The 69861-nt window shown below is 56.5% G+C and overlaps 1 protein-coding gene across 3 annotated transcripts; it reads left to right on the top strand.

Annotated features, from left to right (window-relative positions):
- Positions 1–23101: 23101 nt before the first annotated feature.
- On the top strand, positions 23102–54342 carry HTRA3 (HtrA serine peptidase 3). 3 transcript variants are annotated; one of them, XM_045528569.1, is made up of 9 exons: positions 23102–23652; positions 35770–35869; positions 39990–40212; positions 42216–42410; positions 43155–43187; positions 44801–44915; positions 51012–51060; positions 51795–51890; positions 53225–54342. In XM_045528569.1, exons 1-9 carry the CDS (start codon positions 23268–23270, stop codon positions 53388–53390), a joined length of 1362 nt encoding a protein of 453 aa, XP_045384525.1. In that variant the 5' UTR covers positions 23102–23267; the 3' UTR covers positions 53391–54342. The 3 variants fall into 3 exon arrangements, with proteins under 3 accessions (XP_045384525.1, XP_045384527.1, XP_045384526.1); XM_045528571.1 differs by lacking the exons at positions 51012–51060; positions 51795–51890; positions 53225–54342 and adding an exon at positions 46180–46803; XM_045528570.1 differs by lacking the exons at positions 51012–51060; positions 51795–51890; positions 53225–54342 and adding an exon at positions 46015–46803.
- Positions 54343–69861: the final 15519 nt, after the last annotated feature.

Genomic DNA, 69861 nt, shown 5'->3' with positions numbered 1-69861 from the left:
TCAGCAGTCGTAGGAGTGTTCCATGCTGGTGACAAATACTCCTGCAAAGGAGCAGGAGCATAGACCCACCTACACCTGACAGGGTGCTCTGCCCTACACAACAGTGCACATGACAGCATTCCGTTCAGGTTCAAGTACAAGGCTGATTCTACCACCAGGTCTCGCTAACATCCTATTGGAGGTCCCAGACAAGGCAGCAAAACAAGGGAAAAGAAATGGATTCAAAGGATTGTTAAAGAAGAAACAAGTGGACATTATTCACGGATGGTGGGACTGTTGCGGAGAAGATCCAAGGGAGTCTCGGACAGCTTTAGAGCTGACGGGTAGCCAGGTTTGGTGGGGAAGGAGTGAGCAAAAGTCAACTCTATTCCTGCAGACTCACAACAGAGAGCCAGGAGATGCAAACTTTAAATCATATCATTTAGAATACCAAAAAAACAGATGAGATATCTAGGAATGAATCTAACCAAATATTTACTATGTTCAAGGGTAGGAAAATGCAATACGGTAGAGATGTCAGTTTTCCTCAAATTAATTTATAGTTTCATGGCAATTCCAATAAAATCCCGGAAGTATTTATGTAAAACTTCACAAACTGATTCTAAAATTTATATGGAGACGAAAAGTTCAGGAGTAGCTACAACACTTCTTACGAAGAGGAAGAAGTGGGGATGGAGTCCTGCCCTATTAGGCTTGATTTGTTATAAAACCACTTTATTAATACCAGGTGTTATCAGTGCAGGGATAAATAAATAACTATGGAGAAAAGGAAGCTGAGAATGGATTTATCACATATCTGGACACCTGGCATAAGGCGTGCAGATTGACAGTGACAAGCTGGCTTCTTCAGTCACCAGAATGGGAACAAGTAGTTGCCCAGGGATCATGGGCATCCTCACATCCCCCTCAAAAACCCACCCCTGTCATATTAAAACCCAAAATATGGAATGCAAAATGATGTTCACTTCATAAAGAAATGAGAATATTTTCACGAGCCAGAGTGGGAAAGAATTTCTCAAACAATACACACATAATACAAAAGGAAAAGATGGGTAAGTTTGACAACATTAACGCTATAAGCCACTGGGCGTGAAAACATAACACAGACACAGTGAAAAGATAGGACAGAAGCCTGGAGGAGACATTTGCAACGCATCTATTAGCATTCTGCAGAGAAAACGAACCTTAGGAGACATGCATGAGAAGATTTGTTACAGAAATTGGCTCGTGATTATGGGGGCCAAGAAGTCCCATGGTCTGCCGTCTGCAAGCTGGAGGAGGCCCAGGAGAGCTGGTGGTGTGATTCTGAAGGCCTGAGACCCAGGCGAGCTGACATCCGGGGGTAGAGGGTGGATGTCCTGGCTGGGATAGAGAGACAGAGAGAGAGAGAGAGAGAGAGAGAGAGAGACCATCTTTCCTCCACATTGCTGTTTTATCTTGGCCCTCAAGGGATTGATGATGCCTGCCCCGTTTACTCAATCTACAGATCGTAATGCTAGTCTCTTTTGGAAACGCCTCACAGACACACCCAGAGCTAATGTTTTGCCAGCTATCTGGGCATCCCTTAGCCCAGTCAAGTTGACACATAACACAAACCATCATGACGTATATTCCAAACAGCAGTAACAATGTGTGTGTGTGTGTGTGTGTGTGTGTGTGTGTGTGTGTACTGTGTGTAACACATAGAATATACAACACGCATGTGTATATAATATACAGTAGTATACATTTGTATATTATCTATAGATATATGATCTGCAAACATCATGTGTAACCACATACATGCACGTGGCCATACACACATACAATCCAACAGGCACTGTAAATAAGGAACAAAAATAGAGGCAAATTAGGGAAGAGGAAAACGAAATGGCCAACAGTGTTTGCAAAGGAGCTCAGCCTCCCCAGCCGTCAGGACAACTCACGTCCGAGTCCTCCCCGGCGCCTGGAGAATGGCGAGGAAACGCAACCACAGGAGCCCCGCACACTGCTGCTGAGGTGCCAGTTGACGCGGCCACCGCAGAGAGCAATGCGGCATTTTCTAGAGACTCAGTGGTGACTGCCCAGCGCCCACAGAGCCATACCATGTCACGTGACAAGTCCTGCTCAGCTGCTCCAGGAGACTCATGTGATGATATTGAAGCATCCTTGGTGACAGTCAGTACAGCAGAAGGCAGAATGGACATGGCCCTTCCCTTCCCCTGGAGCTGGCGGCTCCTTCCCACCCACAGGCACCTGTCCAGGGCAGTTCAAACCTCCCTGCACCTTTATGTGTCTCCCCCTCCCTTTCTGTCCCTTTCTGACCCCGACGGACCACGTGACTGGCTTGGCCGGTGGCACCCCAGCACAGGACGCAGGCAGAGGTGTGCGAGGCGTGTGTGTATCGGGGCTCGGGCCCTGCTGGGCGGGGGACCCTGCCCTCCCCGACTGCGGCGCAGGGGGGCGAGGCCATCCCAGACCACCCGGCCGCCCACGCGCCGGCTGAGCGCCAGGGCCTGAGGGGGCTCTGCGGTCATCGCCCCGCGAGCCCGTGCAGAGCTGCTCGGTGGCCCAGGGACTCACGAGCTACACAAAAGGGCTGCTGTTGAGGCCCACTAAGGGACGGGGCTGTCCATGAATGCTGACGATTACAAGGACAAGCTGGGGACCTCACAATGTCTATCCGTGGGAGACCGGGAGGGCGTGGGGTCTGCACGGCGAGACTCCCCGCAGCGAGGACAGCGAGTTGCCAAGACCAGACTCGCAAACGCCGCGCAAACGCAAGCGCAGACGACACCAGATCACACACAGTCCGGTGCCACTGACACGAAGTGTGGATTTGAAGAGCTGATTCCACCCGGCCAGTCTCCAGCCACCAGCGTGAGGCCACTGAGTCAGCGTTGGGAGGACGGGCTCCTGTGCAGCTGTCCCCAGCCTGGGCCGCTGGGCGCCTGCCCCCGTGGAGTCTGCTTCAGCCCTCTCCTCCCTGTCCTCCTGCCTCAATGGGTGTCTCTCCACCAAGCGTTGACCATGTTGGGGTGTTGTCGTCTGCCCGTCCCCCCCTGCCCCCATGGCGGCATCCTCAGAGTGGGGCTGAGTCATCTCTATGTCCCCACTGCCCAGTGCAGGGGCCTGGCCAGAGACAGTGTCTGGCCGGTGGGGGCACCCCAGGGTGACAAGACACTGAGAACGAGGGGGCACCTTCCAGGGAGGGCGCCTGTGCCAGGACAGGGACGGGCGGCAGGAGGGCCCCTCTCACTGACCCAGCTGGGCAGGTGTTCGCTGTGTTCTCCTGGTGGGAGGAGCGGGGGTCAGTTTAGGGCCCCAAGGTCGCTCCTCCTGCTGGCTCTGGGACCCCGGGACCTCTGAGATTTCCTGTGGAGCCCAGGTCTGGCCACCCGCACACAGGGGAGCTCTGTCCTCAAGAAGGGCTGCCTGTCTGGGCGGGGGCTTAAGTATGAAGTGGAAGCGGCACACTGGGGCTCTGCCTGCTCCCCAGCAGGGGTGTCTGGGCCCTCTGGCCTGGCAGCGTGCTCCTCTCGGCGGTTATTTGGGTGCCTGGGCCCAAGGCCAGGAGCCTTTTCTTCACACGCCTGCTCAGCTGCTCCCCGGGTGCACAGAGGCAGGGGTCAGGCCTGAAGGGATCAGGGGCTGGCTTGGCTCCACCGTACTGTGGTGGTTTAGACACTGCTGTGGCTCCCGGTCCTGCAGGGTGATGTCCTAGCTCCTGCATCTGGCCTAGAGGCCCCGGAGGCCCCTGCCCAGCCTCCAGCTCACCATTCGCTCACCATTCACCACGTGGGAGCCTTCTTTCTGGCCACCCAAACTCTTTCACCCTTGTGGTGAAATCTTGCCTTGATGGCTTTGAACTTCTGTGTGTCCTTTAAGATGCTGTTTAAATATCACCTCCTCCAGGAAGCCTTCCCTGATACCCCAGTGGGGTTAGGTGCTTCCTTGGGGCTCCCACAGCCCCGTCTTGCCCTGCACCATTGCTGGTCTCCCTCAGCAGTGTGACCTCTTTGAGAATGAGGCAAAAGCAGGGTCCTCACTGTGATTCTGAGGCCCGTGGGGGCCGGACAGAGACGGAGGTGGGAACATTGGTTGAGGAAGGCGTGAGTGGCAGTCTTGGGTGAGGGGCTCTCCCCCAGCGTGGTCTGGTCACTGTCCCTCAGCGCCTGCTTGCCTGGGCCACCAGGGGAGCCCGTGGGAGGTTGGGGCCAGTGGTCTCCAGCGGTGCCCGGACTCCTGCCCCTCTCCTGGGGTCCCGGGCCCCAGGCAGACTTTTCTTGGTAAAAGAGCGACTCACACATTAAAGAAAGGGGCTCTATGCTGGTCAGCAGCTCACAGAGCTGGTCCCTCGGTCACCTGGAGACCAAGGGAGGGTCATCAAACCTCTGGCGCTGCGCAAAGGCTACATGTGAGTGTCCTGCGGCTGCTATAACCACACGCTGGGGGACTTAAAAGAAATTTATTCCCTCACAGTCCTGGAGACCAGAAGTTCACAATTAGTATCTCTGGGCCAAAGTCAGGCGTCAGCAGGGCCGCACTCCCCCCAGGGTCCTAGCGGAGACCCGCTCCTCTCCTCTCCAGCTGTGGTGGCTGCCACGTTCTGTGGCTCATGGCCGCGTGGCTCCAGGGTTCAAAGCCAGCACCTTCAAACCTGACTCTGTTCCATCTTCTCATCAGTGTGGCCCCTGTGTGCCACTCTCCCTCTGCCTCCCTCCCGTAAGACACTTGTGATGGCATTTAGGGCCCGCCCAGATGACCCAGGGCGGTCTGCCATCTCAGGACCCTTCACTCAGTCACACCTGCAAATCCCTCTGTCTGCAGCGTAGGGGACATGCCCAGGATCCAGGCTTAGGGCGTGGACGTTTCTGGGGGCCCTGTTCTGCTGACCACCCGTCAAGGGCAGTTCAACCCCTGTAACTTTACACTTCTCCCCCACCTCTGTCCTCGTCTCATCTTGACCTTGGAGGAGGAGGCGAGGATGTTTAAATCGCTGCCCCTCCCCAGACAGTCCTGGAGTTTGGGATGAGACAAGGAGGCCCGTGGCCTTTCTGCTCAGCCGTGCGCTGAGCCACTCACCCATCCCTTCCCTCCCCTGCGTTCACTCTCGGGAGTGTGCTCCCTCCCAGCCCCCTCTGGGCTCAGCGCCTGGAGGAGGAGTAGCCCCCCAGCCCCTGCCCTCAGGGAGACAGACAGACAGACAAGGGTGCAGTGCCCTGATGGCCAGGGACCCAGGGCCTGGGGACAGGGTGGGTACAGAGGGAGCGCCCTCCTGGGGGGCTGCCCTACACCGAGGACTGGGCGATGGGTGGCACTCCCCAGGTGGAGCTGCCGGGGCCAGTGTACCTGGAGCAAATGGCCACGATTCTCCAAGCAAAAGGTTGCCTGATGGTTTACTGTTATAAACAGCTCTGCAATGGACATTTTGGTACATGAATTCTGTCTTCCTGATTACATTCCCAAGGTCAGATCATCTGGACTCGTGAATTTGGAGGAGACATCGGCCCAGGGGCTCCCTGCGCAGAATCACAAGCTCCTGAGCAGGCAGGGCCCAGGGAGGACGCTCCCGTCCCACTCTAGCTTGGTAGAGTCACTGCTCCGTGTGTGACTGGGGGCAAGTCGCTTTCCTCTCTGACCCTCAGGATTCTCATCTATAAAATGATGCTACAAGCATGGGAGGAACGTGCACAGGATGGGTGGGCTCCCAACGGCATCCCAGAGAGACCACCGTGCGCCACACCAGCACAGTTCGCAGAACCCCAGCTAATTGAGCCCCACTGGGTGCTGGGTCTGGGTAGGCTCCGAGTGGCAGAGATAAACGATTCATCATGTAATGGGGAGTGGACAGGGACACTGTCACCACTAGCTGATAGACACGGGGAACGGGGCAGGGGGAGGGTGGAAATCCTCCCTGGGGGACTGAGCATGGCTTCACAGAGGAAACAGTGGCTCAGTGGGGCCTTAAAATGTGTGCAGCGCCTCAATGTTTCCCACCTCCCCGATTGCACTGAACCCCTGAGTACCGCCCGTGCACCTCCGGGCCTAGAGCACTTGGGGACATGTGTTCCATCGGGACCCAGGAATGAATGAGCAAACCAGTGAAGGTCGGAGGGCAAGGGGAGGGAATTCCAGGCAGGGCCAACTCAAGCATGACGCTGCTGGGACAACACGTTGCAGGGTGTGACTGGAGCGTGGGCTGCTTGGAGGGGTCGATCGAGTAGGGCACCAGATGGGAGCGTTTCAGTATGAGCTGCTGCTGGCCAGACCCCAGGCATCACGCAAGGGAGGAAAGGAGACCCGCAGACACGAGCCCTCTGGCTTTCCCCGGCTTTCTGTGCTAGACACCGCGGCCTCTGTTTGTGTCATTTCCCAGGAGACTCATCAAGCACCAGGAGCCAGTTGCACAGAGTCCAGCTTTTAGACCTTTGAAGTGTTTAATGCCATTTGAAAGGTCAGAGTCCATGACGGCAGAGCTGCATCAAGTGTAGAAGAACAAGCCGGTAGAAGAAAAAACCAGCTTCTAGAAAAGAAGTTGGCTCTCTACGTCAAGAGTCTCGAAAGAGTTTATATTCACTGACCTGCGACTACTCTTCTGCTCGTCCTATTCTTATCTACGTCCCGAGGAAGGAACCGCAGATGCCACAAACGCTCATGCCAAGGATGCTCACCCCAGGGTGGAGACCGTCGGCACGGCATTCAGTGCTGCGGGACTGATGGACTGTATGTGACGCCCTCAGCGTCACAAACCCACTAGATTGTATGTAGCTTAAGTGTGTTTTTAAAAAATATTTAATATAAGTCAAACACATAGACTACACAACTATAATGTGAGCACTGTTGACAAAAATAAGCACAGCTCTGGCCACCCCGGCCCTAGCACTCCAGTGATCCCACCTCCTCCCTCTGCCCCCCCAGCCCCAGGAATGGGAAGAACTGGCCCTGTGCCCCCACGTCCTCGAGTGGCTTTTCTGTCCTTCTGTCACTATGTGGCCAATCCCCTGAATTAATCACCTCTGTTTTAAACATCTAGAGTAGCTTCTGTTTTGAAAGCATGTTTTTTTCTTTTTACTTTTTATTTTGAAATACTTATCGATTTCTAAGAAGTTGCAAAGATAGTACAGTGAGGTCCCGTGTACCCTTCACTCAGTTTCCCCCAGTGGCTCTATCTCATGCAACTATGGTATAATATTAAGACCAGGACACTTACGTGGGTGCAATGCGTGTCTATAGTTCTGTGTCATGTTATCACACGCCTGGATTCCTGTACCCACCACCACAAAGACTTCCCTGTGCTGCCCCTTTGCGGTCACAACCCAGCCCCTCCCCCAACCCTGGGGACCACAGGTCTGGGCTTCGTCTCCGTGGGTTTGCCATCTTGAGGTTATACACATAGAGTCACACAGTGTGTGGTGTCTGGGGACTGGCTTTTCCTCTCAGCGTGATGGCCCTGCAATCCATCCAGGTCCTGGCACAGGTAGTTTGCTCCTCAGTGCTGCTGCGCCGTAGCCGCGGGGTGGGTGGCATGGTCTGGGTACACCTTGATCTGACTAACAGCTCATCTGGTGCGCTTGGTCGCTGCCAGTCTTTGGCTTTTGCACATAAAGCTGCTATGAACAATTATGTACAGGTATGTGCAGACATAAGTCTTCCTTTTTCTGGGAAGATTGCCCAGGAGTCAATAGCTGGGTGGCATGTATAGATTCAGTTTTTGTAAGAAACCACCAAAGCATTTTCTGTAGTGGCTGTACAATTTTACATTTCCTGAGAGGATTTTGAGCAATGCACAAATCTAAAAGAAAACCACAAAAATGATCATTATTTTTGGTTGGCATAATGAAATACAATTTTTATTCCTTGTGTGTATATGTCTGTATCTTCCAAATGTTATGAAATAAACATATATATTTTGCAATCAGAAAGATATTAAGTTCTGTAAAAATTATTTGATGGAATGAGAAAACTCTCATGAAATCATGCTTTTAAAGATGAAGATACTGCCAGGCCTATTGGTATGATCCTAACTATAACACACACTCACACACACTCCCACACATACACACTCATACACACAAACACCCGCACTTTCATACATACACCCCGAGACTGAAGACCAGAGGAGAGTAACCTGGCATGAGTGACAAGGACTCACCTTGACCATTGATATGGTCAGGGTGTCAGCGTTAGTTTCCCGTGGCTGCCGTAACACGCACTCACAAACTGGGTGGGTTAACAATAACGAAAATGTATTCTCTCGAGGTTCATCCAGAGGCCAGTTCAGAATCAGGGTGTGGGCAGGGCTGTGCTCCCTCCAAAGGCTCTTGGCGGGCAGCTCCTTCCTGCCCCTTCCAGTCCCCGTGGCTCCAGGATTCCCCTGACTCGTGGCCACGTTACCCCAGCCTCTGCCTCCATCTTCTCAGCCATCTCCTCCTTCTCCTGCTTCTCCTCTCCGTGTCTCTCACAAGGACACACCTGTCATTAGATTTAGGGTCCCTGTGGATGACCCAGAATGATTTCAACTTCTGTACATCTGCAAAGACCATTTTTCCAAATAAGGGCACATCGCGTGGCTGGGGGCTTGGATATGGACATATGTCTCTGGGGCCACCATTCAACTTACTACAGGGGGTGACTTTTTAAAAAGATTTCTGCATACCCTTTGCTACTTTCTAAATTATCCATAATGAGAAAGGATAGTTTTTATTATGAGAAGCAATCAGTAATAACACTACTAATAATAAACAAGTTGCAAAAAAGTAGTAGTAATTTTTCCCAACTTGAGAGAGGACCAGAAACAGAAAGGGGGAGACAGTTGACAATGACAGGGGGATGCCTGGATTCCTGGACCCACCACCGCAAAGACTTCCCTGTGCTGCCGGAGGAGGGAGCGAGCCAGATCCCCTCCAGGTGTCAGAACACCCCTCCCTATTCCCTCTCCGCTACATCCCTCTCCCCACCAACCCGCCCATCGCAGAGGGCTGGACACTGCCCAGAGAGCAGCAGTGTCAGCTAGCTGGGTGACATCATGGCTCAGGCATTTCCCAACTGTGCAGGGACAGGGCTGGGGGCAGGTGGCCAGGACTACAGGGACAGGGGTGGGTGATGCAGGACCTAGGGGAGCTGCAGATGGGAGGCTGAGACCGTTTACTGAGCACTGTCTGGGCAGCACTGTGTGGGCCCAGGGTGAGGTAGTGCCATATCTCACTTCACAGCTGAAGGGACAGCAGCTCAGACAGTTGGACCTTCTGGTCCAGGCTCATGGCTGGTGAGTGGCAGGGCAGTGACTTGGGCTTGTGTCCAGGCACTGTGTGCAGCAGATGTTGGCTGAGCTGTGCTGGAAAATGTGTTTCTTCATCTGTCCTGGAAATATGCAGTGGTGCTCAATAAATGTCCCTGGATCCCATCTCCCCAAGGGCAGAGCTCATGTTTCATGTGTTCCTGTGTTCCAGTGTCCAGCCCAAAGGGAGGGACCCCTGGGGTGATGACCGAAGGCTCCAGGGGATGGTCCCAGAGCAGAGTGGGGTTACCTGATCCCTGTCCCACAGTGTCACTTGCCCTTTCTGTGATGGGGCAAGTTTCACGCCCTCTCTGGGCCCCCGCTTCCCCATCTGCACAGTAGAGGTTGATGCTCTCTGAGGCCCTTCCGTGCTCTGCTCCTCTGAGCTGGGGTGATAAACGGAAAAGCAAGTTTTCTTGCCCCTGGCTCATCGGCAGCCCGGCCTGCCCGGAACTGTAAATTAGCTCCCAGCTCTCAGCATCCCGGGCCACCACCCGGGCGCAGCTAAAGGCAGCCCACCTCCCCGTCCCCTTTCTCTCTAGAAGAAACTAGGCCAGCAAGTCTGGGACAAACTCTCACCCAGGCCCTGGAAATGGGCCTCGGGGACCAGGACTGTCTGCCCAGTTGAGACAGTGATGGACGTGGAGATGCTAGCACACTGCCAGACAGAGCAACACACACACACGCATGCATGCACACACCACACAGGCATGCACACACATACTCACACATGCATACACATGTGCAGGCATGCACACACCCAAAGCAACACACATGTACCACATGGACACACACACAACACAGAGATGTGTGCAACACACACACACGTACCCACACAATGAACACACACATGCAGGCATAGCCATACCATGTGTGCATGTGCACATACACCACACAGGCATGCACATACATACCCACTCACATGATATGCCTACACATGTGGACACACACACACCACACATGCACACTCTGCACATGCAGGCACCCATATGCTTGCACATGCACACATAACATACATGCTTGCAAACACTGAGACAAAGCAATATACACTTGCATACCACATAAACACACATACATGCCACACACATACACATGTTGCACATACACACATACACACATGACATACACACTCATGACTTTAACATAACTATTAAGTCACTAAATATGAAATGTCCGATTTCGAATCAAAAGCATAGTTTATTGTATCTCAAACAAGAAGCAGTAAAATTAACCAAAGGATGCGCCTGAACTATCCACACAGTTTTGCCATCTTATCAGTAGCTGGTTTATACCGGCAGTGAAGGAGCCCAGAGAGCCAGTGGTGATGAAATCCCAAAAGGCATTTTCCACAGTTTGTTGAGAATGGAATATTTTTTCTTGCAAGAAGTGGTCCAAAGCCTGGAAGAAGTGGTAGTCAGTGGGTGCAAGGTCTGGTGAATATGGTGGATGACAGAGAGTTTCCAAGTCCAGCCTCTGTAGTTTGAGCAGTGTTTGTGCAACATGTGGTCAAGCATTGTCTTGCGAGAGGATTGGCCTGTCTCTATTGACCAATCTCGGCTGCTTAATCTCATCCTCATCATTTCACCTAATTGGTTGCAGTAGACATCCGCTGTCATGAATTGACCAGGTTTCACAAAGCTGTAGTGGACAATACCAGTGCTGGTCCACCAAATAGACACCATCAGTTTTGTTTATGAATATTCAGTTTTGGACTATGTTTCAGCACTTCATCTTTATCCAACCATTGTGCCGAACACTTGCAATTGTCAACAAGAATTCATTTTCATCACACGTAGCAATATGGTGTAGAAATGATTCACCTTTATGTCGTGACAGCAAAGAAAGGTGAGCTTGGAGACGACTTCTCTTCTGATGTTCATTTAATTCGTGTGGTACCCGTCTATCCAGCTTATTTACCTTGCAGATTTGTTTCAAATGGTCCAACATTGTTGGAATAGTAACGTCAAACCTTGCTGCTAATTCACGCGTAGGTGGAGATGGATTCGCTTCCACTACAGCTTTCAGCTCATCATTACCCACCTTGGTCTCAGGTCTCCCAAGTGGCTCATTTTCAAGGTGAAAAATCACTAGAATGAAACTTCTCAAACTATTGACCACCTGTGCATTCATTAGCCACATGCTTCCCACTTTGTTGATATTTCGAGCTGTCTGTGCTACATTGGTTTTGAATATGGAATTCACAGTCAAAAATAACACGAATTTTTTACTTATCCATGGTTTCACAAAAATTACTCTAATAACTTAATATCATAATTATTTTATATGTAAAATATATAGGGGGGTGCAGTGGCTCCTGCCTGTAATGTCAGCACTTTGGGAGGCTGAGGTGGGAGGGTCACTTGAGGCCAGGAGTTTGAGACCAGCGTGGGCAACATATTGAGACCCCACCCATTCAAAAAATTTTTTAAAAATTAGCCAAGCATGGTGGTGTGTGCCTGTAATCCCAGCTACCTGGGAGGCTGAGGCAGGAGAATCGCTTGAGCCCAGGAGTTGGAGGCTGCAGTGAGCTATGATGATGCCACTAAACTCCAGCCTGGGCAATAGAGTGAGATCCTGTCTCCGAAAAAAATAACATATAATAAATAATAATATATAATAATAAATAGTTAATATAAAATAATAAATATATAATAATAACAACATAAAATAACTATTAGAACTTATACCCTCAGTACATGTTCATGTAGAAAAAGCAATCAATAAAAGAACCCACCCAGAATCCCACCACCACGGTGCACATTTTGGAGAATTTTTTTCCAGATTTAGTTTGAAGGACATATAGCATGTATCCTTTTTAATTTTTATAAAACTGGCATTGTGTGACCCCTCTGGGTTTGTCACTTACTTTCTTCATTCAATGACATACCGTGACTCAACACGTGCACTGTGGCACAGTCTCATGTGGTGACTGGGAGGGACTGAGCCTTCATGCCACCCATGCAGCACCATGGGACACTCAGGACACGGCTTCCTCAAACACCCCCCACGAGGCACTTAAGCTGTTTCAGTCCCTCAGTGCCATGAACAGCGCGGCGGGACGCACCCTGTGGCTGAGCATTTGTGTGCAGCCTTGAGCACAGTCTCGGGGAGAAATTTCTGGTCGGGAGCAGCGTTGCTCTCAGTTGCTGGAGAATCTCTCCCCGCCTCCCTGCCGGCTCTCCCCAGCCACCCCGACAGGCGCCCAGCCCGGGGCGGGGGCCCAGGGGTGGTGGGGGGGGAGCTTGCACCCAGACACACTCGCAGCGTCCACACGGCCTCTCGCTTGCGGTGCCTGCAACCCACCCGCGGCTACTTCTGGCCCGGACACTAGGCAGGTGCATGACGAGTGACCCCCGACCCCGACTGTGCTGTGAGGGGCACAGGAAGAGCCGAAGAGGGCCGTGTACATGGATGGCATCCTTCCAGTGGATTCTGTGGAACATTCCTCCACATGCCGGGGCGGGAGGTGCTGCTCAGGGAACACAGCCCCGCCCTGTTCCCAAAGGCTCTCGGTCTTCGGTCCTACCTTTTCTGTCGTATGTTTTCAGTAACTTTTATTACAGGACATGTAAGTGCCAAGAGGCACCCCAGGAAGTCCCCAGCTCCCAGACGAAGCCCTCACTGCCCTGTGGTGCAGCAGCGACCCAGCTCCTCCCTGGGAATCAGGAGCCTTTGCCCCAGCGAAGAGAAAGTCCCCATTTGCCCACGTGTCCAGTGGGATGTAGAGCCCAGGTGGCCAGGTTGCAGCTCATCTTCCCATCCCATGGGACCATTTCCGTGTCCCTGTTGCAAGCACGCCTGACTTGGGCCCAACACTCCCAGCGGCGGAGCTCAGGGTAAACATGGACTTGGGGTTACGGACACTGGGGCTGTGCTTTAGTCCGGGCTGCAGTGGCTGGGAAAATCCAGGTGCCACAGGCCACGTGGGGTGCTCAGGGGAAGCCCAGGGGCAGAGTGAGTGCAGAGGTGTTACCTGACTCAGCCCGGGGGGGGACGATGCCCATGGAAAGGTGGGGAAGAATTTTCCAGGCAAACACAAGTGAAAAGGGCATCCTGGCGAGGGTGGGAAGGAGCGAACTGGGGGCTGGGGAGCCACAGGAGACAAAGGAGGGGCCTTAGCTCCTGCCCAAGGAACACGGACTGGGCCAGGCTGGCCACAGACCTCAGCCCCTGACTGTGGGAAGGGTGCTAGGGAGGGGGATGCCTGGGGGTGAAGCTGGGGACCAGAAGTGCTTAGTCTGCAAGGACGCCATGACCTCTGGTGACCCAGACTCCAACAGACTCAGTGCGGCAGGGGACCCTCAGGCAGGGAAGCCACAGGCAGAGAAGCCCTGGTGACTGAGCTTTCTGCCCGCCTTACCGGAAGATTAGGGGGGCCCTTACCATGGCGGGGGCACAGCCCTGCCACCTGGGTGACCAGCGCTTCCTCCGCAGCCTCTGGGTGCCACGGCTTGACAGGCTTGTCGTGGGACACATCCATGGTGCAGAATGTAATACATCCCACTGGGTATTTAAGGTGAAAGGGGCATCCTCTGCACCTCCGAGTGCCACAGAAATGCCGGCTGGGGACGTAGCCCTGGTGGATGCCACCGCCATCTCTCAGCCCCTGCTGCTACCCCCACCCCCTCCACCCTTGCCCATCCACCCACAAGGTGGCTGACGCCCCAGCGCTCGGGGCCATGCCACATGTGGCATCAAATCCAAACCCTTGCCAGGGCCCACATCCTCGGCCTGGGTGCCCTCTCCAGCCCCCCCTCACTGCCTGCTCGTGGGCCCACTGGGACTCCAAGAGTTACCAGCAAGTGATTCGAGGCCCTCTCCCCCTTAGCGTGGCCCTGTCACCCCATTCCCAGGAGAGGGACACACACGACAGGGTTCAAGAATGGAGGGCATGATGTCTGCAACTCACCCTGAAACAGCTCAGGAAAAAGTATACATGTCTCTGTGTGTGTGTGCGTGAGAGAGAGAGAGAGAGAGAGAGAGAGAGAGAGAGACAGGGACACAAAGAGACAGAGAGAGAGAGGCAAGTGGGGAGAGAGACAAGAGACACAGGGAGATGCAGGGAGAAGGAGGGGAGAGAGACAGAGACGGAGGGAGACAGAGAAGGACACAGCAGATGTAATAGAAGGTACACATTTGGGAACTGCGCAGAAGGTGGCGTTCTTTGGCATTTTCACAATTTTTCTGTAACTGTAATTATTATGCCTCACAATAAACAGCTCAGGACAGGTGGCAGGAGGGGCACCTCGGAGGGAAACGCTGTGAGAGGGGCCGGGAGCCTCACCCATGCAGGGGGAGGGGGAAGAACAGGGACCACCTCTGTGGCAGTGCAGACCACGCAGCCAGCAGGGTCCATCCACAGCGCCCAGCGGGGGGTTGGGCCTGAGCGGGGCCTGGCAGAGCAGGCTGGAGGACGTAACAGGGTCCCTTTGGCAGGAGCCCCTGAGGAGGCACCGGGAGGGAAGAGCAAAACATGCAGGGCTGGCCAAGAGGGGCCAAAGGCTCCAGTTTTCTAAGTAAAGAATGAGGCCAGGTCCCCAGCTGAGTGAGCAAGCAGTCAGGAGAAGATTCTAGGAGGCCACTGCGGAGCAGGAGGGGCACACCAGGGATGCGCAGGGCTGCCTGCGAGGCCGGTGGCCATCAAGGTCAAGCGATGCCAGCGAGACTCTTGCAAGGTCCAGTCCCTGGGGTGAGAGAAGACGAAGTTGCTGTGCAGGTTCCCCAGGTGTTTCCAGATGATCAGGATGGGCAGAGGGAGAGAGAAGGAAGAGCTGGAGGAGGAGGAGGAGGAGGAGGAAGAGAGGACAGATTTGCAAGAACTACTTGAGGAAGGGAGGATGAGCTGCCCGGGGAGGGAGAGAAGCCCGCTGAGGACGGACGGCTGGACAAAGTGGAGGGCCGGGCCTGGCATCTCCAGGAAGTGAAAGGATCAGAATCGTTGCAGAGGGACATGGAGCAGAACAGTGGAGGGACAAAATACAGTAATGGGGGGCGCTGAGACCATTCAAAGTGGAAAGAGCTGTCTTTTCACCAAGCAGTGCTGGGACCACAGGAGTTCCACATGCAAATAAATGAAGTTCCAGTTACCTGAGACTCTGGGAAGTCCCCCAGCCTTACACCATGCACAGATATTAACTCAGAATGGCTCTTAGCCCTAAATGTATGAGCTAAATTTATAAATCTCTCAGAAGAAAACATAGGATTAAATCTTTGTGACTTTGGCTTGGGCAAAGCCTTCTTAGATGTGACATCAAAAGTGCAAGCAACAAAAGAAAAACTAGATAAACTGTACTCCATCAAAATTAAGCTTTTGTGCTTCAAAGGCTACCAGCAGAATGGGAGAAAATGTTGCAATTCATATGTTTGTGTCTTAGTCCATTTGTGTTGCTATAAGGAACACGCCTGAAACTGGATAATTTATAAAGAGAAGAGGTTTATTTGGCCCACAGTTCTGCAGGCTGCACACGAAGCATCGCACCAGCATCTGCTGCTGGTGAGGGCAGCAGGGCGCTCCCAGTCCAGGCAGAAGTGGAGGGGGCGCGAGAGGGAGCGAGATAGGGAGGAGGGGGTGCCAGGCTCCTTCAAACAACCAGCTCTTGTGTGAACCAATAGAGCAAGAACTCACTCACGGAGGGGAGGGCACCAAGACACTTCTGGGGCTCCACCCCCGTGACCCAAACACCTCCCACCAGGCCCCACCTTCAACACTGGGAATCAAACTTCAACATGAGATTTGGTGGGGACAGACAGCCAAACCGTATCAATTTGTTTAGGGGCTTTGATCCAGAATATATAAAGAACTCTTACAGCCCAATAATAAAAAGACAAGTAACCCAATTTAAACAGGCAAAGGATCCGAACAGACATCTCTCCCAGACAGACGTGCAAGAGCCAGTCAACAGGGGAAGGACGCTCACCTTCACTAGCCATTAGGGAAACGCAAATCAAAACCACGAGACACCTCCTCATATCCACAAGGATGGCTCGAATAATAGTTTATTTTAATGGAAAACACCAAGAGATAGCCCGAGTGTAGACAAATCAGACCCTCATGTGTTGCAAAATTGTTCGGCCATTTTGGAAAATAGCTTGGCAGCTCCTCAGATGGTTAAACACTGAGTGACCGCATGACCCAGCAGTTCCGCTCCTAGGTGTGTGCTCAAGAGAGTTGAAAACATAATGTTCACATGAAAACTTGTATTATGAATAGCAACGTTATTCATAATAGCCAAAAAGTGGAAACAACCCCAAAGTTCATTAATGGATGAATGGATGAACAAAACATGCTCTATCCATTTTGGACCAATGCAATGTTATTTAGCCACAGAAAGGAATGAAGGGCTGACACCTGCTACCGCATGGATGAAACTCCAAGACATTATGCTAAGTGAAAGAAGCCGGACACACAATGACCACATGTAAGATTCCATTTATATGCAAAGTTTGTTACAGGCAAATCCACAGAGACAGAAGAAAGTAGACTAGTGGCCACTGGGGCTGGACGAGGGGAATAGGGAGTAGACATGGAGCTGATAATGGCTGTGGAATTTCTTTCTGGAGTGATGGAAAGGTTTTAAAGCTAATTGTAGTGATGGTTGCATTTATCTGTGGATGTACTAAAAACTACTGAATGATACATATAAAAGGATGAATTATATGGTATATGAATTTTGTCTCAAAAGAACTGTTGTATTTTTAAAACTCGGGAGGGGACTGTGTTGGAAATGGGGATTTGGGGTTGGGGCAGCTCCTGGCAAGCTGGAGCTGGGCCTGGGAGCCCAGGGAGGAGGAAGTCCCTGCGGTGGGGACCCGGGAACAGCTTCCTCTGGGGGTCAGTAAGGTGAGGGTGGGGCTGACTCCCAGGGCTTGGGAGGGCGGGGAGGGCTGGGGCAGGGGAGTGGGTGACAGAAGGGTGCAGGGCTGTGTGTTTCAGAAGGAGGCCATGGTCCACGGGGATGTGAGCTGAGGGCATTTCACCCTGAGGGTGCTGGTGTGTGGCATTTGGGGCTGAGAGGCGGTGGGTGGGCCCCGGCTCTTCACGTCCTGGTCAGTAGTTGCCTGGCGGCAGTTGAGAGAGACACAATGCACGGCAGGGCAGGGGCTGCACGGGCCAATTTTGAGGAGGAGGAAACTGAGGGTCCCGGTGGTGAATGGGCACCAACAACATCACACAGCTGGACGTGGCTGAGGCTGACCCCTCGTGGTTTGGAGCCAGCTGCACCGTGAAGCTGGCAGAACTGGGACTCCCAGTTCAGGGCCTGGTGTGCAGCAGAGCCCGTCAAACCACGTGTTCCCCCCAAAGCACGGCCTCAGCCATGGCGGGGCCTCTGCAGGGACACCCAGTGCCCCCCAGAGGCTTCCCGACACATGCTGCCCAGAGAGTACCAGGGGGCTGGCCAGGCTGGCAGGGCAGAGTGGGCTCCCCAGTAAGGTGGGAGCTGGGGGAGCTCCCCCTGGAAGCCGTACCAGGCCTCAGAATGCCCTGTGGCCTCCCCAGTTCTGGCTGTCCTGGGTGGCAAGGCTCTGGGCTGTAGGGCACGTGCAGCAGGTGTGTGGCCTTCGGCGAGTCACTTCACTCTTCTTAGTCTCAGTGACCTCACCTGTAAAATGGGGACACTCACATAGGTGTACAGTGACAGTTCCCAGGGCATAGCAGGCACTCTACAAGCAGCAGGTGCCCCTCAAAACTCCCGGCCAAGACTTCCTCATGAATCTATGTTTATTGTCAGGGTTTGGCCGGGCACAGTCCCCCTGTACGCAGTCTAAATTTCAGGTAGCCACAGGAAATCCAACTCAAGCTGACTTCGACGTTACAGGGGATTTGCAGGGTCAATCAAGGAATAACAGCTTCAGGCACAGCATGATCCAGGCTCAAGATCCGGCTGCTTTCTCTTTTCAGTTCCACTCTTCAGGTGGCTCCACACCCAGGCAAACTCTCCCCTCAAGGTCATCAGATGACTTCCGGTCTCAGCTGCTCCTGGTTCTCATGCTGAGGGAAAGAAAGAGTCTGTCTGGGCAGGAGAAGGAAACATCTCTCTAGACAGCGCCAACAAATGTCTCCTTAGGTGGAATTGGCTCTCATTCCTTAAAGGAGCCATCCCTGTGGAAGGAGGGCAGGTATGCTGACAGATCAGCAGAGTCCACCCTTGAATAGAGCTGGGTTCAATCCCAAGGATTTCCTGAACCAGGCTCCTATGGGCTGGGAAAGTGGAAAGTTGTTCTAGGAAGGCCCCAGGAGCTTCCTCCGGAGCTTGATGTGGCCATGCGGGGGGCCACCAGGAGGACCTGCCCCGGGCCCAGGCTGAGAGACAGAGGTGGCCCAGTGTGGCAGGAGAAACACGGGAGGGAGCTCCCCATCACTGCAGGTGTGCAAGCCCATTGGGAGGATGTTCATGGGCCCTCCAGCCTCTCATGGGGCATGGAGTGAAATGCCCTCTGTAGTCCCCTCCAGCCCCAAGCACCTCATCCTTGTGACCATGTGACCCCAGCCTCCAACTGGGCACCTCGCTTTGCTTGCCCCGCAAACCCAGGGGTCTGGAGGCTGGGCCCAGGTCTGCTGCCTCTGCCTGTGGGGCCTGGGGCAGTTGCTTCACCTCTCTGAACCTCAGCATCCTTCCCTGTGACATGGGACTGGTCACAGGATTAAGCTGCACTGGACGTGGCTTGAAGGCTTGGCATTTGCACTGTGGAGGGGGCGGCGTGTTCCCCACAAGCAGCATTAAAACTTTGAGGGGAGCCCCAGAGGGTCACAGGCGGCCTCCTTGCCTGTCAGTGTTGAAGCACCACCTTCCCGGCCCGTCTGCAGTCCCCCAGGCCCCTGAGACCCTGCGAACACGGCTCAGGGGGCCCTGCCCCCACTGAAGAGCAGTGTGGCCTGGGGTGGGGGGAAGGCTCCAGACCCCAGCCCACCTCCCTGACAAGCTTCCCTATTCCTGACAGCCGGGGTGGCCAGAGCAACTGTGCAGGCCCCCAACCCACCCCCAGCTCCTGCCAGGAGCATGAAGGGCCTCAGATGCTGCCGGGCTAGCGGCTCCTCAGAGAGTGGACGGAGGCCGCGTGGCATGCAGGACAGCGGCACCATCCTCCAGGTAGGAGGGACTGGCTGGCCTGGGTGGCCGCCTTGCTGGACAGGAAGTCCCCTCCCAGCAGGGGAGAGCTCACTCTGGTCCAGGAGGAGGTTCAGTGCTACTCCTCCCGTGGGGGCTGGGTGGGGTCAGGGTGATTCCCAAGAAGGGTTTGGGCTGAAGATAGTGAAAGCCAAGGAGCATTGTCTTATAAGAAGGGAAAAAGATGGACCCCTGCTCGGCCGGCAGCTTGGTCCCTCATTTCATCAGCCAGGGCTGATCCCGGGCCCTCTGTCTGCTCTCAGCTCTCCTCATGGGAACCTCAGCCGGTTCCAAACCAGCTTTTGCATGAATCCTCCTGCCTGGGTTCCAATCCGATTCTGCAGCTCACTCGCTGTGTGGCCTTGGACATATGATTGAACCTCTCTGTGCCTTGCTTTCTTCATCTGTTAAATGATGAATACCTTCTCCAGAGGTGGCTGTACAGGACAGGTGCATAATGCACAGTAGAGGCTCCCTCAACGTGGCAATTAGCCAGGTTGTCTCAGCAACCTGCTTCCCTTTCTTGGGCCTCAGTTTTTCCTTCCATAAAATGGGTTGGAACAGCAGTGTGGTACTGGGGAAAGAACATACACTTTGGGGTCAGACCCAACTGTTTTCTAATCCTGGGTCCATCACCTAATGACTTTAGGGGCCTTGGCAAGTCATGTAAGCTCTCCTGGCTCAGTTTCCCATGTCCATGCAATGGGTCTAATACCATCCCCCTAGTGGGGTTGTTCCCAGAGCTGACAGAAACACCCTGAGGAGGGGCAAAGCTGGCCCCAGTGTTGGGAGTGTCAGGGGAGGGGGCTGCAGAAAGTGTGTCCCACGTCACAGCCCCCCACCCTAGTCTGAGCAGGGCCCACCCTCTGAGTCAGCTACTCTCAGGGGCTGATGAGTCTTAATGCAGGCTGAGGTCGGCCCTCGAGGGTCTGCAAGGTCCCTGAGTGATGTGAGCTCTGACCTCATCTGATGAGAAGCCCGGCTCAGGCCAGAGCCAGGGCGAAGGGCAAGGCCTGGCTGCAGCCGGAGAGCTCGCCTGGAGGCCCAGGCCTGGCACCCTGTCTGGCCCTGGGCAGAGGCAGAGGGATGGATGGGGCCTTGGGGTCCAGGGCACGAGGGGACCTGGCAGGAGGCCCAGCTGGAGGGAGTTGGTTCCATTCCATTCAGCATAGGTGACAGTTCGTCTTATTCTTGTTTGTGAAGAACTTTCAGCATTGGAGCTGGGGTAATGTAAATAAATGCAGGATGGCTCTATGTGAATTAAGGGCGCCTCCCAGCGTTGTTGGAGAGTGGGCTGAGATAGCACGAGAGAGCGGGCTGGCCCAGTGCCTGCACCCTGGACCGACCGCAGGGGGTTGTGCACCTTGTGTCCCTGGAAGTCCAGAGAGTCAGAGGGCTCCCACCTCCCTAGAGCACTGCCCAGGGGCCCCCAGGCCTTCGAGCGCCGCTGGCCTCCAGGGGCAGAGGCTCCAGGAGAGACTAGGGAGAGATTTGGGAGGGTGGGGGAGCTGGATTTGGGAGGGTGGGGCAGCAGCTCCGCCAGGCTGGGAAGGGGGCCCCTGAGGTGTCCCGTCTGCTAGGCATGAGGCTGTACGGGGCGAGGACGGCAGAGGGCGCCGCTGGCCCTGCCATCTGCAAAGGTTCTCTCCTGAGATGGGTGCTGGGCCTGCACCAGCCATGGTCACTGTGCCTCAGTGAGCCCGGCCTGCCCCTTCCAGGGAAAGACCAAGGCCACCCCAGGGGACTGCATCCTGGCTGTGGAGTAGAGAAGGGAAACTGCATACGTATCCTTTCACTCTGGGCCTCACTTTCCCTTCTGTACAAGGAGACTAAATCCCCTTGGCAAAGGGGTTGTACAAATCAAATCAGGTGGCTGTTGGGGGTAGCATGGTCTTGAGAGAGGAGCACAGATGTGACCTGCAGGTGGACCTGGATCTGAGGCCAACCTGCCGTGCACTCTGACCTTCTACCCCCCCAGCCTTATTCTATGGGTCACAACACCCCTCTCTCAAGGCCATAGTGAATATTGAGTCGAGTCATGTGTGCAGTGCACCTGAACTGCCTCACAGCCCCGGAATCAGCAGTTACTGTCACGTAGACTGTAGTGGGCTGTGCAAACTGGTCTGCAGCAGCTACCGGTCCTCAACCCTCTCTGAGACTCAGTTTCCCTATCTGTACATGAAGGGTTTAGAAATCAAAGCTCTGGCCCTTCCTGGATCTCTGATTTTCTGTGCCCTGGAGAATCCAGAGACGGAAATGTGTTGACTTTCAGGGCTGGGTGTCTGTAGGATGACACGGGCCCCCCAGGGAGCCTGCCCCACCCAGGCACACTGCAGGGGCAGGTGTCTTGGACATGTGAACAGCTCCCCTGCCCCTCAGGCCTGAGCCCACCCTGCAGAGATGTGAGCCAGGAGCACTGGTCAGGGCTGAGGTGGGCCCAGTCCAGACCAGCCCTGGGGTCCCCAACCCCTGGCATTCTGGGTTGTTTCGAGAAATGGCCTGAAATTCTCCACGTCTTCAAAGCAAAATGCACTTTAAAAAGTTTTTAAAGGCAAAATGCAGGTCCTGTAGCCCTTTGTCAAAGGGCCTTTTAGCAGGGGATGCCGCAGCCCCCTTCACTCCCCATCTCCCACCCCTCATGGCCCTTCAACTCCAGGTGCTCTCTGGGCCCCATGGGTGCTCACACCTGAGGTCCCCACCTCCTGCCTCCTCTGACCTCCCCAGACACACCTGTCTGACAGGGCCACTCCCCGGCTTGACCCTTCGGCAGTGCCCAGGCCCTCTGGACACCAGGGCCCTGCGGATCAGACCTGCTTCCCCTCCCCACCCTCCAGACCCTTTACCCCAGCTGCCCCCTCCTCTGGGCCAGAGGGGGCCCCCCAGTTCCTAGCCTAGGTGTCTGTGTACTGGAATGAAAAAAAATCTTTGTTTTCGACAGCAACTGCAGCTGGAGTCCAGCACTTACTCCTTCAGTGGTGCAGGCAGCCCAGCCAGAGCGGGGCCTGTGGCTCTGACCCCCAGGGAACACAAAGGGCTGCTCAGGGCTCTCTGCACTCACTGCAGGTGCTGGGAAACCTCAGGGGATCTTGTTATTTAACACCTAACAAAGCAGCCTGTGGATTAGCACATCAGGATTCACTGCTTCACAGGTTTCGCTGGCTCTGCTTTAGGAGACTCATCCCCGTGTGACCCTGTGCTGTTCTGGAGGGTCTGCTCTCTCCTCTGACTCATCACTTGATGTCACTGTCACCAGACTCCAAGCCCTGGTGGCAGGCCCAGGGACTGTGGGGGGTCCTTCAGAGACTGTGAGGACTAGTGAGAATGGAAACACCTGTTCCCACAGGGCTGTGTCCAAGCACGGAAGGCCCAGAACCATCCCTCAGCCACCAACTCCGGGCTGTTGTTCCAACAACGCTAGGAAGTCAGAAAGCGCTGTCAACTCCCCTGGGGTGGAGGCGGGAGCTGGGAGTAGAGTCTGGCCTTGATCGGTTCTAGGAGGACTGGGGGTCCTAAGGCATGCGCCGCGGGGTCTGGGCAGGGAACACCGTCTGTGCCGGCCGCTTCCCAGACCAGGCGGGACTGAGCCCGGAGCCCAGTGGGGCGGGGGCCTGTTGGGGACGGGGCGGGGCAGGAGGAGGGGACTCCGCTTTCTTCCAGCAGGGCGGGTCGCCAGTCGCCTTTAAATGCGCTGGGCCGGCGCCAGCAGACCGTGTGTCCAGAAGAGGGACCAGGCGCCTCCGCCTCCCCCGTGCCCGGGTCCCCCGACCCCCAGGCATGCCCCTGCGGTCCCGACGCCCACGCGCCTGAGCCTCCTCCGTAGGCTCCCGGCCCCGCGCGGCCTCGGTGTCCCCGCCGGCTCCCGGCCGGTCCCCTTGCCGCCGCCCGCCGCCGGCCCGACCGCCATGCAGGCGCGGGCGCTGCTCCTGGCCGCGCTGGCCGCCCTGGCGCTGGCCCGGGAGCCCCCGGCGGCGCCGTGCCCCGCGCGCTGCGACGTGTCGCGGTGTCCGAGCCCCCGGTGCCCCGGCGGCTACGTGCCAGACCTCTGCAACTGCTGTCTGGTGTGCGCCGCCGGCGAGGGCGAGCCCTGCGGCCGCCCCCTCGACTCGCCCTGCGGGGAGAGCCTGGAGTGCGCGCGCGGCGTGTGCCGCTGTCGCTGGGCGCACGCCGTGTGCGGCACAGACGGGCACACCTATGCCAACGTGTGCGCGCTGCAGGCGGCCAGCCGCCGCGCGCTGCAGCTCTCCGGGACGCCCGTGCGCCAGCTGCAGAAGGGTGCCTGCCCATCGGGTAAGCTCTCAGCGGGGAGGACAGAAGCCTTCTCCTGGGGAAACTGAGGCTCAGAGTTAGGGCCAAGCTGAGGTCCCCACTCCCTGGGCACAACTGGACAGCCCTTTAGATATCTCTAAGCAGCTCTTGGTCTTCCAGGTGAGGAAACTGAGGCCCAGAAAAGTGAACCGCTGTCCACAAGGTCACAGAATTAGAGTCAAAAGTGAAACCCAGTGGTCTCCTGACCACCCTGAAGGGCCTCATCTGTATTTCTCCAGCATCTGTGTCTGCTGCAACCGTCTCCCCTGGGCCTCATGTCCCTGCCCCGTCAGGGTACTGGGTGAAAAGCAATCTTTCCTGGCCTTCAATCTCCAGAGGGTATGCTCTCTTGGACCACACCAGTGTTTTCTTTCTGCGGTTAAAATGCATGTCTGCAGGGAACTGTTGGGGAAGAGTGACTGTGTGGGTCCCTGGACTACTTAGGGTGCCACAGGGACAGTCTGTTGGGGGTAGAAAATGCCTCAGTCTCTTGAGACCCGAGAACAGCCTTCCTGACCTGCAGTTGGTTCTAGGTTGCATCTTGCCATGCAGGCTGACTCTGTGCATGGAGGAAAATGCTAGAAAACCTTGCTGTTCCTTTCCTTGTTTGGGGGCCCTCTCAGGAAGGCAGACTCTGCTGTCGGTCGGACAGATGCTGCCTTATGCCCAGTGCGGGGCCCCGGGTTCCTGGATATGAGTCAGGCCCCTCATATCCCGTGCACAGATAGCGGGGCGGACACGCAGTGGCCACCAAGACAGGCTCCACGGAGCCCTGGGAACACCATGGGGAGCATCAAGTGCCCAGGGTGCCTGGGATGCCTCCAGAGGGACATCCAGGCTGCATCTTGAAGGTGAGGACAAGTTTTCCAGCAGCAATCGGGAAAGGCATTCTGGGAAGAGGGAACAGCATGGGCAAACGCATATGGGCTTTGCTGTGTTGAGAAGAGTGGGTCGCTCTGAGCAGCTGGTGTGGGATTAGGTGGGGGTGGGGGCAGGAGTGACACCCGAGGCTGGGCAGGTCAGCAGAGACCGGACGATAAGTGGCCGTAAGTGTCATGCCAGTGGGCTCAGACTTGACACTGTAGGTCGAAGCTTCCCACAGTTAGGGTCCTGTGGCCCAAAGGGGTGGGAAACAGAACACTGTCCCCGTAGTGGGGATTCATAGGTTGGTCCGTCAGAGGAGCAGAGGAAACCTGCAGTTGTCTCCAATGATAAAACCCAGGTTTTCCTGAGATTTTCAGCAGAGCTCCTCTTTTCTGGCAGCACACAAGGCCTGCCCCGGCTCCCTGTGGCTGTGGGGCATCCTATGCGATGCTGCATGATTGTGTGGGAGAGCCAGCCAGGGGGTTTATGGGAGGGTCTCAGTCCGTTTGTGCTGCTACAACAGATTCCCTGAGACTGGGTAACTTAGAAAGGACGGAAGTTTATTTCTCACGGTTCTGGAGTCTGGGAAGTCCAAGATCAAGGTGCCCGCAGGCCTCACGTGGCAGAAGGACAAGCGCCAAAGAAGGCCAAATGCTGTGTGAAGCCCGTCCTATTGGGGCCTTAATCCCATCTGCGAGGGGAGGAGCCCGAATGGCCCAATCTCTTCCCAGGGCCCATCTTTCAACATCGTCACATCGGTGACACCTGTATTTTGTTTGTTTTGTTTTTTTGAGACAGAATCTCCCTCTCTTGCCGGAGCTAGAGTGAGTGCCGTGGCGTCAGCCTAGCTCACAGCAAACTCAAACTCCTGGGCTCAAGCCATCCTCCTGCCTCAGCCTCCCGAGTAGCTGGGACTACAGACATGTGCCACCATGCCCGGCTAATTTTTTCTATATATTTTTAGCTGTCCAGATCATTTCTTAATATTTTTAGTAGAGACAGGGTCTCGCTCTTGCTCAGGCTGGTCTTGAACTCCTGACCTCAAGCGATCCACCCGCCTCGGCCTCCCAGAGTGCTAGGATTACAGGCGTGAGCCACCGCACCCAGCCGACACCTGCATTTTGGAGGGGCCGCTTTCAAACCATAGCAGGAGTGAGGGTGACGAGGTCAGAGACTGAGGGCTGGAGAGCACGGCGCGGCTCAAGGACTCAGCAATGGGCGTCATAACTTAATGAGTGCCTGCTGCACCTTGTGGTAGCCTGTCCAGTCTGGGGCTTGGTCCTGGTGTGCCCGTCTCGGCCTTGAGGCCTGTCCCCTGCAGTCTGGCTGTGCCGGGGGTGGGAGGGGCCTCCCCAGTCCCAGGGCCCAGAGGCAGACAGGAAGGTTGGAGGTGCAACACTCACCGGCAGAGGAAGTCCACAATCACCTTCTCTGTGTGCCTGGCTGGCCCTGGGCTGGCGACAGGGGCACAGCAATGAAGCAGCCCCTGCCTGTGCCCTCAAGACTGACAGAGCATCGGAGAGACACAGGGAGGCCGAGAAGAGGAAAACAGGTGATGGCCACAGCCAGGTGCAGCAGTAGCTCGGAAACGCAGGACGTGGCTATGAGCATGGAGGTCTTGGCTGTGGGCTCCGTGCTCCCAGACCTGCAGCCCCAGCGCACCTCTTACCAATCAGGTGATGTCAGCTGGGCTACTCAGTTACCCTCAGTTTCCTCATCTATGAAATCAGGGGACAGCAGTACCCAGGGGGAGGCTGTTCAAGGCACATGGACACATGCCTGGCTCCTGGGGAGTGACCAGGAGCAGCTCTGCCTCATTTCATAAGCTGTTACCGCAGCTGGGACTGCTGCCACCCTGCCTCCCTGTGCAAGGTCAGGGCGGGCTCCCGGAGGAGGTGCTCGGTGCTGGGCTGGGGAACATGAGTGGGAGCTCCCTGGGCAGAGCCGGGAGGGCGGGGAGGGCACGGGCAGAGCAGACGTGGGTGCACAGGATCCTGAGAGCCCCGGCTGCCACCAGAGCCTGAAGGGCCAGGGAGACAGTGGGGAGCTGCGCCTGAGGGGGGGGGGCCACAGGTGCAGGAAGGAGGGCTGGATGGGGTCCCAGATACTGTGACCTTGAATCTGACGCCAGCCGGCTGCCTGTCTTTACACGGGTTCCTTGGGGCTGCTGCCCAACTCCACGGGTGACACACACGTTGTGGGTGCCGTGTAGCCCTGGCCCTGGTGCCGGGTGCACAGGGAGCCCGGACTCCCGGGTCTGGGCTTGTGCAGCATCCACTCTGTGTGGGGGACTTGCTGGTGCCCGGCCTCTTGCCAGCGCATCTCAACTCCCTCTGCAAGTCGGGTCCCTTCTCAGGCACCCAGACCTGCAGACTGAGTCCAGGAAGGGTGAAGTGACGGGTCTGAGGTCACACGGCCAGGCCTGGCCTGGTCTGGGGCCTTTGAAAGCCGTGCTCTCTTGGGCCCCTGGCTTTCCTCTGCAGGGGCGGGACAGGGCCCCCGAGGCCTGGGGTCCGCTCCAGCTCAGCCAGCCTCAGCCTGCACGGAGGCCCAGGCAGTGCCCACCGCTCACCCTCCCCAGGGCCCAGCCAGAGGTCGCTAGTGACGTCTACACGTGGTGGCGTGTAAGGCGATGCCCACTCGGGGCATTTCTGGAAGGAAGTCCTGCGAGAGGACCGTGGCCTCTCGGGGCCATCTGTGTCTCCCTCTTCGTGCCATGGGGGTCCATACCTTTTGCCCCTCTCCCCCTGTCCTCCTGACTTCTACAGGTGGGAGGGGCTCCTGGGTGGGAGGGGACCTCCTCCTCTGCCTTTAAACACTGCTGAGGTGCAGATGACTCAGGGCTGTCTCCCGCCCGTGTCTCCTGTGCTGGAGACATGTGTCAGCTGCCTGGTGACTTGCCTTGGTCCCTAACTCCACCCCTCCCAGCCCAACCCAGAGGACCACCCGGGGTGCTTGGGTGAAAGCCTTTGTCCCCTGTGAGCCTCTGCTGCCCCGCATAGCTGCCTCCTGTCACCATGCGTCCTCTTGGCTCAGCCTCGAAGTGTCCCCAGGTTCTTCCTTGCCCCAGCAGCGCTGGCCTCACCAACTCCATCCCTTCTCCACACAGCAGCCAGGATGACCTTGATCAATCCATCCTGCCCGTGACTGCAGGACACCTTCCAGTGGTGCCCCAATGCTTACCTTGGCCCTCAAGGCCTCTGCCCGCCCCTCTGATGCCATCTCATGCCATCCTCTCATCTCTGTGCCAAGCCAAGCCTGCCTTCTTCCACCTCAGGGCCTTTGCACATGCAGTGCCCGCTGCCTGAGTTTCCCTTCCCTCACATTCACATGGTCGGTTCCTCATCCTGCCCTGGGCTGGGTGCCTGACACCCCTGAGCTGCCCTCCCTGGCCACCATCCCTGCAAGCCTTTTGGCAGCCTCCCAAGCGCACCCCGGGGTGTCCTCTGGCCCCTCCCAGCCCCTGTGTTGTTTGTTGACTTGTCTGTGTTATTGCCATGCTCCCCAGACTGAGCCTCGCAGGGCGGGGCCTGGCCCGGGGCCTGGCCTCCGTAGGTGGTGTGAAATGCGTGGGTCGCCCGCCCCTGTGGTGTGTGAACATCCTGTAGCCCTCCCAGCTCTTCTTGCACACCTCCGGCAGCAGAGGCTCACCCCTTCTCCAGGGAGCTCTTGCGTAGTCCCCTCTCCTCACTAGGGCAGAGCTGTCACACAGAGTGGACAAATCGCCGTCAGTGGGACAGTGAAGAGGGAGACAAATATGTGTCAGAGGTCTGACTCGGAAGAGGTTTCCCTTTGCATGTAACTAGCGCCCTGTGACCTTGCAGCCTCTCAGCTAAGCTGCAGACAGATAGCCCTGCAAGTGTGCCATTAACTCAGAATTCAGAGCCCTGGGCAGTTTACAATGTGGCATTTTAATAATCAGCTTTTATTGTGCAACCCCAAGCAGGTTCTGACAGCATCGTCCAGTTTTATTTATTTAAGAGTTTTGTTGGCTTTTGATTTTTAATCCTCTTAGCAGCCTCCTGGGGCTGCACATGTCTTGGAATTCAGCACTCAGGACTAACCAGGCAAGATGACGCCTCCCCTACCCCTCCCCGCCCCGCCTGTGACAGCAGGGCTGAGCTGCAGCATCTGGAGGTTTGAGGACTGTGCCGCCTCAGTGCTGGCTGCGTTGGCAGCCCAGAGCCTTGGCCAAGGCCGCTGAGAGCCAGGCGTCCGGCCAGAGAGGGGCTCAGGACCCGGGATGCTGTGCAGCCGCCCTGTCCTCACCAGGGCTTGCCTAGGAAATGCACCCTCACCGCCCCGGACCCCACACCTGGAGGTGCTGCGGAGCTTCCTGCAGGTCTTCCTGGGGATTTCTTGCCCAGAAGCCCCGCCCAGTGGCCCTTAGGGACTTTAGGAGACGCAGAGGTCCCCTGCCGAGAGCCCAGTCCTCCCGCTGCCCTCAGGACCAAGCATAGGCTCCTGGTGTGGCTGGCAGGCTCCACGCGGTCAGGCCTCTGCTTCTCGCCCACCATCACCATGGCCAGCGGATCCCCTGGGAAATCCCGATCCCGTGCTGTGAGGGACAGATGACAGAAACCTCCTGTTCGAGGCCCGTGGAGCCTCGCCCTGCCCAGCCCAGATTCAGGCCGCCCTTCCTTCAAGTCCACGTCCAAGGGGACCCAGAGGAGACCACCTGGCCACTGGGGGCTGAACAGAGGCCGCCAGGCCGCCAGGCTGCCGGGAGCTCGGGGGAGGTGAGGCGAGCAGAGCTCTGCGGGGCCTTCCTGGAGGCCTGAGTTCTGTGCAGGGGAGGGAGTGGCCGGTGCTGGCCAGCAAGCCAGAGGGTCCTGCCAGGTGGGCTGCACCTCCTGCCCAGGGCTGCTTTGACAGAGAAAAGCCACCAGGTTTTATGAGGGTCAAGGGTGACACGTTAGGCTTATGCTCCAGGCTTACAAAGCCTTAAACATGTGGTCTGGGTATTTTTGTCATGGCTTTTTATAAGAAAAGGTGCAGGGCGGTGCCACAGGTCACTCAGGTAGAGAGGGACAGCTCTGCCCTGAGCCCGGGCACCCCTGGCTTTCCATCCAGAGCACCCCGAGCAGTAACCCCCCTGCTTAGTTTTGATGAAGGTGTTGAGTGGTGGCTGAGATAGAATAAAATCACAGACCCCTTGTTCTTGATGCAGCAAAAACATGGCCAGGACATGTGTGTATGTTCCCCAACCTGAACACGGGTCTAGTGCAGGGGGTAGCAGGCAACTCCCTTGAGTTGTGCAGTTTACAACCTTCCCAACTGTGTGCATTACCCCTCCTCTAGCAAAAAACTGGCAGAGCCAGGACTGAGACCCAGCTCTGTTCGTCATGTCTGGCTGCTCAGGGGTGAGTCCCAGCGCTGCCACTTCCCATGGAAAGACCCCACGAGTCTCCTGGGCTCTCAGTTGCCTCACCTGTGCAGAATGGTGATGACAGTGGTACCCTCCTCACTGGATCACTGGACAGGCAATGAGATAATGAATTAAAAGTGCTTTGCATGGTGTAAGGGCTAAGAGACATTAGTGCAAATGGATGTAAATATTGGCATGTGGGCACTTACACAGATGGAGCTGTCAGAGTGAGGGAGAGGTGGTCAAGGCAGGGAAGGAGCTGGAAGGCGGCATTTGGAGAGGAGCTGCCTGGTGCCAGCCCTGGTGTCACTGGCCCTGCTCAGTCCCCGTGTCAGCACTGAGGAGCCTGAGCCCTGAGCAGTCAACTGACTGGACCTGGTCAAGGCAGGGAAGGCTTCCTCTAAGAGGAGGGCCACGGGCTTGGATGGCCCAGTGGGCAGCGCAGAGCCCTGCGTGGCCCTCGGGACCCTGAAAGAGGACCAGCCCCCTCTTCATAAAGCATAAGCCAGATGCTGGTAGAACGACCTCCTCGGTGGGGTTGGCTGCAGCCCAGCCGGGCATGGAATTTCACAGCCAGAAACCAAGGATGGGGCAAGGCTGGGCTCTCCTGGGGATGGACAGCCAGTCCTATTGGCCAAGGAGCAGCAACGGGGTTGTGGGGTACCCACGGTCAAGGGTCGAGGGGCCCGGCTGTGTGCCTTGGGCAGGTCGCATGGTCTCTCTGAGCCTGGTTTCCCTCGCCTGTAAAATGGACTAACGGTTCCTGCCTTGCAGAATTGCTGCAAGAATTCAATGAGATCACAGACTCGCAGAGCCCAGCTGGCCCGCCAGCTGGGTGTGGCCGTGGGGGGAGGCAGTGAGCTGCTCTAGGCCTGGGCTGCTGCCCCGCCCCTTCCTGTGTTCCTGGGACAGGACTCTGGGCTGGAGGGTCGCAGGCAGCAGCATCCACCCACGGGGAGCCACAGCTGGATCTGAAGCTGATGTTCTTGGCCGGGGGGTCATGGTTCACTCGGGGACAGGCAAGTTTTCAAGAGGAAGGAAAACACAGGGAGCTGCCCTGGGAACTAACTAGACCTGGAGGCAGCTCCTGGGGTTTCAGAGTCTGGTTCTTGTGGAGGGTGGGGCTGGAGCTGTCAAGGTGGCCGCTGGGGCCGCACATCTGTCTCTGGAGAACATTCGTTCCCTCCTTCATCATTCACTCTCTCGCTCCCCTGCTGTGGGCCAGGCCAGCCCCGGCTCAAGGGTGCTGGGCCGTGGGGATGGTCCAGAGGGACAAGCATTGGGAGGGAGAGATAGGTCACCAAGCCTGCAAAGTCAGGGCGGGCTCCCCAGAGGAGGTGCTGTTGGCCTGGGCCTTGAGGGATGATGGGAAGTGCATTCCTGGAAAAGGAACTGCATGTGCAAAGGCTCAGTGACATTTAGGCACATGTGTGCTTAGGGAACCAGAGCAGGGGTGCAGAGGGGAGAGTACACGCGGCTGCAGATGTCAATGGGACCAGGACAGCCTGGGCCTTGAATACCCTGCTAAGAGGCTGCCATCTGGTCTGCAGACTGTGGCCAGCATTACAAACAGATTGGCAAAGCCTGGGACCTGGTGGGCACCCACTGATGGCTCCTCCATCCCTAGCTCACAGCTGACCACTGGGCGACCGAGGGGTCTGCTGGTAGCAGGGGCAATAAAAGAAGGGGCAGTGATCTTAGTGTTAGAGGAACAGAACTGGGTCTTAGGCCTGGCTCTGCCCATTATCTGCTGGAGGGACTAATGCATACAGTTGGGCAGGTTGTACACTGCACAATGCCAGGGGAAGCTGACCACGTTGTGATCTTTGTCAATAATGGTCCTAGAGTCATGCAGTGAACAACCTGTGCGGTGGTACAAGGTAGCCCTGTGTAGTCCTCCTTCAGGACCTGCCACTGTCCTTCAGCACTTCTGGAAGCCCTGTTGGGCAGGAATGTGGGAGGTGGAGCCCCAAAACCCGGCTTGTCTCCCTGCTGGCTTTTCTCCCAGTCTTCCTCTATGCTGGCTCTGCCCCTTCCTCTCCCAGAAGGTGCCACCGGACACCTGGCCTTCGCTGCTGTGTCAAGTTCCCCCTGACTAAGACTCCCAGGGCCTTTAGAGTACAGTTTATTTTAAAAGGTGGGGAAAAAAAAGTTCACAGCTGAATCTGGTTGAGACTGTTGACTTCAGAGCTTTGGCTCGAGGATGGGGTGGGGGTGGGGGTTGTCAAAAAACCCCAAACAAACAGAGTCTGCTTCCCAGCCATGGGGGCCCAGGGTTTTCATGTGGAAAGAGGCAGTGGGAAGCCAGTCTGCCCTCCCCTGACTCATGGGTGACTCATCTGAGTGGGGAGGAGCTCAAGGGACACCGGCCTGGCCCCCCACAGGCTGATTTAAAGGGACAGGGCCTGCCGGAGTGTCCCAGGCCCTGGGGTCACTCCAACCCCGAAGTCCAGCTGACCTGGGGTGGTGACAGCCTGCCTCCCCCATGAGTGATCTTCGCCTCCGAGCCTCAGTTTCCTGGGCTGTAAAATGGGCCACTTGCTCTCGTGGGGCTGCTTGGAGACTTGGATAACAGGATGAACGATGCTCTTTCTTTCCGGGGGTGTCTGCAAACCTACTGTGTGCTGAGCCAGGTAGAGTCAGCAGAGCATCCTTGAACTTCCTCCTTCCCTTCCTTCCGAAAAGTCTCAGAGGCTGCCTCACCCTGTGCTGCCTCTGCCTTGTGTGGGGTGAAGCCGGCGCGGCTCTGTCTCGGGGCGGCCCGGGCTGCGAAGGGAGCCACTCCGAGGTTCTGTCACCTCACTCTGACCTCCCGGCCGTCCCCGCGGCCCCTCCCCCAGGCTGGTTTTTCTTCCCTGTTTTATCTCTCTTTTTTTTTTTTTTTTTTTTTTTTTTTTTTTTTTTTTCAGATTTACTGTATATAATTTACCTATGCTAGAAAATTTGACAAGTCCATGAAAAAAGAGAAAAAGTCACTGGTCACTTTACCCCTGCCCCCAGTGAGCACCATGTAGTAGTGTTTTGATGTGTTTTCCTGTCAGGCTTTTACTTATGAATATTTTATAGTGGTTTTAAAAAAAAATCATCACACATAAAATCGAGTGTCACCTATTTTAAGTGACCTCTGGAGAGACCACGCTAGGAAGAAGATTGTCCCCGGGAGGCTGCTGAGCCCCCAGCTCCCCGGGCTGTGAGGCAGAGCTCGTGCCCGAGGGGCCGGGGACAGCGCTGCCACCCACCGTGGGGAGACCCGGGCCGGGTCGCCCAGTGGGCTGGGTGGGACAGTGCCCAGAGAGCATCTGGCCCCTGGTGCTGGATTCTCTGAGGTCCAGGGTGAAGGCACCAGTGGTGCAGCCGGTTCTGGTCAATTCTGTGGGGAGGGGAGACGCTTTCCTCCCCCTTTGGTGTGTTCACACCAGGCCTGGTCCCCCATCTGCCAAATCAGTGGATCAGCAGTTGCCATCACAGCCGACTCGGGCTCAGCCGTGGTTCCCGGGTGCCGTTCCCCTGCCTGGCGGACTCTTCCAGCCCTGGAGCAGAGGCACCTCCAGACCCCCTACCTCACCCCTGGGCTTCCTCTCTGTGCCACCCTGGTCACTTGCCTGCCCCCCAGCCCCAGCTGGACCACTTGTCTCCAGCGGCTGGCCTGGTGGGCACACGGAAGGCACCTGCACACGTGGCTTGAATAAACTCCACGTGGAGTGAGCGCTGCGGGCGAGCCTGGTGTTGGAGCCCTGGGCAGGGACAGCTTGGTCCGACTGGGAGAAGGCTGCTGGGGGGCTCCCTAGGGGACGTGCATTTGGGCCAGGCCAGGGACCAGCTGAGCACCTTGGAAGCGAGACGCAGGAATAGGCACAGAGAGGGAGGTGGGTGACAAGTAGAGGCTTGAGGACAGGTGGCCTGATAGAGGTCCCACAGCAGGGAGAGGTGACACCGGCCTGACCTGGGGCTGCTGGTGTCCAGTCACCTCTCCCCCTGCACAGCATGGGGAGCTCTGTGCAACACAGAGGAGCAGCTGACCCCTCGGGTCCTCCCCTGCTGGAGGGGGGAGGGCGTGGGCCTGGGGGTTCCTCTGGGGTCCCCTGGGTCATGCAGATTGTCAGTCTGGGAACCTCTGGTGGGAAAGCCAAACCTTGAGGGGGCAGCAGTTTCTGTGGCTGGCTTCCCTTTTCTCTGCTTGAGTGGTGGGGCTAGAAGACGACCCTGAGTTCCCAGGGGCTGTGAGCAGAGTGGACGGGCCTGGGCTCAGCCCCTGGGGCTGCGCAGGCAGTTTCCCCTCCCTGAGCCAGACACCGTCTGAGCAGTTTTGGGAGGGCCAGCAATCTGTGTGGAAATAAACCTATGCACGGAGAGCCCTGGACATGGGGTAGACCCTGCCCCAGGGGGCTGTTAATGTGACCTCTGAACCTGAGACCCTGAGAGGAGGGTTCCTGGGCATGGGGCTGCCACACCGAGGAGCGTCACACTGGCAGCGTCCCCCAGCCAGGCCCTGGCCACCCTGGACAGGCAGCCTGTGACTCAGGCTGACCACAGCGGGCTGGGGCCTGTGTGCGAGGTGCCCGCTGGCCGGTGAGAGGCAGACGTCTCAGGAGCTGAGGAGAGGTGGCCCCTCCTTAGCCCCCAACACCACTTGAGCCAGCTGTGGGGGGTCCCAGTTCAGGCTTAAGGGCTAGTCGTGGCCACCTTGTGGGAGCCACAGGGTGGAGGTGGGAACAGCTAAGGAAGGAGCCCCGCAGCCGCATGCAGGTCCTGCTTCTCAGCTGGCTGTGCCTTGGGCCAGAGGATTTGTCTTACTGAGCCTCAGTTTCCCCACCTTTAAAGTGGAGGCCAAGGTCCTTGCCCTGGCTGCCACCGTGGAGAATTGGGGATGTGAACTGGGCTGTCTGTGGGGACTGCATTTGCCTCACAAATGTTCACAGAGCACGTTGTAGGCCTGGGCCCCGTGCTCACGGCTGCCTGCAGCTTGTTACCTCCGTGCCTCTGTGCGATCTGCAAGACCAGATCTCCGCTAGATCCTGACTCGCCCTGCCCCGGCGGTCTTCAAGAGAACTGTCAGTGCAGGGCTGGACTCTAGGGGCCGGGGCTCTGCTCCCGTGGGCGGGTGCAGTCACGCCCACACCCAGTTCCCATGCCCCGGTCGGGGGCAGCGTTAGTCCCCTGTTTCAAATGAGTCAGACCCAGAGAGGGTAAGGGATTTGCCTGGGGCCACACAGCTGTAAAGCAGCCCAGGAGCCCAAGCGATGCTGAGCAGCACGGGTTCCAGATGGTGGGAGTTCGGGAGGGCTCGGCACAAGGGGCTGCGGGCCTCATGCCACCCACACGCCTCAGGCCTGTGGTCCTGGCCGCCACAGCCCCACTGCTGACGGCAGCAGAAATCTGAGCCCGTGAAGGTTCCAGCTCGTGAACTGCCTGACAAGTTGGAATGGGGTGTGGCCAAGTTAGACGCGGATGTGGGGCCCTGGGGACTCAGAAATTGGCAGCCCCATAGGCCCAGGATGGGGCACACTGCGGCCAGGCCAGGTCAGCTCAGAAGGGACACCCCAGGGTTCAGAGGGGACTGCCTGTGAGGAGAGGGGACCGTCTCTCGTGCAAGGGTGTGGCTGAAACACGAGACCTCTCTGAGCCTCCTGGCAGGGCTGGCAGTGGGGTGGGGTGGGGTGAGGAAGCGTGGCATGTGGACGCCTCTGCTCACCATGTTGGTTCCCTAGGCTGGGCGTCACCTCACTGCTGTGTGGGGGTGCCCCAGGGGCTCTGAACCCAGGCAGGAGTCCCAGGTGGAGCTTCCCCCTCCCTCCCTTGGAGCATGGCTTCTGGAGCCGGCAGTGTTTGGGCCCCACTGACCCACCTGGTTCTTCCTGCCAGTGCAGGTCTCCACCAGCTGACCAGCCCGCGGTACAAGTTCAACTTCATCGCCGACGTGGTGGAGAAGATCGCGCCGGCCGTGGTCCACATAGAGCTCTTCCTGAGGTGCGTGGAGACCCCTCCAGCCCCTCCTGCTCCCCAATGTCCTCCAGCGCCCCCTCCGTCTGCTGGGCTCAGACTGGACTCCACTCTAGCAGCCTGGGGCATGGGACCCAGAGTGGGCCTGGGGTTGGGCCAACCTCGCTCTCCTCTCCTGGCTGCCCGGTGCCCTTAGGGAAGGTTGGCTGCCTGACTTTGATCTCCTCTGGGGAAGTAGCACATGAGTCCGCACCTCCAGAGCTGTGGGCCCCGAGTAGGTGCGCACGGGCAGTGGCTGCGGTTCTTCACTCATGCATCCCACTGTTGTATCAGGCACCTGCTGTGTGTTCGTATCCCAGCGGGGCCATGTGCTAAAGCACAAAGAACCAGTCTGGGGAGGTGGGAAGGCGCCACTGCTATGTGCAAAGCGCAGGGGTGCAGTGGGCTGGGCGAGTGGGTGCTGAGTTCCTGGGAGCCAGGGGCTTAAGGGGCCTCACATGCTAAGCCTGGAGCAGACACCCAGGAAGCAAACGGGTGGATGCCCGGCAGGGGGCTGCTTGGTGCCAAAGCAGCAAGGCCAGTGTGGCTGGGGCAGAATGGGCGAGGGGAGGGACAAGTGAGTGTGTGAGTGAGTGTGAGTGTGAATGAGTGAGTGTGTGAGTGAATGAGTGAGTGAGTGAGTGGCTCAGTGAGTGTGTGAGTGGCTCAGTGAGTGAGTGAATGAGTGAGTGTATGAGTGAGTGAATAAGTGAGTGAATGAGTGAGTGAGTGAGTGGCTCAGTGAGTGAATGAGTGAGTGAATGAATGAGTGAGTGGCTCAGTAAGTGAGTGAGTGTATGAGTGAGTGACTGAATGAGTGAGTGAGTGAATGAGTGAGTGGCTCAGTGAGTGAGTGTATGAGTGAGTGAGTGAGTGTATGAGTGAGTGAGTGGCTGAGTGAATGAGTGAGTGAGTGTATGCATGAGTGAGTGAATGAATGAGTGAATGAGTGTATGAGTGAGTGAGTGAATGAGTGAGTGGGTCAGTGAGTGAGTGAGTGTATGAGTGAGTGAGTGAATGAGTGAGTGTATGCATGAATGCGTGAGTGTATGCATGAATGAGTGAATGAGTGAGTGGGTCAGTGAGTGAGTGTATGAGTGAGTGAGTGAATGAGTGAGTGAGTGTATGAGTGAGTGAATGAGTGAGTGAGTGAGTGAATTAGTGAGTGAGTGAGTGCACCGTGCACGAGTGGCCGCATGAAGGGTGAACGCAGGGAGGGGTCAGCAGGGAAGCCGCGTTGCAGCTGGTGGAGGCCGCAGTGCTCCCTGCAGACGGGCACAGCCTCCTTTGCTCTCCCAGCAGAGCCTGCCCTGTCCCCTGTCCTCCCCCAGCCTCCCAGTGTCGTGGGGGCTTCTGGGCTGCCAGAGGACACTGCTCTCTGCGAGCTGGCCACTGTCCGATCCATCACATTGAATCCTGGGGGCTCTTCCCAAGTCCCCCCAAAGGGAAGTAAACACCACGGTCTTCTTCAAGGTCAGAGCATTCCTTCCATCCACCTTCCCTGCTCCCTCGGCCCGGGCGTGGAGGCGGCAGGCAGGTAGCTGGGATGAGGAGGCTCTGACCCCAGCCCACCGTCCGGGTTGGGTCAGAGGGCAGGGCCCAGGCTGGCAGGCAGGGGCAGTGGGCGGTCGGAAGGGCCTCCCTCTCCCTGCCTTTGGACACGCCCTGCTCACTGGGCTGTGCCGTCCCATCCAAGCCCGTGGCCCTGGCTGTCGCTGCCCCTCCCCATCTCTGGCCCTGCTGGGCAGGCTGTACTCACCAAATGGGGGGAGTGAGGGAATGACAGGTTCACTCCCTGAACACTTGCCGTGAGCCCCCTGGTGTCAGCTGCCCCGGGGCACCCACCCCTGGGAGGGCAGCCAGGCTCACAGGCTGCTGAGTGCCCAGCTGAACTTTGGCCCAGGGCCCTCTGACCCCAGACCTGACCCTCACTGCCCTTCCCTCAGGCCTCTGGCCCGAGACGTGTCATTGAGGAAATTATAACTGATGCATGCTATAAGTGGCATGTTGCTGGCCTTCCTGGCGGTGGGGACAAGTGCAGCCTCCTTCTGGAAGGCCCCAGGGCCCAGGCTCGAGCCGGCTGATGACTGACTGCAGCTGGCTGGGGGGGCCACAGTGCCCTGCGTGGGTGGGAGGCCAAGCAGACGAGACAAGATGTTCATGGAGTGCAGGAGCCCCGCTATGGCACCCGACCCAGGCTCCGGGAATGGGGTGGGGGCTGCTGGGCTGCCTCCGGCCTTTTCTGCGGATCTTGCACAGGCCGGGCCGTGGCAGGCCCCCCAGGCCTCCTGGGGCAACACGGCTGCAGCCCCGCTCTGGGGCACGCAGGGAGCCGGGTGAGTTGGAACCTGGCCATGGATGTGAGTGGACAGACGCTGTGGTCACCGTGCGGGGTGGCTGAGGGCCAGATGCCCAGGCTGCTGGGCACAAACCCCTGCCCTGTCCTCTGCCTGCCTGCCTGCCAGGCAAGGAGTTCAGCACCTCTGAGCCTCAGTTTCCCCTCCAGTAAAGTGGAGCCCTGAGAGTTTTGTACTGCAGGAGATTCCCGGGGCCGTTGTAACAAAGCACCAAGGACTAGGTGGCCTGAAAGAGCAGAAATTCATTCTCTCACAGTCCGGGAGGCCGGAAGTCCTACATCGAGGTGTCAGCAGGGTTGGTTCCTTTGTAAGCTCTGAGAAGCTCTATTCTCGGCCTCTCTCCCGGCCTCTCTGTGTTTCCAGCAATCCTTGGTGCCCCTCTGTGTGTAGACATTGCGCCCCAGTCCCTGCCTCCATCATCTCACGGCCTTCACCTTGTGCCTCTGTCTGCATTTCCCTTTTATAAAGACGCCAGTCCCTGGATTAGGGCCCAGCCTGCGCCAGTCTGACTGTCTTAACTTCATTACACCTGCAAGGACCATGTTTCCCAGTACGACCACACTCACAGGTGTCGGGGCTCAGGGCTCAAACATATCTTTGTAGGGGACACGACCCACCAAGATGCCTGCATGCAGGGTGGCCATGAGCATTAAATGTCCTCGTTCCTGGCTCAGTTCTCTGTGGCATTAGCTGTTGTCCCAGCACTACAGGCCGAGGCGACACTTCTGCACTCTGTGGAGACTGTGCTTGACGTTCCCACCCCTTCTGTTCCGTCTCTCGAGCATGGTTCCGGGCTCATCTCTACTAAGCAGCCTCAGGGACTGAGCACTTGCCCAGAGACACCTGTCCTAAGGCCCCAAGCTGCGTGTGGCATTCCTCCTCCCTCCCGGCCTGGGAGTGGGGCTGTGGTGAGGGCTGGGACCGTCTCCCATCAGCAAACACCAAGGGCAGAACCCGCACTGGCTGTGTTGCCCATTCAGTCCCGTTTGACAGAGACAGTTGCTGAAGCTGGTGTCACCCTGTGCCTGTGAGCTGCTGTCCATCGGGGTGTCCAGCACTCGTCCCTCTGTGTCTGCCTGGTGTGGGACTCACAGGGCAGAGCCTGCCACCAGCACTGCCGCGTTTGGGGCTTCAGGCAGCCGGCCAGGGTGGAGGTGGGGGTGGAGGGTGGAGGGAATAAGCCTCTCGCCCCCCACCCCTGAGCTCAGCCCTCTGCATAGTTGGAGACCTGCCCCTGGCTCTGCAGGGAGCCCCCATTCCTGGGCACCTGCGGCTGGCAGCTCCGGTGGGTGCTGCACGTGTGTTGGTGCGTCTCCCTCCTGAGGGAGTGCACCGAAATGTCTAAAGTGCCAGTGGGCAGCGCCACTCAGTGGGTGTTGTCATCCCATTTCGTCAGTGGGGAGACTGAGGCTCAGGGAGCTTAAATGACGGCCCAAGGCCAGGCAGTTAATTAGTGGGGACTGGGCTTGTGATTGGAATCCCGGCCTGTCTGGCTCCGGCACTCCGCAGCCAGGGTGCTGAGTGTGTGCTGAGTCGTCTGACACTCACGGCTGTCCCGTCTCATCAGAGACAGGCATCATTACCTCTTTATGGCTGTGGAACAGGTCCAGGCTTAAGTGGCTTGTAAGTGGCAGAGCCAGGATTCAAACTCGGGCCCAAGGGACTCTAAACCCACGTTCCTGCACCCCTGCCACGGGCCAGACCCCCAGCCCGAGTGCCCCACTGAGTGCCCCGTGCTTGCCTGCCTGCAGACACCCTCTGTTTGGCCGCAACGTGCCGCTGTCCAGCGGCTCGGGCTTCATCATGTCGGAGGCTGGCTTGATCGTCACCAACGCCCACGTGGTGTCCAGCACCAACGCCGTCTCAGGCCGGCAGCAGCTGAAGGTGCAGCTGCAGAACGGAGACTCCTACGAGGCTACGATCAAGGACATCGACAAGAAGTCCGACATCGCCACCATCAAGATCCATCCCAAAGTGAGTGGCACAGGCGGGGAGGGCAGGTGCCCCAGGCTGCCACGGGGCCTCTTCCCCAGACTCCAGACCCCAGGATGTGCTAGTCCACCTTCCCAGGGGACGCTTGGAGGAACTGAGGCCCAGATGGGACTGGAAGTTTGCTCAGAGTCAGGGATCACGATGGGCCTAGAACCTGGGTCGCTGGGCCCCAGACTGCACTCCCTGAGCCGCCAGGTGCAGGGCAGAGTCAGGAGCAGGCGGCCCACAGTGGGGGGCCCACACTGCTCCCCGAGGAGGTTCTTCACTGTCCCCCCACCCCAGGCCCACTCCTGGGTATACAACTGTCCCTACAGGGTGGCAGAGGGACAGTGCCCCATTCCTCTGTCTCCACATCGGTGCCTCCTATACTGGGGCCAAAGTAACCCTCCCATCACTACCACCAGCCATTTCTGAAAGGCTGGCATACAATTCTCACCACGGCCTGCAAAGAAGGGCCCTCATTATCCTGGGATTTCAGATGCGGAAACTGAGGCTCGAGGAGGTTAGGGAATGCACCCAAGATCACAGCTAACCAGGGCAAGGGCCAGCACGCTTGGCTAGGACCCAGGCCTGGCTCCAGCTTGCTCTAGTCATGCCCAATGTTGCAGTTACGTCGCTGTAGTTGGGCCGAAGCGGGGTTGCCTGGGGCCTCTGCACACCATGAGGTGGCACGGGAGGACGGGCTTACCCTTTCCCAGCTCGCAGCCTCCCTGGGGGTCTCAGACATCATTGTCTCTCACTCTGTGGCCACTCAGCATTTAAAGATGTCGCCTCTCTGAGTCCTCGCCTTCCGGCTGCGCGGGCCTGGTTCCTCCTCGGGGACCTCTGTGTCACAGACTGAAGCTTCACTTTTCCGGCAGCACAGAGAATGCCCACGCACGCCTGCCAGCAGGCCCCGCACCACTCCCACTGGTGGATTTTGCCTCTCTTCTTTTGTTGATAGCTGCTATGAAAAACAACTCTTAAGTAAAAACTTCCTCATTTGACGTGGTGACAAACAACAAAAGAGAAAAGACTGGAAAGAGCAGTGGGCGGAGGTAATGGGGCCGTCCACAGGGTCCACGGTTTGGGGACCAGAGTTGGAGTGCGGCCCATTGGCCTGGCCATCCACAGACCCACGGCAAGCTGCAGAGTGGTGTGAGAGGTCCCCGGACCCTTCCCAGCCTCTCCTGGGGACTGGTGCAAAACCGGAAGCAGGAGACCCATGTGGGTGCGATTGACAGAGCTTTGCCCTCGCCGATTTCACATGCACGCATGTGGCTTCTGCACCTCTGACAGGTGCCCAGGCACCTCCTTGGAGCATGCTCCTTGCAGCTTCCGGCACCCAGAGCATGGCTACTTTGTGCTCCCAGGCTAGGTGTAAAGTCAGACAGACAGAAGGCTCCGCTGGGCCCACGCGAAAGCAAGAGAAGAGTGTGCAGGTGTCTCAGTGGCAGGAGGAGCGGGGGGAGGTGGAGCTTGGCTAAGTCACTTTTCCTCTCTGGGCCTCAGTCTCTCTGTGTGTCTATATTGGGAGATCAGAGTGAGCTGTTCAAGGATTCCAAAACTGAGGCTCCCAGGGTCCCTAGCTGGGCTCCAGGGGCCTGCAGAGCTCCCCCTCAAATGCGGCAGTGTGTGTGCAGTGCATATGGTGTAGTGCTGTCTGGAGCCTCTACCACATTTTCGGAGAGACCAGGGACCACTGGGCTCCAGGACCTCCGAGGCCATGTGCAGCTGGACTCTCTGCACACCTGCCCACAATGGATACCTGTGGCCTGCCCTGGGGAGACCTTTTCTCGCTGGCACAGCTGAGCCTCCGCTCCCTGGACCCCAGCCCTGGGTCTCAGCTGGAGGCTGTCCTGGCCTTGGTCTGTGCTTTTACCCCTGAGGGCTGTGTACAGCAGCACCCGCCTGCCCTGGGACCACCTGCCGGGATCTCAGCCTGGTCCCTGCCGCAGGTGGATGGCTGAGCCTCCCTCTCTGTGTCCTCCCCTTCTGTCCCCTAGAAAAAGCTCCCTGTGTTGCTGCTGGGTCACTCAGCAGACCTGCGGCCTGGTGAGTTTGTGGTGGCCATCGGCAGCCCCTTCGCCCTGCAGAACACTGTGACGACGGGCATTGTCAGCACCGCCCAGCGGGACGGCAAGGAGCTGGGCCTCCGGGACTCGGACATGGACTACATCCAGACAGACGCCATCATCAACGTGAGTGCGGGGGCGGGAGGCCAGCGCCCACCATGCGCGCCCGAGTCCTGCCCCAGGCAGGTGGTCTCTGCCTAGGCTTGCCCCATCCCCAGGGCCATCCTGTCACTCGACACATCTGCTTGCTGGAAAGTTCTTTCTTTGCATTACGTGGAGCTCAGACCCTGTGCCTTCTACCCAGGCACCCTGGGAGTGAGAGGTGCCGCCCTGACTCGGACAGCCCTTCAGAGATGAGAGGCAAGGCCACGGCCCGGAGGCACCTCCGTGCAGATGTCTCCCCAGGCAGCATTGCTTCTCGAGACTGCGGCTATGTTGGCTGGCACCTTTGCATTCACAGAGCACTTTGCCCACAGGCCCCAGAAGTCCCCCTGGCTTGCCGTGGCTCGGGCACTCTGCTGGAGCCTTAGTCTTTGCAGAGACTCCCCAGGCCAGCAGGATGAGAAGTAGCGCCCCACTCTGCATTCTCCCCATGGGTGCTGCTCATCCCTGGACGGGGGGGACGCCAAAGCACGTGGTGTGAGTAGAGAACACTAGCTCGTCCAACCAGGTCATCGGGTGACGTCCACTTGGCCTCCGTGGGCCTCGGCTTTCCTACCGTGAAGTGGGGACAGCACGAGGCCTTTCGATGCTGTTGGGCTGAGACCTGACGAAGTGTCTCTTACACTGGTTGAGTCAGAGCTGGAGGAGCTCCGGGAACCTTCAGGCGGGGCTCGAGCACAGCTAACGCCCTGTTTCCTCCCCTTGCAGTATGGGAATTCCGGGGGACCGCTGGTGAACCTGGTAAGTGTGCCCTAGACCAGAGTCTCTGGTTTCCTGGGGCTCTTCTCATACGGGAGGCACAGCGTCGAGAGGGAACAGGACCCACCAAACGGCCCTAGAACCTTCAGGCCCAACAGTCAGGAACGTGGCTGGGCTGGAGGCCTGGAAAGAGGGCAGGACCCTCCGCACATGCCACCTGTGCCCCTCAGAGATGCTGGCAGCTGTCAGGAATGACAGCTCACCTGCGAACAGCAGCCCAGGCCTGGGCAGGGGCGATGCAGGAATGCGGCCGCTCACCCCCGGGACTCCCTGCCCTCAGGCTTTCGAGAGGAGCACCCTCATTCTCTTCCACCCCCTCAGTCGTCCCTCCCCAGTTCTGTCCTGGGCCCCAAAGTTAGGCTTATCCTCATCCCAGGTGAGATGTTTTGGGAATAAAACAGGAAGTTCAGAGCTCCTTGGACACAGTCCCAGCCTTAGGCAGAAAGTGGCCAGACATGGACAAGCCCCCGTGTGATGTGAGCAGCTCGAGCCCGCTCTGGAGGGGGCCGGGCAGGGAGGGCTCGGCTGATGCAAGACAGGAAGGGCTTCCTGGAGCCAGGAGCGTCTGACACAGCCACAGAGAATGAGGGAACTGGGTCCTGGAGAAGGAACTCCCAGGGAGGAGGCACAGCGTGAGATCTGAGGGGAGAGGTCAGATGAGCAGACGTGCGAGGGGCTGGCAGTCCCCTTCCTGCTGGGCCTCAGGCCACATGTGCAGACAGGCTTCACCCTGCACTCCCGAGAACCCTTGTGGGCTTTCGGCAGGGTGGAGGGCATGGGCTGGTTTCGAGAAAGCTCACATGGGTGGCTTAGCTGGAGGCCCGGAAGCCACGATCAGGAGGCCACTACACGCCCTGCGGGCCTGAGGATGGGCAAACAGGGCGAGGGTGGACGCAGAACCTCCATCCCCCAGATCCGACACTCTTGGGTCCTGCCACGTCATGAGCTCCCAGGGACCAGGAGGACAGGGGTGCCCTGGTCCAAGGCTCTGCCCCAGGCCCCAAAGGGGTCCCCTAGTGAGCTGGCCAGGCCCTGGCAGGGTGTCAGCACCTCAGCCCCGCTGTGGCCGGGAGGGTCTCCTTCCCAGGAGTTGCCAAGGGTGAGGTCCCAGTCCCGGGCAGATCCTGCCAGATGGCACCAGCCTTCCGCCGGAACAGGGCAGGCAGGGAGGGGGAGAGCAGGGCAGGGTGGAGGGGAGAAGGCTCCAAGGAGACAGAGTAAGGGGAGCCACTGGCCCCACTCACCCCCAACTTCTGAAAGCAAGGGTAGATGGGCCACCCCTCTGGACGTGGCCTGGAGGCGCCCTGGGCCCAGGGGGCACTGCTTCTCAGGGCGCAGCCGCCGGAGCCTAGGAGGCAGGCCCCAGCTGCGAGCTTCCCCACGACACTTTCCAGGGAGGCGAGCTGGGGTCACTGATACAGATGTGTCCCCAAGAGCAACCTTTCCAGGACGGTTGGGGCTGCCCTGGGAGCTTCTCAGGTGGGGCGTGGACAGCCAGGGTCAGCCTCTGGAAGCAGAGCTGTAGACATGGTGCTCTGTGGGCAGCGGTGTGCTTGCCCCACCCCCCGTGACCCTACTCTGACCTCCCTGCTCAGGACGGCGAGGTCATTGGCATCAACACGCTCAAGGTCGCTGCTGGCATCTCCTTTGCCATCCCCTCGGACCGCATCTCACGCTTTCTCACAGAATTCCAGGACAAGCATATCAAAGGTAAAGAGCTCACCTGGGGGGGCAGCTAAGGTGACAAACACTCTCCCAGGGCTGAGACCCCCCCTTTTAGCTCTGGGACCAGGGCCCATCACAGGTTCTGTGTGAGCTTGCTCACATCCCTCCTTCCATCCTCCCATCCATCTATCCTCCCATCCATCCATCCACCCATCCATCCATCCACCCACTGATCCATCCATCCTCCCATCCATCTATCCTCCCATCCATCCATCCACCCATCCATCTATCTATCCATCCACCCATCCATCCTCCCATCCATCCACCCATCCATCTATCCATCCATCCATCCATCCATCCTCCCATCCATCCATCTTCCCATCCATCCATCCACCCACTGATCCATCCATCCTCCCATCCTCTCATACATCCATCCATTCATCCACCATTCACCCATCCATCCACCCACCCATCTTCCTATCCATCCATCTTTCCATCCATCCATCCATCCATCCACCCTTCCGCCTGTCTTCCTTCATTCCTTTCATTGATCCACTCACCCACTCATCCACCTGTCCAACTACCCGTCCATCCATCCACCCACTCACCTGTCCGTCTATCCATCCAACCTTCCTTTCTTTCTTCTACCCATTCATTCATCCTTACCTTCATCCATCCATTCATCCTTCTTTCCATCCATCTGCCCATCCCTAAGCACTCCCTCTTCCAGCCTGTGGGCCATGCAGACCACCCAGTAGGGTATCTTCTACTCCAGGGAAGCAGAGCCCTGATCTTTGGAGTCACCCTCCTCCCTGTCCCCATCTCCCCATCCCATCCAGAAGGGATGTGCAGCCCACCCTGCCCGCTCCTAGATGGAACCCTGAGCATCAGTCTGGTGGAGATCTCAACAGGACACACGGCGACTCTCTTAAGTGGAACACCCACTCACTTTCTTAAATTGGTGGTCACAGCCACCTCCCAGAGCGAGGCCACATTTCTGATCTCAGGGCCTTTCCTGGGGGCCATCCCAGGGAAGCTTCTCCCTCCTGCCATTGTGTCTCTTGCACCCACCTCACGGCCAATGCCCAGGCCTGGCTCAGCCCCGCTATTCACACGTTCAACTTGCTTCCCTGTCTCCTCTCAGCCCCCTCACCAGCAGTCCATTGAGAGCAGGAAGCCTTCCTCATGCTTGCCCCTCCTCCACGACCCTGCCAGCCCAGCACATGGAGCCCAGTGCAGCCAGGACCGGTGCCATGAGGACTGGTCACGTGGAGAGCTGCTGTGGAGTAACCCTCTGTTTCTTCTCCAGTGCCCCTTATGTGAAGATGATCCAGAGTGAGGCAGAGCCTGTCCTTCCCAAAGAAGCTGAAGGCTTCTTCTTTTGGACAGTGGGGACTGTATAACCTCTCGAGCCCTTTTCCTCTTGGCTGCTAGGAAGCTCACAACTAGACCCAGGGCTGTACTTTCATACTTGTCCTAGCCTTGGTCCTTTCTCTGACGATGGAGACTTTCCAGTTTAATGATCCTCTGTTCCATGGGTCTTTTGACTTCGGCCACTTCCTGCAGATCAGTGGTGCTGCACTTTGCACAGACTCAGCTGCGAGGTGCCTTTGGTTGGAAGTGGGCTGACAGCATCCTCTTCCCTTTTGCCTCTTCCTCCCTCCCTCAGGCGGGGCCCACTGGGGCTGGGTTTGTTTGCTCCTTTGTTGTACAGGGACTGTCTCAGTCAGCGCTGACCTTGCCCCAGGCCCCCAGGAAATACCTATCCCTGTCCCCAGAGATGTGTCACTTCCCCAAGGACAGTGCAGACTAACTGAAGAGCCTGTTAAATCTCAGCGGAATAATGGAATCTGTTATTTTAAAATCCTTCTGAAGTTGACTAGTGTTTGTCTTCGTTTTTCTTTTTTTTAATAAAAACATCAAATGATCCAAACCCAGTTAATCTAAAGTTCTTTAAAACGAACAAGCTTTTTATTAAATCAAGGAGACGTTATGTGGACTGCCTAATCTTGCCTAGGGAGTGGGGTGCAGAGGCCAGTGGGGGCCTTCAGGGTATAGAGTGACCTCCACGCTGGTCTGGGGGAGCTGTGGCACTGCCTTGGCCGGGAGCCCTGGGAGGGCTTGGGGTTCAGCCGGCTTTAGGGCCAGAGTATGTCCCCACGAGGTGGGGTGTCCGAACTCATGCGGATGTCTGCCCCTCTGTGACTGTGGGAGACGGCTCCTCAGTGGTCACCTCTGGCCTGGGGGTAAAACCTTCATTTGCCTCATGTCCCTGCCGATCTCTGTGGCCCACAAGACAACGGAGAGCTGCAGGGAGGCCAGGGGTGGGGGTCGGGGGGGCAGGAAAGAGGGGACGCACGTTCTCTGGGCTCAGAGGTCACGGGGTTCCCCGGGCTCAGAGGTCAGAGACGGACTCTGGAAGCCCCAGCTCCGTGCTGGGTGGAGTCCCGAGTCCCTCGTCCCTCCCCAGTAGATGAGAAGGCGGGAAGAGGCAGCCCACCCACCCGGCAGGGGCAGGGTGGGGAGCCAGGTGGCCCGGCTGGCGGGCGCTCTGCACACCTCTCCTGAAGCTCCAGGGGAAGAGTCCCCGAGAGCCAAGCCCATCGCGAGCCTCCGCCTTCTTGCCCACTCGGGGGGTCTACGTCAGCGGCACCAGGGCAACCACACAAGTGCCCGCTCTGTGCCTTGGACTCCCACAGCCAGACAGATGGGGGCGCTGCCCTCTGGGCTTCCTTCCGGCAGGGAGGCAGCCATCAAAGCGCCCCCCCCCCCCACAGGCCATGAGGTTGGAGTGATGCCCTGGGGCTGGGGGAAGGGGCAAAGCACATGAGGGTGGAGACTGCAGCTGATGGGGGCAGGGAGACCCCACTTAGGAGGTGACCTCTGGCCGAGACCTCAGGCAGGGAGAGGCAGCAGGCTCTAGGGACTGGGGGACCCCAGGCAGTGGGAGCAGGAAGCACCCCCAAGATGGCTGTGCCTGGCCAGCGTCGTGGATTTAGACACCCCCAGAAAGGGACTCCCCAGATTTGCACCCCACCCCAGTCCTCTCCGCACCTCCAGGCTCAGAGCTTCCCCATGGACATCGATGGGCAGCTCCCACTCCAGTGCGCCTGACAGGACCCCCACCCCTGCAGCCCCGCTGTCCCGCCCACCCCTGCAAGTGCCTTGGACACGTGTGCCTTCAAGACACACCCTGCCCTCACACCCACAGCCCAGGTCCAGCCGTGCTCCTGTCACTGCCCTCGCCCCGGAGACCATCCCACAGCGCACGGTCCTCTCAAAACTGCGGGCAGGTCACGCTTGTGATTCAGGGAGGAAACCAAAGCCTTTTGCAGCCCACCAGACCCATGGGGTCAGGCCACCCGCCCGCTCCGACCACCTCCCACTTGGCTTATTCGCCATCCGTTAATCTTTGGTCATATTTCTGTTTAAATATTTTGCCCATTTAAGAAATGTGAGTGGTTTATGTTCTTATCAGTAAGTTGTGGGACTTCTTTACACATCTTGGATATGAGCCCTTTGCCGGATAAGTGAATTGCATATACTTTCTCCCATTCCATGGCTTGTCTTTCATTCTCTTAACAGTGTCGTTAAAGAGCAGAAGTTTCCTAAATTTTGATGAGGTCCAATTTTTTTTAACTGATCATGCATTTGGTGTTGTACCTAAGAAATCTTTGCTAACCTGAGACCTGAAAGATTTCCTCCTACATTTTCTTCTGGAAGTTTTACTTTTTGAGGTTTCAGATTTGGTACTATGATGCATTTTGAATTTTTTTTAGTAGTGCGAAGTATAGATCAAAAATTTTTTTGGTTTTTTTTGGGGGGAGGTTGCTTTGGATATTCAATTTTTCTAGCAGCATTTGTTGGAAAGACTATCTTTTCTCTATTGAAGTGCCCGCACACCTTTGTCCCCCAAAATGATCACATGCTGTTCCAGTTGTCTGTCTGTCTCTAGACCAATATTACACTGTCTCGATTACTGTAGCTTTACAATAAGTCTTGAATTCCAGTGGTGTAGGTCCTCCAACTTTGTTATTCCTCTTCAAAGTTGTTTTGGCTCTTCTAGGTCCTTTGCATTTCCATATTTCTGGTGGTTTGGAGAATTATATCTACTAGAATATACAAATAAAAATGATTTTTGTATGTTGATCATCAGATATCTTGATAATTCACTTACTGGTTCTAGGAGATTTTTTTGTAGATTTCATCAGATTTTCTACAGAGAATGTTATGCAGTCTGTGAATAAAGAGTTTTACTTTCCCATCTGAATGCTTTTTTTGTGTTGCCTGGCTAGATAAACTTCCAGCAAAATATTGAATAGAACTGGTGAGAATGGACAACTTTGTTCAGTTCCTGATGTAAGGGAGAAAATATTCAGTCTTTCACTGCTAAGTGTGATGTTACCTAAAGATTTTTCATTGATGTCCTTTATCAGGTTGTAAGTTATTTTCTATTTCCAGTTTTTATTAAGAACAGATGTTAGATTTTGTCAGATGCTTTTTGTACATCTTTTGAGATGACCATAAGGTTTTCCTTTTTAGTCTGTTAATGTGGTAAATTGCATTGGTTGATTTTTAAATGTTAAACCAACCTTACATTCCTGGGATTAACTTCATTTAGTCATGTGTATTATCCTTTTTATTAATATAGATTGTTGTATTTGATTTACTTAAAGAATCTTTGCATCTATCTTCAGGTGGGATATTGGTCTAGTTTTCTTTTCTGGTTTTGGTATCGTGACAATGAGTTTAGAAGTATTCACTTATTTTCAGTTTTTTGGAGGAGTTTGTGTAGAATTGCTACTATTTCTTCTTTAAACATTTGACACAATTCTCCAGTGAGACCTTCCAGGCTTGAAGTTTTCTTTCTGGAAAGATTTTTAACTACAAATTGAATTTCTTTAATAGATGCAGGGCTATTCAGCTTCTCTATTTCTTCATGAGTGAGCCTTGGTAGTTTGGAAATTTCAAGACATTTGTCCATTTTGTCTAAGTTGTCAAATTTATTGGCATCAGATTGTTCATAATATTCTCTTATTATCATTTTAATGTCTGTAGGATCTGTAGTGATGTCACCTCTCTAATTCTTGATTGATAATTGTATCTTCTCTCTTTTTTTCATTATCAATCTAGCCAAAGATTTATAAATTTTATTGATCTCAAAGACTCAGTTTTATTTTAAAAATTTTTATTGTGTTTTTGTTTCCTATTTCATTGATTTACACTCTTATCTTTATTATTTCCTTTCTTCTGTTTACTCTGGGTTTCATTTGGTCTTCTTTTTCTAGTTTTTAAAATGGAAAGTGAGATTATTGATTTGAGACTTTTCTTATTTTCCAATGTAGGCCCCTTTGGACTATTAATTTCCCTCTAAGTACTCCCTCCAAATCCTACAAATTTTGATATGTTATATACACATTTTTATTCAGTCGAAATACTTTCTAATTCCCCTTTTGATTTCTTCTTTGAAGATGGGCTGTTTAGAAGTATCTTATTTAGTTTCCAAGTATTTGGGAATTTTCTAGATACCTTTCTATTATTGATTTCTAGTTTAATTCCATCGTGGTCAGAAAACTTTTGTGAGATGAAAATTTAAAATTTATTGAGTCTTGTTTTATGGTTCAGAATGTGTTAAAATTATTTCTGGGTAAGGCACCTACTGAGTCCCAGGCTAGAGAAGCTGGGGGAGGGGCCCTCTCTGTGGGTTGTGTGTGTGATGCTCTGACCACAGGGCCCTGGCACTGTCACTTAATATTGTTTAGGAGGAAGGCAGGGGAGGGTGACAAGTTCAGTTCCAAGCAAGGAGAATCTGGGGAACCAGCAGCATGGAAGCTGGAGAGGAGAGCCCCGCTGGGCACTGGGGTTGGGCATGGAGCCGACATGGTTGGGTGCAGGATGGGGTGGATATGAGGCCAGTGTGGGGTGAGCCACGTAGGACATAGCACACCTCCTGGCTCTGTGAGAGCAGTCAGGAGAAGAGGCCAACTCTAGATGCTTGACCACACAGGGGCTGGGTGGACAGGACCGCTCCTGCTGCTTCCTGGGCCTGCTGGGCAATTTCTAACCCTGGCTGTTCCCTTAGGGGGTGGGTGGTGGCTTTCACAGCAGCTCTAACCAAGTCCCGCTGTGTTTTCTTTCCAGACTGGAAGAAGCGCTTCATTGGCATCCGCATGCGAACCATCACACCTAGGTGGGTGTTTGCAGGGCGCCGCCCCCCGGCTCCCATCCTACACCCCCACGGCCCCTTCCAGACCCTGGCCCAGCCATGCCAGGCCACTTGCAGCTGCTCCGAGGAGCAGTACACACTTGGGCTTCTGACCTACGCTCTGGCCAGTACCTGTGCTTGGATGCCGTTCCCTCCTCTGCCTGGTAGATTCCTTCTGCCCTTCTCAAGAGCATGGGAAGAACTAGGTCAACTGACCATTCCCTCAAAGCCATGTGGTCCCCACAATGATCATTCTTCCCATTTCTGCCACTGGCAACTGTTAATCCAGGGATTTCATTTGAAAGTTATAATCAAGACCAGTATGCCAACTTATCTTTTAATTGTGTTCTTCCTCTTTCGTCCATCCATCTTCCCATCCCACCGTCTGTCCAAACCTTCTATCTGTCCATCCCATGCCCCACCCATTGTGTGTCTGTCCATCCGTCTGTCCTTCCATCTGCCCACTTGTCCTCCTGCTGTTCCTCCCGTCAGCCCATCCCTCTCTCCCTTCTCCCACGTCTAGCTAGCCATTGCCACTACGTTTCTCTTGAGCAGCCTGTGTCTGGTGGGGACACGGAGTGGCCAGTGGCAGGTAGGGCAGTGTGGGGGCCAGAGGGGGTTCCGTGTCCAGCCTGGAGCTGGAGGGACGGGGCAGCTTTGTGCCGAGAAGCCGGGGGTGGCTCCGAAGAGCAGCCTTTCAAGCTGAACTGTCTTTCCAGCCTGGTGGACGAGCTGAAGGCCAGCAACCCGGACTTCCCTGCAGTCAGCAGTGGCATTTATGTGCAAGAGGTTGTGCCAGACTCACCTTCTCAGAGGTAGGCTCTGCCAGGGAAGGCAGGAAGGCCAATGGGAGCATCCAGATACCCTGGCTGGTGGGGGTAGGGTGGGCCCAGTGCCTGGAGCTTCCTGGCAAAGTGATGTGGGAGGGGCAGGGAAGGGGCAGGTGGATTCTGGCCTGTCCTCTAAGCCAGGGTGGGCCAGAGAGATGAACACTCCCTTAGAGCCCTGGCCATGTCTGACCTAGGCCAGAACTTCCTTGCCTCGAGCAGCAGATAAAGAGTCCCTGCCAGGGCGGAGAACCTGCTCTGAGTCTGACTCTCTCACCGGCCCACGAGACGGCCTGGGTCTTCCTGGGCCTCAGTTTCCTCATCTGTAAAATGCAGACGATTCTGTCTACTCTTTCTACCCCCGGGAGACTCTGTGAAGGTCAAACGAGATGAAGCATTGTTTTCTTTGAAGTCTTCAAGTACAGGGTTACAACACGACTGCAGAGGCAGGCAGTGCAGCGACGTCACCGCACACTGGCACGGTGGCTCTGTTGCCCAGGGAGGGCTCCGAACAAGTGGCTTCTCCTTGGCTCTGGTCTTCATCTGTGCAGTGGGTGGGCTGGGTCAGACCTGTGGTTTTAGACTGTAATTCCACGTGGCCACGTGCAGGGCCCCTCAAGAGCCAGAGACAGAGGGGATCAGTAGCGCCAGTGTCTGATGCTGGCTGAGGCTGCCCTGTGAGCCTTGCGGCTCATGCACGTCCTCTGATAATCCTCACTGCAGCCAGGTTTGTGCAGGCCGCTGCCCCTACCCATTTTACAGGTGGGGAGATTGAGGCCCAAAGAAGTTAATTCTTCCAGGTCATGCAGCTGGCATGTGTCAGTCTGATGCTGGTGCCCACACACCCAGCCACGATGCCACCTCCTTCCTTCCTGGAGGTAGGGAGGTCGCAGCGAGCCTCATGCAGAGGGAGGCCGCACTGAGAGCCCTGCCTCTTGTGCGGAGGTCCTAGGAAGCTTTAGTAACTGCAGTAGCATCGGAATTGACACCTGCGTGTCTTTGTAATTTGCAAAGTGCTTCTCCACATAGGACTGCAAACATGAAAACTGAGGCTGGAAGGGACAGGGTAGCACAGAGGCAGCCCAGCTAAAAAGGCTGCAGCCAGAGCTTGAACCCACCCTCCTGACGTGTGGGAGGAGTAGTGTGAGAAGTCCTTTGCCCGCCATGACATTGGCTCTCATCTGGTGTAAGCGCCTTGGGGCCAGGGCACTGTTCTTTCCCGTAGAAATGAGTTTTGCTAAACTGCTGCTGTTACACCCGAGCGTGGCCCCACCGGGCGGCCTGGTGGGCTGCACTTGGTGACGTGGTCTCTCCCGTGGCAGGGGCGGCATCCAAGATGGTGACATCATTGTCAAGGTCAATGGGCGCCGCCTGGCGGACTCGAGCGAGCTGCAGGAGGCCGTCCTGACTGAGTCCCCGCTGCTGCTGGAGGTGCGGCGGGGCAATGACGACCTCCTCTTCAGCATCGCGCCCGAGGTGGTCGTGTGAGGGGCTGCCTTCCTCCAGCGCCAAGCGCCAGAGCCTGCAGACGGTGGGGGGCGCTGCCTCCCCAAGATCCGGACGAAGGACCTCTGTCAGTCCTCAGCAGGGCCAGCAGCTCCTCCTGGGCCGCCCAGGGGCAGAGCCGGAGGCCGGACCTGGCCAGGGGTTCGAATCCCAGCCTCAGGGGAGTGCCGGAGAGGGAGGCCGGATGGCACTTGGTGCTGGTGCTCCTGAAGTTCACCTCCACGTGCCAGGGACATCTAGGAAACTCCGGCAGTTCCTCCTCTCATAGCCTCCTCCCTCTGCACCTGGGAAACCTCTGTGTGCAGTGCCCCCTGCTGCCCCCAACCTACTTCAGCTCCCACTGCCAAGACTCCTCCCCCACAAACACCTCCCGACCCACAGCCCGGCTCCCTCTGCCACGACACCCACCACGTTCATTCTAGGGCAGGGGCTGCCTGCCCGCCAGCCTGGAGTCCCTGGAGGCCTGGCCACGGCTGACCCTCTTGAGGGGTCCAGCCCGGTGCAGGTGCTAAGCAAATGTCCCCTGCCTGCCGAGACGAGCCCCGCACTGGCAGGCAGCAGGCGGGCTGGAAGCAGGGCGTGTCCTGCACTGGCGGGAAGGTCAGGTGGGTGAGCTGCCTGGAGAAACGTATCCCCCCCCAAGGCGACCGTGGGTGGCCCGCAGGGACTGTGGACCTGCCGAGTGCCAGGACTGAGCTGGCTTCACCTCCCCGTGCAGCTCTGGGCTGCGGAAGCCCATTCTCACGGAACTGCCACCCAGAGCAAGTGGGCGCCCACGGCCTCCCTGTCCTGTCTGGGGGAGGCGCGTGTCTCCAGGTGTACGTGTGGGCTTCGCTGTAGAGTCGACCCCCAATGTTGCTTGTACTGTATGTTTCTCTACTGTATGGAAATTAAAGTTTACACAGCAGGGGCGTCTGGGCAGCCTCCCCCTCCACTGGCCGGCGCTTTTTCTGGAGATCCGCGGCTAACACGCGGGCAGGCACCCGTGCGAGACCTGGCCCTGCACAGTCTCCACCACACACCAGCCCTCGGGGCTGCGTGGGCTGCAGGGGGTGGGCTGTGAGTCAGGCCCTGGGGCTCGGATCTTGGCTCCTGCACTTCAAGCTCCACGGTCTTGGGCAAGAAGCACCCCTGCTGCCCCTGAGCCTGTTCCTCTGCGTGAGGGGAATGCCGATGCCACCAGCCTCCTGGTGGTCTCAGGGGACAAGGTCATTGGTTTGGCCCTTGGGAAGCCGCCCAAGGGGAGCTCCCACTGCACCTCACTGTGCCTGCCTGGCCACAGGAAAAGCTGTCCTCGCATCTGTCCCATATCACCCTCACTGCAACCCACTCAGCAATGGGGAAACTGAGGCAGGAAGATTTTTGTTTTAAAAGCAGGAGGTCCAGGGACACAGCCCAGGGTGGCTGGAAGCAGGGCATCAAGAGCCATGAACTTCCCCAGGGGGGAGTCCTTAGGATGGCTCTGTGGGGGGCATCAGGGCCGGGGGTGAGGGGTGCACACAGGGATGAGGAGGGACCCCAGGGCTGTCGGCCAAGCCTGTGCTCTGAGTCACTGAGCTCAGCAGGATCTGGGAGCCTGGGCCCAACCTCACACAGGGGCAGGGTCTGCCCCCAGCCGGCCTCTGGTGGCTGTGTGACCCCCTTCTCCCTCCAGGGAGGGGTGCGCTACAGAACTGCGGTCCTGCTCAGCTGAGGGCCTGAGATTCAACAGGTCAGATTCTAAATGACCCTGAACAGGGCTGAAGCTAGGAGCTGGCCTCAGACAGCCGTGGCAGCCGCCAGCATCCTGTCTGGCACCTTGGCAGGTCTCACAGGAGATCCCTGGAGACTGGGCTGGGTGGTGGCCAGCTCCAGGGTGAGGAGCAGACAGGAGAGCGCTGCCCACACCCAGAAAGGACAGGGAAAAGGTTGCAGCGCTTTTGTCAGGAGGGCCCCGATCTGGTTCACCGGCCTTAGTTTTGAAAGCTGCAGGCTCAGGTGACCGCTCACTGCCCAGGCCTCCTTGCGCCCAGGCCGCACCAGCCCCTGCTGGGGAGGAAGGGGGCCAGGCACAGAGGTGGCCCCACAAGATGCTTCCTGGCCCCCATGCCACCCCAGCCCATCCAGTCCTGGCCTCTGACAGTGTGGCCCTCCTGTTGCAGCCACCCTGCTGCCCACGTCTGTGAAAGTCAGCCAGGCCCCTGAGCCAGGCTCAGCCTCCCTCCCGGCCCCCACTGTGCCGCCCCCACCGGGAGTGTGCCAAAGCCCCCAGCTGTGGGTCCTGCCCACCTCCCATCTCAGCTGGTCCTAAGGGCCCATCTGCCCACGTCCGGGCCTCTGCCCTCACTCCCACCGGCGGGTCGTCTGTTCCCCCCAGGCGTGGCCCTTGCTCGTGCACCTTTGGGCCCCAGCTGAGAGTCGGAGCCCGTCGGTGCGAGGAGCTGGGCTCGAGAAGAGGGCAGTGAGGGCAGTGGACTTGTCAGTTACCCGAGAGGCAGTGCTTAGGGGAACGGGGGGCACGGAGCCAAGGGTGGGGGCCGCCAGAGAAGCCTCTCAAATCTGAGAGGTCATGGATCACTGTAAGGATTTCTGGAACCACGTCTGGGGGTTCTGCCTGGTCCCACTGTCCCTGCGTTTGTGCCTATGGGGTGGTGGGCAGAAGCCCAGCTCCCCTCCCTTGATGCCTGTCCCCAACCCCTGGAGCTGTCCCTACCCCCGGGCTCAGACCACCTTCCTGACCACCTGCCTCTGCCCGCAACGCAGCGGGGGGAAGACAAGCTCGCGGACACCGCGAGCTCCGTCCCACTCACTCACAAATGGGCTGAGCACTCCTGGTTCTGTCTGGACCAAGTTCAACTTACACCCAGCACAGGAGGCCTCTGCCCGAGATCCCGTGCGGGGCCCAAGGAGTCAGGAGGCTGGGTTCAGATGACTTCTCCAGACTCAGTTTCCACATCTGGGAAATGGAGATATTTTCTTAACAGTTTGGTTCATCTGCAGGGAAGTGAACTGAATGTGCAAACACTGAATTAGACGCCAAGTAGGAGGTTCCTGACTCAGGTCTGGTCCCCAAAGAGCCCCCAAAATGTTGCTTCCCTCCCATCCTTCTACTCCCTGCCACCAGCCCCTCCCCATCTAGCCTCAGCTGGCCCATCCATGAAATGGGGAGGTGGGCTGTGGGGGTCTCTGAGCTCGGGTGTCAGTGGGCCAGGGCGGTGGTCTCAGTTCTGAAGTTTTCTAGCTGACCTGTTGGGGCCTTCAGCTCTGAGCTTGCACATCCAAGGAGGCCAGGGGTCGCCATTGTCCAGAGAGGGACAGCCGGCTCTCAGACAGCCACCCCTGATGCCAGGGGGCCGCCCTGTCACCCGCCCTGCTAGCCCTGCCACGGTGGGAGTGGGCTCTGTCCTCCTCTGGGCCCCTCCAGGCCTGGCCACCCCCCGGGCGGAGCTGGCCTCCCGGCTGCTTCTCCAGCTGCACTTGGTGAAAAACAACTTTTCCAGAGCCCGCCAGCTGCCGCTGGGGCCATTGCGCAACCCTCAGGCTCCCGTGCAGCCCGCACTGGGCGCGGCCCACCCCTCCGCTGTGTGTCCTACGAGGCCGCAAGCAGGGTGCCAATGGGCAGCGCCTGCCGGGAGGAGCACCCGCCAGGCCTCGCATCCCCAGCAAGCACCTGCAGTCCCACGGGCACAGGCCCCACTGTCTGGAGGCAGAGACCGAGGCCCAGAGGGCAGGACTTGCTCCGGTCACACGTGGGCTGGTGGCTGGCCTCCAGGTGACCAGGGCCAGGCTCCTGTCCCTCAGGCAGCTGTGGTGCAGCTGCAGCAGGACAAACATCCGCCCCTGGCATGGGGTCGTCCAGGGTCTTCAGCCCTGCCTCCGGCAGCTGACCTGCGGTCACGACCTCTTCCTTCTGAGTCCCTCCCTGCCCCTCCAGGATGAGGAGACCCAGAACAACGACCAAAGAAGGAAATTCTGGAATGGGTCGGAGGCCAGGGCAGCAGAGGGGAGCTCGCGCTGTCAGCACTGGCGTGAGGCCGGCCCCACCACCTCTGTCCCCTCACAGCCCCGAGGGCTCTCCTGCCCTTGGCCGTGGTCTGTGGCCTTGGGGGACCTGGTGTGCTTTGACCTCCCTCCACCCCTCTCTCCAGCCAGGCCTCGGAACAGCCGCTCCTGCCTGAGCCCTCACCCGCCCTGGTGGGCGTCATTCCTGCTCACCACCCCTCCGTGTGGCTGAAAAGGGGCCCCAGAGGCGCCCAGGTCATGACCCCCAGAACCCCGGAATGTCTTGCATGGCAAACGGGGCTTTGCAAACGTGATCAAGTGAAGGACCCTGAAGTGGGGAGATCGTCCCAGGTTATCCTGTGGGCCTGAGGTGACCATGGTGTCCTCGGAAGGGGGGTGCAGATGGTTTTAGAGGGAGAGTAGAAGCTGTGACAGTGGAAGCAAGAGGTGGGAGTGACCTGAGGGAGGGGCCCAGAATGCCAGTGACTTCCAGGGGCTGAAAAAGGCAAGGAAGCGTGCTCCCCCCAGCCCCCCAGGAGGAACCGCCGGGCTGACACCTTGACTTTAACCCAGACAGAACGGTTTTACACTCCTGGCCTCCAGGACTGCAAGGGAAGAAATGTGTGTTGTTTTAGTCCACAGAGTTTGTGTGTTTGTCACAGCAGCCGCAGAAAACGGACACACCCTCTAATGCTCACCCCACATGGCAGCCCTTCTAGAAGCCTGAGCCTGCCGTGCGGAGGGCCTGGGGACCCTCGAGGGCACGCGTGGTCTCCAGCTATCCGTTCGTTTCCATGCTCCTTTAGAAACTGACTGCGTCCTCCCCAGAGCGTCAGCTCCAGGAGCCGCAAACTGCTTAAATCACAGCTGCGTCCCAGAACCAGCCCCAGCGCCAGGAACAGAGCAGGTGCTCAGCGGGTGCGTTCTGGTTAGAATGGGGCTCGTGAGCCTCTTAACTCTACAATTCCCGGCCAGCGCCTGCCACTTCGCTCCGAACCAAACCTCAAAACTCAATGTCCAGCAACGCCCGGATGCCCAGGGGTGTGCAGACACAGAGAGGTGACAGGATGGGGGTGGGAGGAAGATGACCCCACTTTCCTTATTGCTACCAATGTCTCTGAGCCCCAGCATCCTCTCTGAGAATGTGGGAGCAATCTCCACCTTGTAGGTGTCCCCTCTGATGGAGCAGGCCATGTACCATCCCTGCACCCCTGTGGCTGTCACTGAGACCCCATCCCGGGATCACACCAGGCTCCAGGGACATCCCAGGCAAGTGAGCCTGCAAGGGGAAATGGGTCCCCTTCTCCCCACCTCTCTCCCTTAACCTCAGAAGAAGAGACCCCTACTCCCTGGGCCCTGGAGCCACCGTCCGCGGGTCCTTGGAGAGAGGAGCCCCTGTGTCACCTCCCACCAGCTGAGAGGGAACCTCCCCTGGAGCTGCCCGTGTCCTCTCCTCTGATGCCCTGTTGTCAGCCCATGGTGGTCACAAGCCTCCCTTCCCCTCTGTCCCCAAAGAGCGCCCTTCTACCTTCTCAGGTCCCGAGGAGAGGTCAGAGGTTGGCGGTCTGCAAAATGCCCCGGACCTACCTCTGCAAATCCTCCCAGACCAGCAGCCCCGGCCCCGCCGAGCCCAGGCGAGGCAAAGGTAGGAGGGACGTGCACAGCCGTGTAAGCGCGCACACATGCACAGCTCGCGTGAGTGTGTGCACACGCAGGGGCACGCATGGCACAGCTCATGTGGGGTGGACTTTCTGAGAGCTGACAGACGTACTCGAAACTGTTTTATTCTTTCAAAATCATTTTCATTGGCAAGTGTGGCACTCACGTAGAAAAGCGCCCCAAGTGTAGCAGTTCAACGCACCGTCACAAGCTAATCCAGCACCCAGTCGAGCAGCAGAGCCCTGACCCTCCAGAACCTCTCCCCAGGCCCCCAGGCCCCTGCCAGTCCCTCCCGACAAAGGTCATCTGCATCTTTGCCCATGAGGACATCACTTCCCCCTTCCTTCTATAGTCTCCCGCCTAAGCACATGGCCTCACCGCATTTCCAACTGTTGTAAATGCAGCCGCGTGGTGTGCTCACTGCATCGGGCTTCTTTTGATCGACTTTACTCAATGAGATTCCTGCATGTGGGTGTGTGTAGCTGTGACCATCAATTCCCACCATTGTATGACATCTGTCCCTTGGACACACGGTAATTCCTTTACCCAGGCTCCCGTGGACGGCCATTTGGGATGTTTCTAACTTGGGGCTACAGTACATCATGTTGTGGACAACCTCACACCCGTGTCTGGTGACTTGTACGAGCATTTCTGCTGGGCACATGTCTAGGAGTGATGCTGCTGGGTCGCACGGTATACACCTATTCACTTTGGTAGAAATGCAAACTTCTCAAAGTGGCATCTGTTGGATTTGCATTGGTTTCACTAACTTGTACTCCCACCAGCAGTGTATGTGGGTTCCCGTTGCTCTGCATCGTCACCAATGCCTCCCGTTGTCGGTCTTGGATTTGTGGCATCATGTAGTGTTGACTCGTGGGTTTCCATTTGCAATTCCGTGACTGCAAATGAGGGCAGGCGACCTGCCGAGTGAGCGTTCATCGGTCACTCAGGTATCCTCTCTGGTGCGGTGCCTGTCTGGGTCTTGCCCACTATCCTCTTAAGTTGCCTTTTTCTTATTGCTTGGTGGGAGTTCTTTTGGATAGTGTAGAAATGAGCTTTGTTTTCTACATTGAAAATACTCTCTCTCGTGGATGAACTGGAAGACATTACGCTAAGTTAAATAAGCCAGGTGTAGAAGGACAAATAGTGCGTGATTCCTCTTACAGGAGGCGTCTAAAATTGTCAAAAGTGTAGAAGTAGACGATATAATGGTGGTCGCCGTGGGCGGGGAGGGGGCGTATGAGGAATTGCTGTCCCATGGATATGAAGTTACAGTACACAAGGTGAGGCAGTCCCGGGGATCCACTGTGCAGCGCAGTATCTGTAGTTAACCATACGGGACTGTGCACTTGCACGTTTTTTAAGAGGGTAGATCTCTTTTTCTGCTCTCCAGGAGAGTTTGTGTAAAGTTATTATTATTTCTTTCTTAAATGGTAATAGAATTTTTTGGTAAAGACATCTATTTTTGGAGTCTTCTTTGTGGGAAGGTTTAAGTTATGGATTTAATTTGTTTAGTGGCTATGAGACTGTTTATATTTCCTATTTCTTCTTGTGTCTGTTTAGGTAAATTGTATTTCACCAGAAATATGTTTATTTCATCTAAATTTTCAAATTTATTGACATTGGTTGTCCATAATTTTCTCTTTTTATTTATTTAATGTCTTCAGTTTGTTCAATTATGTCCCCATTTTCATTCTGACAGTGTTATTTGTACTCTTTCTCTCTCTCTCACATTAGCCTTGTCCGGGGGTTATAAATGTTATTACTCTTTAAAGGTTTAGCTTTGTTGACCCTCTTCATCGTGTATTGCTTTCTATTTCATTAATTTCCGCGCTCACATTTATTATTCCTTCTCTTCTACTTTCTTCTTTGGGTTGAATTTGCCTCTCTTCTCTTTAAATATCTGTGCTTAAGGCATAAACTCCCTCCCAGCACGGCTTCGGCTCTACCACCCAAGTTGGTTTTTTCCAGATGTTGCCCCCTGGGTTGTCCCAGAGCAAGGTGCTGTCGCGTTTAGCACCCAGAGTCTGGGCCGGGGGCTGCTCCGGGGTCCTAGCTCTGCAGCTTCCTAGCAGCGCGCTCCTCCCTCCTCAGTCTCCTCTGCAAAACGGAGATAACCAGAATTCCACTTGGGGATTAAATTATTAAAACACTTAAAACAGGGCCTGGCGTGCGGCACGTCATTCGCTCTGACCACGTCATTACCCCGTTTTCCGCCTCTTTGTCTTCGGCCACATAAATCCAGGAAGAATTCCTTGACTTTTGCTTCAGTTTCTTCTCTTTTATTTTTTTATAAGCTCCCTCTTATTCTCAAAATGCTTCTTTTAAAAGTTTTTACAGTAACCTCTTCTTGTTTTATGGATGCTAAAGCTCAAATCTCTCTGGGGATAGTAATTAGCATGATTTTAAGCCAACTCATCAGAAAGCACGGCGGCCCTGCTCCCCCGGGGCCAGCCCTGTCCGCCCCCCGGTCTGTCTGTCCCCCTGGTCTGTCTGCCCCCCTGGTCTACCTCCCAGCTGCGCCGCTCTCCTGTGTCTGCCGGCCTCACTCCTCTGCTTGAACATGACCGAAGGACTGGGCTGATTCGGTAAGTCCCCGTGTGGGTTTCCTCCAACATCTCCAGCCTCTGTCCTGAAAGAGGAGCTGGCCTTGGCCTGGGGGTGCCAGGCAGGTGAGCCTGCTGTGGCTCCACTCGAGGGTGTGCAGGCCGGAGGTGGCAGGGAGGCCACCTTCCTTTGGAGCGCTGACCCCTCCCTCAGAGATCCGGCCTCTCCAGAGAAGCTAGACAGCCTCTCTACCACCCACACAGCTCACCTGTAACGGGCTTCAAATCCGCCCAGGTGTCTCACTCCCAAACCTGCACGCCTGGCACCCGCCGTGGTAGTGGCTCTCATGGCTCCTCCGAAGCTTCCTTCCCCAGCCTGTTCCCTGGGGCCTCCCCTTCCCCACTCCCCGCTGTGCTTCAGACACTCCAGTTGCTCTAAACCTTTTTTTTTTTTTTTTTTTTGAGACAGAGTCTTACTCTGTTGGCCAGGCTAGAGTGAGTGCCGTGGCGTCAGCCTAGCTCATAGCAACCTCAAACTCCTGACCTCAAGCGATCCTCCTGCCTCAGCCTCCTGAGTAGCTGGGACTACAGGCATGTGCCACCATGCCCGGCTAATTTTTCTATATATATTTTTAGCTGACCATATAATTTCTTTCTATTTTTAGTAGAGACGGAGTCTTGCTCTTGCTCAGGCTGGTCTCGAACTCCTGAGGTCAAACAATCTGCCCGCCTCGGCCTCCCAGAGTGCTAGGATTACACGCGTGAGCCACCACGCCCAGCCTCTATACCTTCTTTAAGTGTTTTACCATTGTGCTTTTCTGCTGCCATTTCCATGGGCCTGGCAGGGGAGAGGGAAGGTAAGTGCACACACCTGGGCTAGCACCTTAAATCAGAAATGTCTTCATTTTCATTTCCAGATTTTTCGAGGTGGCGCCTCTCCCCACCCCCGACACGAGACTGCCGGAGGAGGCACATCACAGGGAAGGCCCACAGACTCCTAGTTAGATCTGGGTCCAGATCCCAGCTCTGTCAAGCTTTGTAACCTCTCTGAGCCTCGGTTTGCCTCTCTGTAAAATGGAGCATTTAATATGCATCTCACAGAGTTGTTGCAACAGTTTCACCATTCTTGCCTGAAGTGTGTCTTGGTGAAATTAGAAAAAGCCTCCTGTTCCCCAAGACGCTTTGCCACCATTGCCCAGGGGATACCAGTAAGAGACATACAGCCTGCTCTGGCCTCAAAAGTGAATGGCACTGTCTAGAGATGGCCCCCCCGTGTGACAGATGGGGACATGTCTCTGAGTGCCCAGCCCACACTGGACACTGCAAAGCTGCCATCCCCCATTCCTGGTTCAGAAGAGAAACTCTCCAGAGGACCCATCGCTGCTCCTTGGTTCTCCTTTGGCGGATGGCTGTCCCAGGTGCTCCTGGACCTCAAGCAAGGACACAGGGGACACTGTGAGTCTGTGGGTGGCAGAGCTGAGGCATGGCAGGTTCCTGACACATACACACAGAGAATGTGCCCACCAGGGCTTCCTCACCACACGCAAGGCTGGGCTCTGCGCTCTGGACGAGATGACAGGCAAACTGGGGGTGACGCCTCAGGGCGGACCCGCTAGGCCCTTTGCATGTTTTCACATTCACTGACATAAAACAATGAAGACTGCCTTTTACATTAAAAGAATGTCCACGACCCAAAATGTTATTTCCAGGTCACTGAGAGATAATGCATCTTCGCAACCCTTGCCTTTGTGTATCAGCACTCTTGGGTCCTTCCCTCCAGCCCAGGCCCGCGCTGCGGCTGGCGACGCGGAGACTAAGCAGCACTCCTTGCCACACTTGCCCCCGCCGGCCTCCTGATGCAGCCCGCCCAGCCCCGCCCCGCCCCAGGCCCACCAGGGCCCCGGGACTGCGAGGGACTTAAATGCTTGAGACACTTTGGGTAAATTGTTTCCCCAGTTCAGCTTTCTGGGCCGGCTACTTTTTGTCCCTTCCAAAGTCAGCACCCAGGGTCATGGCATACCCGGTGGGCCTGGACCCTCATCCTGCTGAGGCACCTGCCCGGCTCCTCCTGCACACACCTGGCCGCTCCCTTCTGCCCGCCCTGCACCAGGCCCACCTGCGCAGCGCAGCCTCTTCACGGTCTCTGGGGCTCCTCCCACCCCACTGTTGCCTTACTTGCTTATGCCCCACCTGGGACCCTCTTTCTGTTTATTGTCAACACTAATGACAGGTTTGTCAGATGCCAGACCCAAAGTGACTGCTGTGGAGGGGCAGGTGTTGTGGGATCTTGGGAGAAGAACAGGCAGGAAGGAAGGGTTTGGGGCACACCTGGGTGTGAACATTCACAGAGTGGGTCCCGGAGCAGGCCCTGAGACGAGGATTCCAGTGAAAGAGGTTTATGCGAGAGGTGGTCCCTGGTGGGGGACCCGTGGTGGGGAGTGGGGAAGGGAAGCAGGGAGGGAAGGAACCCAGATTGCTCAGGAGCACACGATCCCTATGTCCAGTGGCTTTGCAGGTTAGTGAGGATTATGGTAACAAGACGTCTCCAGCCTCTCACTCTAGCAAGCAGGATTTCCACCGTCGCGGAAGTCTGCCTGGCACCGCGTCTGCCCAGTAGGAAGCTGCCTTTTACAAGGTGAACTGCAACATGCAGAAGCGTTTTTATGCTGTATGTGGTAGGAAGCACCGACGCCTCCAGTTCATCCGAGGGCGGGGCGGTGATCTGGCGTCTCTCCACTGGAAGTCAAGGCCTCTCTCCGCCAGGGTCCGTGTCATCCACAAATAGAGCCATTTTCTATTTTGGCATTGCAGAGGGCCTGGTCCCAGAGAGGGTCTAAGTTGGCCACTATCTTGACAATGTGTTTGCTTTTAGTGCTGAATTGCGTCTAAAAATAGGTCTGGGCAAGGTGGCTACTGAGGCTGGTGTCCTGCCTGGCCACCAGAAGGTTTGGAGCACAGGACAGGACTGTGGCTGTGACGCTGAGGGCAGTGCCCATACGGCCCTGCCTGCTGCCCTCTATGCACCCAAGATCTGCATGTGGCCTCCTCATCCCCAGGACTAAATGCTACCTCCTCCAGGGAGCATCCCTTAGGCCTTCAGCTGGGGGTGGTCTTCTTGTTCCCCCTCTGCCATCAGTTTATGTGCCCATCTCCACCAACAGACCAGGAACTCTGAGGACAGGAGCTGCGTCTGTCTGATTTGTCTTTGCAATCCTAGCACTTGCCTAACTGCTTACTGAAAGCTCTGAATCCAAACCTGCCTACGTTCCCATCTTGTCTCTGCCATCCCCAGCTCTGCGGCCTCAGGCAAGTTTCTTTCCCTCTCTGGGCCTTGGTTTCTATGCCCAAAAAGCTAAACAGCAATCTCTTCTCATGGGGGTAGTGGGGAGGCCCAGAATACCCAAGCATCCCCTTCCATGCTGCCCTGGGTGCACACGAGCAGTTCTTTCACCTGGTGCAACATGGGCGTGGGATTCGTGCTGGGAACAATAAGGGTGCAAGCCTTGGCGGTTTCATTAGGATTAAATAGAATAATTCAGGTAAAGTAAAACTAAAGCTCTGCCTGGCACTTAGTAAGTGTCCCCAAATATTAGCAGTTATCAGCACCATCGTCATCCCCATCACTACCATCACCATCACCGCCACCATCATCTTCACCATCAACACCATCATCATCACCACCATCACCATCACTGTCATCATCACCACCACTTCTACCACCATTGCCATTATCACCACAATTGCCACCATCATCAAAACCATCATTGCCACCACCACCACCACCATCATCCTCCTCATTCTCATCACCATCATCACTATCACCATAACTATCATCCTCCTCCAAATCATCACATCACCAGCACCACCATCACCATCCTCCTCCAAATCATCACCAGCATCATCACCACCACCATCATCATCCTCCAAATCATCACCACCATCATCACCATCATGCCCACCATCACCACCATCACCATCATCACCACCACCATCATCACCACCACCATCATCATCCTCCAAATCATCACCACCATCATCACCATCATCACCACCATCATCACCACCACCATCATCATCCTCCAAATCATCACCACCATCATCACCATCATGCCCACCATCACCATCATCACCATCATGCCCACCATCACCATCATCACCACCACCATCATCACCACCACCATCATCATCCTCCAAATCATCACCACCATTATCACCACCATCATCATCAGTCATCACCACCATCACCAGCATCATCATCATCACCATCATCACCAACATCATCATCATCACCATCATCACCACCACCACCACCACCATCATCATCCTCCTCCTCCAAATCATCACCACCATCATCACCATCATCATCACCATCATGACCACCATCACCACCACCATCATCGTCAGTGTTTCTCCAGAAGAATCCACTTACAAATATTGACTTACTGAAGATTCTCTAGGGCATGAGGGAAGGAAGGTACATCATAGTCTTTCAGCAAATGACACAAGATCCCCCAAATCCCTGTAGTAGCATTTGTTCCCTGGAGCCCAGTCCTCACTGGAGGGCTGTCTTCCCCTCCAGCTCAGCCCCACCTGCTCTCCTACTTTCCTTCCTTCCCCTCTCAGGTCTCCCCGAGTAACAGTGAGTCCCTCGTTCTGTTTTGCAGGGTCATTTTCTCTCCCCCAGTGGCACTGAGCCTGGCAGATACTCTGGCCTTGAAGGCCTTTCCTGATTCAGGCATGTCAAGGTGTCTTTTCCCAAAGAGTCCCAGAACAGTCAATGGCTTCCATAATGCTTGTCCCGCAGCGTTGCATAGAATATGTACCAGCCTCGTGCTATGCCCCCGGTGCACGGCATCTCATCCATTCTTTCCAGAAGAAACTGTTGCTTTGAGAAGTTAGAGAGCTTGTTCTTGTGGCACAACCCATAAGTGGTGGTTCCAGGAAGGAGAATAACATGCTCAGCACGACACCCACCGTGCGACTGCCCAACAAGTCTCAGCTGTTACATTCCCAGCGCTGTTAGTTCAGTGGAAATGACGCGTGGCTTTGGGGAAGTGATCTCCCTGTGAGCCTTAATTCCCTCACTTGTAAAAGAGGGGTAATAAGAGCTACCCCTAAGGTTTCGGAAGGATATGTAGCAGGCAGCCCCACAAAGGTGTCCAGGAAGCTCCGCTGAGGAAAGGGGTCCCAGTAGGGCTTTCCTGTAAAGGTCCCGGGACGTTGGCTGCCCAGTGCAGTGGGGCAGCCCCACCTGAGACAAAGCCTGCCCAATGGGGTGCCACACACACACAGAGGAGGATGCCCAACCCAGTTGAAGCCCCTCTTTTGGGAGGATATTTGCTCTTCCCCCAGCGGGGCAAGCATTTAAGGTTAAGGTGGCTTCCCTACCCCCCCTTCTTCTCGAATTCTCCTTGAATCAGGAACTGCTGGGGCCTCGGCTGACTCAGCCAGTGAGGGCCCACCGGGTGGTGCCCCACCAGACACAACTGTGTGCATCTGTACCCAGTGCCATGTCCACTGGCAGCTTGAAATTGGGTATAGTGGGAGCATTTACACCATGGAAATTGGCAGACTCTACAAATCCTGGTCTGGGTGTTTTGTTTTCTTTTGTTTTGTTTTCAGAGAGTCAGCTGTTAACATGAGCCAGTATCCCCCTCCACCCGCTCTCATTACAATATGTCTCTGTCATCACAGGGATCCAAACATGCCTCTTCCCGCACACCCTGAGGAGTCAGAGCAGTGGTGGCAGCCTCCAGGTATGAGAGGATAACTACCACATTCCCTTTCCCAGGCCTCAGTTTCCCCATCTGTAAGATGAAGGATTGGGCTCCTACTTTCTGACTTTGGAACATAAAGTGTTCCCCAAACCCGGCTACTCCATCTGTCTCAATGTTCCTTACTGGGGAGTCAAGGCCCCCAGATGACTTTCCTTTAAAGAATGTTTGGCTCCACCGTAGGCCTGGGCATGGGCAAATGGGCCTCGCATACCCGGCTGGTGGGCGAGCCCTCCCACTGGCCCTGCAGGCAGCTCAGCTCTGTCCATCTGTTCAAGGACACATGCTCAGCCCCTTCCACCCAGCAGTCCGGCTCCTGGGAATCCATTCTAGAGCATCACATACGTGTGTGCGCCCAGCAACACGCACTCGCGGGGGGTCCATCCAGCCAACCACCTGCAAGCCCCTTGCCTGGCCGAGCTCAGATTCTGTTTGTGGGAGGGATCTTGAGTGGCCTTAGGAAAATTGTCACTTCCTTGCCTCTTTCGTCTGGTGAGTCACCCCACTCACATGTGCTGTGGCCTCCTGGCCTAGCAAAAAGACCCTTGGGCAGGCTCCCCTGGGGCTCCCACTCCACAATGCCAGGCACCTCTGCCCGCCATGCTCCACAAGGGCCTCCCTGCTCACCTCGAGCCTTCAGACTCTGCCCGGCAAGTGAGGGGCTCTCTCCACACCCTCACCTGGCTGGGGGACCACACATGCTTCTCCACCCACCTGGGGATGGAAACATCAACTCTCCAAAACACCCTCACTCCTGTCTGTCTTGGTCATGTTTAGTAAAGCGATGATGGTCAAGGCTGGTGTGCCCAGCACCCCTTGGTCACCCATCATCCCTCCTTCAGAGAGGCTTTGGCTTTTTCACAAGGTGCGGGCATCAAGCACTCTTCACTCTCACGTAAATGCTAACCACCCGTTACCATAGTGACACTCATGTTGACCTCTCACCATGTGAAAGGCATTGTGCTGAGCACTTGATGTCCCTGATGTCATCGAATCCTCAAGTGACCCTGGAATCTTATTTGTGCTCCACTTTTGCAGATAAGGAGACAGGCTCAGAGAGGTTAAGGGACATTCCCAGGATGCACAACAGAAGGGTGGTAGAGCTGAACTGCAAGCCTATGCCGATCCAAGTCCAAAGCCCAAGCTGTGAGCACCACGCGTGCTCTCTGCAAACCCACCGCCCATCCAAGCCTTCACCTACACCTGGTTTTCAGTGGCTAAGCCCTGAGCCGCTACCAGCCTCTGGGACAGGCTCGGGTTTGGGGCTTGGCAGACACGGGCTGCCGATAAATATTTGTTGAATGAAGGAATACGTTGTGGCCTCTCCAAGACTGGGTTAGGGCTGGCATGGACCCTCCCCCAACTCTGTTTTCTTCATCAAACTTCCCCAAGGACCTGCTCCAGGCCCAAGGAGAGAGTTGCTCAGAGGAAGGGCAGGTCGCCTCACTGTCCACCTCCTCCCTGGGCCCTCAGCACAAGCGCATGCTGCTCCTGAGCAGGACCCAAGGACACAGCCTCAGAGGACATGGGAGCAGGTGCTGGGGGTGCTCCGTCCCCACCCCCTTAGCAAGTGCACCTGCAGATGGCTCCCCTCACCCCAGCCAAGGGCCACCTCTCTCCATCGGCCTGCAGTGACCTCAGGCCACAGGACCAGCCTGAGTGTGCACCAACCCAGTGCTGGCTGGACATGCAGGGGAGGCAGTGCCCAGAGTGGCCCTCTGCCAGGCAGGGATGGCAGTTTGTGGATAAAACCAGCTTCCCCGTGTCTCAGGGTATGTGCTCTGCAGTCTCCCAAAGAGCCCCTCTAGGGTGAGCCCCAGCTGCCCACAGCTGTGACCTGCTCATTGGTGCGTTCTCTTTTCCCTAACTCTCTTCCCTGCGCCCCTACCAGGGCTTCCTGGGATCAGCAACCACTTGTCCCCCAAACCTCGCCCCCAGCCAGATTTTGGGTAACCCAAACAGAGCCCATCACATATTCAGGAGGTAGCGAGAAGGGATGTGTCCTGTCTCTAGTCCGATCCCCTTTGCAGGCCCAGGACAGAGCAGGGAAAGTGCTGTAGGTGAGGGAGCAAGCTCTGTGGGCCCAGGAAATCAGAGGAGGCTTCCTGGAGGGCCACTGGAGCCGGGCCTCGAAGGCTGAGCAGAGTGTGAGGGGTGAGCCCCTGAGTGCTCTTGGACCTCTCTGGGGCCTTTCTACCATGGACTCTGTAGAACTTGACTGTGAAGAACTGCAGTTGAATTTCTTGAAAATATCTGCTCCATCATTTATTATAAACGCCTTTTAAAATAAAGGACCCCAGCTGGAGAAATAATCCCCTCTTGGACCATCCAGGCCGTGGAAAATGGGATGCTTCCCAGCTGTTCCGTCTCTGCAGATATAAATCACAGAGGGCCCAGACCCCAGGCCAGCCTGAATTAAACTTCTCTGCAAGATGATCTCCCCACCAGAGCCCTGGGACAGCAGGGGCTGCCAGACCCCAAGGAGCAGACCTG

This window comes from Lemur catta, chromosome 17 (genome assembly GCF_020740605.2).
Source record: "Lemur catta isolate mLemCat1 chromosome 17, mLemCat1.pri, whole genome shotgun sequence".
NCBI classification, from domain to species: Eukaryota; Metazoa; Chordata; class Mammalia; order Primates; family Lemuridae; genus Lemur; species Lemur catta.
This window is presented reverse-complemented; position numbering and strand designations above follow the sequence as displayed.

Coding starts and splice junctions, on each gene's coding strand:
- HTRA3 (XM_045528569.1), top strand. CDS start 23,268: ATGCAGGCGCGGGCGCTGCTCCTGGCCGCGCTGGCCGCCCTGGCGCTG. Junction 23,653..35,769: donor GAAGGGTGCCTGCCCATCGG/GTAAGCTCTCAG, acceptor CTGCCAGTGCAG/GTCTCCACCAGCTGACCAGC. Junction 51,061..51,794: donor ATGCGAACCATCACACCTAG/GTGGGTGTTTGC, acceptor CTGTCTTTCCAG/CCTGGTGGACGAGCTGAAGG.